The 64,721-nt window shown below is 35.6% G+C and overlaps 1 protein-coding gene across 1 annotated transcript; it reads right to left on the reverse strand.

The window, feature by feature from the left end:
- Window positions 1-2,383: 2,383 nt before the first annotated feature.
- Window positions 2,384-58,727, reverse strand: CCSER2 (coiled-coil serine-rich protein 2). Its single transcript, XM_009574044.1, has 10 exons — window positions 57,261-58,727; window positions 56,130-56,332; window positions 35,936-36,026; window positions 32,535-32,697; window positions 31,690-31,885; window positions 22,814-22,897; window positions 20,868-20,954; window positions 19,192-19,290; window positions 11,127-11,211; window positions 2,384-2,659 (listed from the first exon to the last, which is right to left on the reverse strand). Exons 1-10 carry the CDS (start codon window positions 58,693-58,695, stop codon window positions 2,565-2,567), a joined length of 2,538 nt encoding a protein of 845 aa, XP_009572339.1. The 5' UTR covers window positions 58,696-58,727; the 3' UTR covers window positions 2,384-2,564.
- Window positions 58,728-64,721: the final 5,994 nt, after the last annotated feature.

Genomic DNA, 64,721 nt, shown 5'->3' on the forward strand with positions numbered 1-64,721 from the left:
TTCCACTTCATTATCAGTTAAAAGAATTTACAGTGTGACAAATCCAAAAAACTTTCTTGGATATTAATTACGTACTGAGAAGTTCAGATGAGATGATTATATTTTTTCCTTCTCCCATCCAACTAAGGTATCCATCAGGATACCCCTAGTTAAATGGCTTGTATTACAGAAATTGATTATTGAACTTATTTATGAAATGTCTATACCTATTCACTTTATTTTCTCAAAGAAAATACTGTAATTTGTCAACGTCCTATAGCCAAAGCCTAGAACAAACTGTTACTCTGTTTCATTTTACTGGCATTACATGCTGTTCAGGAACAGATTTTGAGTTACTGTAACAGCCTTCTGCTGCTGATTTTAAAACCAGTTCAAGAACAGAAAAAAAAACACCCAAATGGTAACATCCAAGAGACAGTGATGGGAAAGAAGGGAAGAACTGGAGATGGGACATAACACTAAGTTTCTGGAAAGCCTCACTGCATATGCATATATTCAACTCACAGCACATGTGTCATGGTCCCATAGTTGCACCATGATGGGCACTTAATTTCAGACCACTTTCAGAAAAAATACTTCTCCTAGAGAGCAGAAAAAAATTTTTTTTTCTTTATTTCCCCAAAAAGCTCCTTCCCAGTTATCATGCACTTTAGAAATTACAAAAAAAAATTTACAAAAACACCAAAAGCAAAATACACATTTCTGAAAAACTCTTAAGAGTACCAGCTCTGGATTAGGACATAATAGGATTGCTCAAAGCAAACAAGTGGGTTACTTTACTTATTCTTTTTTTTTTTTTTTAAATAGTTGCTTTTTTAATACAAGTTTTATTCTGTAAAATAGTTTCAAATCCTTACATATATGGCAAAGTTTGTGCAAAATTTCAAGTCAGGTACTTTAGAGTCTTTCAACATTAAACAGAAATCAATAAATACAAGTAGTACAACAAAAGTTAAAAAATATTAATTAAAATGCATGTTGTGCAACCTCAAAATAGGTGTTATGGACCCCTTATTCCCAGAGGCTCCTTACTTACCAATTCATAAGAGCCTGTATTGGAAGGTTTTGCACAAGTATCCTTAGCACTGCGTTTCAAGAATCTACCCAGTAATGTGTCTATTCAACACAATAAAAACATACCACAATCTTTTAACAAATGATGATGTTCAAGATAGAAGATTCGTTTCACCCTGTGAAATCTGCTTATTGTCTGTGAACAGTGAAAATCAGATAAATAAAGAACAGAGCAACTTCAGGTAACAGCAAAACAAAACAACACAACCCACCCAACCCCTCAGATTAAATAACGTTAAATATGTCAGTCTTGAGATAATGATAAATACAAGGATTTTTGCATAGGCCTCTGGAATACAGAGTCAGAATTATGGCCAATAAAACATCTGCTAGTAAGTCGAATTTTCCACCACTCTAACCTAATGAGTACTCAGAACCAAGAAGTTAAACTGAATAGTAATTTCATTGTCTAGTAACTCAAATCAACAGAGGTAAGAAATTATTTCTGCCATCCTGAAATACATAGTGCAGCATTCTGGTATTCGTGGTCACCACAGACTTCAGTATTTGCTTAATTACTAAAATCACTGGGCAATACAATCTTTAATACAGACCTACAATATAAGAAAACACTCTCAAAAGAAGCTGCACAGCTCATAACGAGCCTCAGAACATAACAGGATGGAGTATGCAAACACTAAAGAAACATGCTATTTTTAATATTCACTCAGGATTTGCAGGCTGTAGATAAAACAGCCTCAAAGGCAGTCAATACATAGGAAGTAGTTTAATGTATGGCATCAATCAATGAGATGTAGGTATGTTCTCAATGCATCTTTGGTTTAGGGAGGCGGGAATGCCGATTAGAGGGCAAACTATCCCCAGCATGCAAACCGGTATTCTGTGTTTGCACATTTTCCTTTCTCTGTACCGGTGGCTTTGGGATGTTAGTCTTCAAACAGGTGTTTTGAGGCTCTGCAGATACTGGTGTGGATTTCTGACTGCTCATTTGCTTAGATTTAACAAAGGACATAGTTGGTGGGCGAAGTTTAGACACTTTCTGACTCTGTTTACCCTTTAGGTTATCCTGACCAGATGTTGGCTGTAGCTGAGTCGAACTACTTGATGGTAGAAGCTCAGGTTCCTTGGAAGCAGCGGAATGATTTGCAGATCGTGCGAGAACGGCCATTGTAGGAGGCACTAAAGCATTTGGGGGCTTTGCGATTCTTAAAGTCTTTGGCCGAGAAGCCTGGTTTGTGAATGCGGGTTGACCTTTCACAGCTAATTCAGTCTGCACTTCTCTAGCATCAGCTCTTGTAGAGGTCTGAAAACAGGAACGAGATGGTAATGTACCTTTATTACTAGCCACCTCTCCAGGGTCTTCAGTATTTTTATTTTTCAGATTTTCCAAATATGATGCATTCTCATCTTTTATGTTTAACTGTATGCTCATTAAAGTGTTTACATTATTCAGGCTATTTGTGAGAGAGACATTTGCAGCATTTTGATTTTGATGATTGCTATTTTCATGCAGACCATGTTTAGGATATTCACTGTGGGCCTCGATATGTGGCATTTTTATTAGTTTTCCCTGGGCGAGGTCTGTGGAACTGGGAAGGCTGCTGGAAGGCTGTAGTACTTGAGGCTGTTAAAGAGAAAAGAATACAATAATATATTAGGCAAAGAAAACACCAGGTAACATTCTGAATCCAACGTGCACTGACTGGATGCTTGATAAGGGCCGTATATCTGGGTTTTTTTAAATCAAAACTTTGACACTTGCAGAACAGGATGGTTCATGGGACGTATACAAATGTGACTTGTAACTTAAGTGGAAAAAAATTATGCTAGCACTGAAATACACAACAACGTAAAGACAAAAAAGAAACTGATTAGCTTAAAAAAGAAACATGGAAGAGGCATGGTTGATGGTTTCACCTAAATCTGCAGGACAACAAGAATGGCACATGAGTACTGATCAATTCTGATTCAAGTGCTTAATAAAAAAATGCAATGGCTATGACTGTATCCATCTTTTAATTTCTATTCACTGCATACTCAAGTTAACTATTCCAAACCTTTTATCAATGTTCTATACTGTACAGGCAGGAAAGGAGTTTAGTTGACCACATAAATTTACAATACATTTTCCTTGCCTTACTGAGGTCAGAAAATTTGATATAGGTATGTTGTAATTAGGCTACTGACTAGACTTAGGTAACTGTTTTATCCTGATTGAATTTCAAATGGGCTGATATAGAAACCATCTTCAACAAAGCAGTACAGAGTACATGTGAAGCTAGAGATCATGTACTACTACACTGATAACCAAGGGATAAAGATAACTTAATGAAGATTTTACATTCTATCAGAAGATACAATCTGATCAGACATGTATTAGACAAGAGAATTGCCGGTACCTCTTCTGGGGATTTCTATTTTCTCTTTGCTCTTCCCTGTAAAAAGACTTTAAAGATTAATGTGCACGCTAGCTTCACAAACACATCCTAGACCTGCAACTTGTATACAGATCTTGGAAGAATTATTAAAAATTCTGCAATTCATGGCAAAACCCAAAACCTACTAAAACTTAAACTATAGTTTTAGCAAGTTTCAGGTTTGGATGATTTTTCTCATTTTCTTTATAAAGGAGGGGAGCTGAACTACTACAAGCTAGTCTTATCCCTAAACTACTTGAATCCTTACCAATTAATAGATTGCATGTACATAGTAAACAGGCTTATAATATTTGTTTACTAGTGAAATATAGTCAGTAAAAAAGAAGCAAGGTTTGTCTTTAAGAGATTTGACTAAAAATGTCACTTCAGTCACTCTCCTGAATTATTCACAACTTCTAAATGAGAAAGCCAATTATTTGTCCGGTCCTTTTAGCTCTTCTTAGAATCAGCAAAATAGCTGTTACATTTCTAGGACAATAGCACATCTTGGGATTCTTTAAGCTTTTCATCTTTTCCCTGGCAGGATCACTACTGAAAACTGAACCCTCAAAATTCCTCATCAAGAAAAAAATTTAATGGTAATGAGAGAAATATGAAGGTTTCTCAATCTAATTTTGATTTACTAGCAGTTTTTCCCTTTAGAATAGACTGGTTCCACCTGTAAGCAAAGGCAACATCTAAGCTGGACCAGTGACATCAGCAAGGGATAAAAGTGCAAATATGTTGAGCAGTCTGAATACGACTGTTTTGGAAAGGGGAGAAAAAGGAAAATTAAAAATAAAAAGAAGAAAAAAAGCCTTCAAAATGGTGTCAAACGAGTATCAAAACATTTTTCCTTAGGTGACCAAAACTAACTTGACTTTGTGAATCCTTCTTAACCAAGCAATCCTACAGGAAGGAAGTACTAAACACAATTAATTCAATACATTAAGAGAGTTACAGCTTAAAAAACAATCAATCCTCCAGATATTTCTCTCACTTTTTAGTGTTTATGTAATGGGTTACAGAAGTCATTATCCTTCCAGCTTAGGAGCTGACAGACAGATATTAAACCAAAATGATTTATTGATTTGAGACCACACCTGCAAAAACAAAACTCCTAAAAATGAGTGCAGAAACCAAAGCACTATATACCTGATTCCCATACAAATACTTCAACAAATAATTCAAATTTTCTAATCCTACTTGAAGTCAAAAATTAGTACGTTTATAGCAAACAGTATCGTGTCAAATTCTAATATGCAAAAATAATTGTCAGAAAGCTTTTTCCCCCTCACCTAGAAAGGGTCTCTGAACGCCAAATCTTAAAAAATGCAGATAAATATCTAATCTGAGCATTAAAAATCTTAACTTTATATCAAATAATCCTAGTTACACTAAATCAGCAAAATAAAAGCTTGTAAGTTACAGAAGAAACTAAATTTATAAGGAATGTTGAGTTAAACACAAAACCATCTGAAATACAGCAAAGAAGCAAACTTTTGATAATGCTATTTCGAGTTCTTTTGACAAAAACTAGATATGATTTGAGCTTTTCCATTTGGACAATTTTGCACTTTTACATATAAAAATAGCCAAATACATATTTTGCTCATTATCCTTCATAACCTAAAAAGGTCTAAGCAGCTTAATATCCAGAAAGTTAGCAACTCAAAGGTAGAAAACAGCTACATGCTCAGAATTATGAGGACAATAAAGCTATGGTATCATCTTTGCTAAGTTGTTTTAAATACTGTACTGTTTTCTAATTTGTATTTCTACTTAGTCAAAGTCTGTCCAATTATCACGATTACAGATTCTAATCTCTTCAAATTGCTACATGCATTACCATTCAAGATGACACTGAAAGCAGAAAACCACCACTTCCAAAATACGCAAGTAACAGTTCACAAGGTATTTAACGGCATTATCTTCATCCACAGCTTACATCTTTGCCTTATACACAAGTTTTCCTTTTATTAGGGAAGTCTTAATAAATGATGACCATGTTATTAGTCAAAAAAAACAGCCAGCAGAAGGACTAGTACTTGGTGAATTCCATCACAAGAAGGAAGGGGAATAGAAAGATAAAGCAGCATTCCATCTTCTAGGCATAGTACTTTATTTCATGGAGTCTTAAAAAATGTTTGTCATCTGCATTGCTTTGAGTGCACCTTTGATAATATTTTGGGGTGTGACTTGGGGTAGACTGTCATGCTAACCAGACTTCTATTTTTATCCCATAAAGAAAATATTCAGTTGGACAAACACCTGCATTCCTTTGGGATGCTCCTAAAGTGTGAAGTTGGACTCTAAAACATTTCAAGTACAACGTAACTGAAGAAAATTAGTTCTCCCCAAATTGAAAGTCCATTAGACAAAATGCTTTGTGCACATGCTCCTCTTTGCACAACAAAGAAACAGACTTTTCTGTACCGGCAAGAGCTTCAGAGACTTGCATGTATCGATGCACCAATCAAAATTACTAGATTACAGTCCCTACCACATTAACTTAAGAGATTTTTCTCTTATTTCTCTCAAGTAAAACTGGATGTTACATCGTCCAGAGAAAAATGACAACATATCCACGAAGAGGATTACCATTACTACACAGTTATTGAACCACTGAGTTGGTATTAGCTTTGTGTTGGAAAACTGAGAAAAGTATGTTATACTGATAAAGAAGTTAAATCAATGTGGTCATGACAGTGATATCCATTGCAACATCGCTCCTTTAAAATTCCCTTCAGTTTTCCTTTGGTTATTCTGTACCTCTAACCTCAATCCCCATCTCAATTCCCTATGTAATACCTCTGTAGAATGAAATAAAGGCATTTTCTCCCTGCAGTATTTTGAGGAACGAGGGAAGTGAAGCAATGAGAAATTGAGAACTGCATGCACATCTCCAATAGACATGCATCATGCATAGGGCAAAAAAAACCAAGAGTGACAATGCGTGAGGAGGAGATGGGAAGAAATCTGAAGTTGTACTGTACCACGCTTTATCACAGAAGTAATGGACTAACTTCTCAACTCCTTGCCAATGGCATAATGGGAAAGCAGAGACAAGAAAGAGACAAGGACAATGATGTCAGAGGACCAAGACAAAACAATGAGCAATTGCCATGACAGAACTGCAACTTTTCACCATTTAAATTGCAATTACCATGTCCCCCATTGGTTTTTAATCCACCTTCCAGAAACAAAGGTAGCAACAGTGTTTAAGTAATGCAGTACAAATAATATCTATAGTAAGACCTGCACGGAATACCTGTGCTCTTATAACTTGAAATCTTTTAACACAGTTAATCTCTTACACTTCAAATACTGTTTAGAGCTGTAACTAGAATTAGCATGTATGATTACAACTGTATACATCAAGAACATTTGTATCCATGCACATACGTGTTAGATATCTAACAATGAACAACAGTGTCATAAGATACACTGTACTACATATTTTGACCATGTTGCCCATACTGTTTGATAACCCATCTTCCTAGCAACTTGCTCATGAGCTTGAAGAGTCTCCAAACCACCAGAGTTTGGGTTTTTTTTTTTTTGGAGGGAGTGAGGCGGGGAAGGGACACAAACCCTGTTTTTCATTTTCTGATCAGTTCTGACATCCCTATCTCGCTGCGTTGGCACAGGATAAGCTGTCACGTCACAGGCCTTCATTTGAAGATGCAGCCTTACTGAAAGGCTACTCTGGAAAGCTCTCATTTTCTACCTCTGGAAAACATCAAGATCTCACACCTTAAGTCTGTAGCATTTACCAATACCTTCATTTTAGATTTTTTTTTTTCTTTCTCCCTTTTAGCTAGCTATATTATACCCATATTTCAACATTGTAAAATAGGATTCACAGCATGAAGTATGACTTTAAATAATGATACAAAACAACCCTTTTTTTTTTTCTTAAATCACCATTCACCACAGCATGGGGGTAGTAAAATAATTAGTAATATGGCATAGCATTATTTTTTGTCTGCATAGTCTGTATAAACACCCGAACTTAAAGCAAAATACTGTCTTTCTCAAAGAAAAATTACTGAAAGTAATATATAACTACATCAAGGCAGGCATTTCATCCATTTCATCCATAAATACAGATATATGTGCAACAAACAGACAAATATGACCATATGTAAAATTAAGTTTTGTTTGCAAATATATACTTAGTTAGGTACAAGAGACATTTATCTTGTAGTCGAATCTGCAGTTGCCCAACTTGGGAGAAGGGAGTTTTTCTTAAACGACATTTCTTCATATAGCTGAACACTCATCTCAGAGCAAAAATACATACATATAAAGGACAGTAAAGTAATGATTCCAGGACATTTTTAATAATTTATTACTCTCTTAACGTGAGTCATAGAACTTCCAAGATAATATTCTGAAGCAACGTTGTTCTGCTAACACCAACAATTTGTACACCCTACAAAGAACTTGAATCAGCCAATAAAGGTTTGGAAACGTTTCATAGCGTTAAGCAACGCACCCCTGTTTTAAAAAGAAAAAAATAAAAGCATGAAAAACCAAAGCCTGGACCTGACTTATAGTCAATGTGCATACAGCAGCTGTCTTGCTGGTGATAAAAAGCTATGTGTCACCTGCTAGAATTGCCTACATTACCTTTATTTGTAATGCTTACATACAAAAAGTCTAAATACTTTTTCCACGAAGTGCACAGTAAGCAGAGATGTGAACAACTGCAATGCTTGAGTAACAAAACAGTTTTCACCTGCATTTCTGTGTGGAGAAGCACTTGGGGCTAGAGGCCTAGAGAAAGTGGTATAATATTCTTGTATTACAACAAGAGTTCATAATTGGTTCACTGACAATGTGTATTCTAAATACTGTGTTTCTAGAGCTGCACCATTAAAGCTCCAGAATACAAATGCAAAAGTTTTAAGTTGTATTGAAGAAAGTTTGCTATGTCATCAAATTATATCCTATAACCAAGAGAAAAATAAAGGACCATTACATAAGAGTTGAGTTCAAGACACATATGGGAGTTATAGGAATAAATCATACAATTTTTTTCATAAAATGACAAAAATTAATGTACTATTATGAAAGTGTTTATGAAATACAAAATGCTGAATTGTTTCTAAGGCTGTTGAAACAACATGAAGTTAATAAATGTTAAAGTATTAAAAATTAATTCTCACTCAAAGTGCAAAACATACACCCAATTCTAAAGCATGTTAACAAAGTGCAGTGATACGGTAAGTTCATAGGGCAAGTTAAGCGGTAGGTATGCTAACATTGTAACTGGTGCTAATAGAGAGTAACTGTAAGCATATGATAGTACTGTAACATTACCTAGCAGGGATATATTACCTATCCTGTACAACAGCAGTAAAATTGTATTACAGTACATAAACAACTAAATATGAATAGTTAACAGATTTATACTCTCATAATCTACAGTGCTTGTAAGTGATCTATGTACTCATCAGCTATCGACAACATAGTGAAGAAACCTGCAGTATTCACAAGTGCAGATGGTATTTTAAGTTCGGGATCCAGAAGTTAAGAGAAGAAATGCTTGAATTCCAAGATCTCCAGACAGAAAACACAGACAAACAAAAACTGAGACTACTTCATGTTCCTACCACCTTCTCTATGTAACTGCAAGAGAACACTAACATTGACTTCAAGGCTGTTTTCCTATTCTCGGTGGTGATACCCAGCTCTCCACTTGCCTCGAAACCCCACATTTGGCATTCTGTACTAGCTCAAAAACCAGTAGACCTAAAACCACTGAACCAAGGGAAGAGGTAATGTGGGGAAAGAAGGATGCTAATGATAATTCCAGTAATGTTCTACTTTATGTGACTCTTCACACAGTGATAAATCATTGATTTTGCAAGAGTGTCAGTAAAAACGTCCAAGAAACCTCCTAGTTTATACTGTATTTTATTTCTCAGTATTTATCTTCTGCTCAAACTTAAGACTTATAAGAAAAAGGCTAGGAACACTCGGTTATAGGAAACATTTCTTTTCCTAAGCAATAGGTTAATTATAGTTTACGTTGATTAGTCAATGGCCAGTTTTCATCTACTTTATTTCCTTTACTAGTAATTCATAGAATTTAATGTATAAGATGTATACTAAAATATCCAACCTGTTTTAGTAATCAAAGTTTGCTATGGAATCCTTGAAAAAGAAGCTGCTGCTATTACTGCAGGAATGAGGTGGGGGCTCAGAGAACTGGTAAGAGATTAGCAAAGTCTTCTTCTCCAGTTAAGCAGTCAATGTGAATGATGTGACACCAGTGGCACACATCTGGCAGCTCAGACACCATCCTCCCATTTTGACTCTCCGATCAGTAAGCCCCAAAACCGTGACATTTATGGCTCCTCAGGTCTAAAACTGATCTTTTTAAACTCAGACTGCTGACAAGACATGAAAATAGCCAGGCTGTGCTGCTGCTGGCCCTCTATCCAGAAACAGAAGACGCGATGATCAGCTTTAGCGGTTCTACATTCGTTATATACACACACACACCAAACACCACAGGAAAATGAAGCACATCTCTCCACCGCATAGAGAAAAGCCTATGAAACAGGCTGATGAGTTGTTTAAATGAACATTGTCACAGAAACGTCAAGAGAGTATTTGAAACACAATTTACAAAATACTTTACAAGATTGTTTTTTCCTTGTAATTGATGTAAGTTAGGATCATTGCAATCTGAAATATATGTAAGTATAGTTTTTAAGGTGCAGCTTATGCTTCAGATCTCCCTTGGCCCTGGAAATCTTAATTTGTTTCCGTAATTTTACTTTTTCTTTTATTTCTTGTCCAAATACACTCTTGGGCTTTGCTAGGCAGTCAAACACACTGTAATTCTCAAATTACAGTACATTTTAAAAATATAACTTTAGCTTTATGAACTAGTTATATTTCTTTGAACAATTATCTGTTTATAATGCAATACCAAAGCACAAAATAAGACTTACCATTTCTCTAAGTCTACGTAAGCATACAGTTTTAAAATCAGCAATTGTCTTTTGTTTTGCAGATCCAAGCCAAGAGAACAAATGCATCTTATATCAGCCCACATTGTAGCTAGCACATAAGGAATGTTAATAAATCATGCAAGTTTTGCAACAGCCACTTCAATGTATCAGAAGCCTTTTTACAACAAATACCGGGGGGGAGGGGGGGGCGGGAATTAGTTTCAGGGAAGCCATTCTGAAGAGTTAAGAAAACTTCTCGTAAGAGGCAATGAAAACAACACTTTCTCACCAATGTTTTTATGTACATCCACAACGTATTTACGTAAATAACCCACATATGCATGCATGCAGACTTATGAGCAAACAGAACACATACACAAACAGGATAGTATATTACAGCCATGAAAAAGAAAGGGAAAATGCAGCAAGCAAGATTTATGTTAAGACAAGACTGGAAACAAGGGCCTACTCAGGTTTGCCTGAAGAACTGCTGAAGTAAATCAGCGTTTAATAGCTGTTATAAAGCTATAAGTTGTAGCTGCTTATACACTGGCTGAAGGAAGCATTTTAGTTAGCCACAGACTATTGTGTATGCCTGTAAATCTGCCTGAGGAAGGAGGATACTATGAGATGAACAGTGCGTGCAAAGGGGAAGCTTCTACTGGAACACGGTGAGGGAGATGAGTGAGAGGTACAGACTCACTCTGTCTGCGGTGCGGTGGAACAGTCCGAGGGATGCCCTGGAATGAGCCCTGCCAGGGAGAGAAGGAGGGAGCAGAATACCCACCCTGTGCAGAAAGAGAGAGGGGGAGAAGTATAATAAAAAAGAGAACAGGGAAAAACAAGACACCAAAAAGCCACACCATTCTTTTTCCTTTTCCCCCAGAAAGGTATCATTATATTTCCCAGTTGTTCTACTTTGTAAAAGCAAACGCTACACACTACTAAAGCCCAGAGGAAAAACAACATTACGATGCCCTAAACTAGTCAGAAATCTTACAAAATACCTCCATTTTTGTTCAGTATATATGCACACATTTCTGTTAAAGATGTTTTTAAGGGAAAAGTATAGGAGCTGAGCTTTTTATGTTAAAAATACACGCTAAAAATTGTATCTTTACAGCTTTCAAAAATGTTTTAAAAATGCCTCACCAAGCAGTAAGTTTCTTAATACTAATCTACTGGAAAACCAGTCAGCTTTAGTTTACAACAAAAGATTTCTAATGTATAGAAACAGATTTTCTAGCAAATCCTGGTGCTTTAGAGTCCACTTCACTCATATTTTAATAGTATTACTAAACGTGAAAGAGGAGAGGTGACATGTAACTGTTTTCCTTGCACTTTGCTCTTGGAGCTTGAGCCTTCCAGTACACTATCAGAGAACTGTGCACATCAATGCCACGCAGGGTTTGCCTGTCAGATGTTTCAGATCACCACAGAAGCGACACATTGTGGTTGCTGCATTCTCAAAACAAGAAAGTAATTTTATGCAGTCTATCATTTTCTCCATACCCTTACCTTCAAAAGAAATCTATCCAAGCTGGAACTGCCCTCTTAAATCACATAACCTTGACTTCCTATTTCAGGAAGACAGGTTTAAGTCTTTACAACCCCTTCACCGTTTAGCAGCTGAAAACTTCTGCTTTTATGAGTTTGGAATTAGTGCTAATAGTAATGTCTGCCTTTGCCTCCTGGCTATCCGTACCCAGTAGACAGCAACAGCAACCAGTTGCAGCTACTCTTTCAGACAGCAGGCATAAGATATCTGAACGTACATCTATATCAAAGAACACAGGAACACAGTTGCCCCTCCTCTCTAGTTTCTCTGCTGGCATATCTGCTGCAGATCATACTGCCAGGGATGGACAAACAATAAAGAAGTATTTTATTTCCATGCTTCTTTTAAAACAATGTTAAGCATCACATTATTTCTATAAAGAAATATTTTGCTTTTATTTATCCTAGCAGAATTTTAAACCCTTCCCTGACCTTCTAGTTATCCTAATCTAGTTAGATTTTATCCACCACTATTCCAAGTTTCAGTACTGCTAAGATGTAACTTAATAACACATGCATTTAGTCAAGTCTTAGAATTTGCCAGCCAGAACATTTTTAAACTAGAACAGGAAATAAAGAAAAAAATTCTTCTGAATAAAAAATTATTGGAGCAAAATCCAAGGAAAAATGAAAGTTCTTTAATCTGATTATGTCTAGATGGAGATATTGATTACCTAACATGTTCTTACAGTCCTCCATCAGTAGCCATTAATGTCAACACAATTTGCAGACTGCTGCATGAAAGAACAACAGTACTAGCTTCAGTCAAGCAATATGACAAAATAATATAATACGTTGCATCATCTGAATAGGTATTAAATACAGAAATATTCCTGGGAACAAGATCAATCAATCAATGATTGATAACACATTAACAAAAGCTTTGTATTTTCACAGCGCTGTACCAAAGAACACTTCATTTTTCAGGCTTGTTCAAATTTCATCCTAAATTGTGTCAGGGTGGTGGAACAACAACAACAAAAAATTCTTTCCATTTTCTAAACGTAACTGAATCTCCAGATAGTAAAAAAGCACAGTATCATCAGGCATAGGTCTCATCTTGTAGAGACTTGTTTGAGTTGGCAATGAGCTTTTTCCAGACTTCTCTGAAATTTTTAATGCATCACGTTAAGAAGGGAGGTGAAAATTTTATATACTCTCCCTTCCTCTCTCTAAAAAGAGAGATTAAGACAAGTACAAGCCAGCTGAGCTACATAACAGTTATGATACTACTGTAAAGGCAAAGAAATATTTAGATGTCTTGATACATTTCAGTAAATCTATATTAGCACTTCAAAGCACAGCACTAAGTACAGTCTTCTCAATAATTCTTCATGGTATTTAATCATTACTCTGACTGGGCAAGTAAATGAAGAAAGTGCAAGTAACTTCCTTCAGTGTTTTGCCTGCTAAACTGAACTGTTCTCCAAGCACGGTTCAGCCCCCTTCTCCCAAATGCTGGAGAACATTCTATAAACTGAGAAGCAGAAGAACTAGGTCTTCCTCTGGCTGCAGTCTTGAGAGTTTACACTGCTCCACACAGGCAAATGTCAACTAAGTGTCGGATTTCTTATTTATAAAAAAAATCATAACAAGCATTGTTTAATTGTACATCAAATAAGGTAATTAAAATTAACATCAATTGAATCAAGTAAGGAACAGGAAATACAGCACTGGGAATTTATTAAGATGGGTATTATGAATTACACTGATTTTACAAATGATAGAGGTTGTACCGATTCCGTAGATACAGCACATTAAGAGATAAGTATCTGCAAATAAGCCTGGCTTATGAAAAGATTACTTTTAATAGTATTTTACAAAACTCCAGCAAATTTCAAAGCTTTCTCGTTTAAACAACAGCTCACATCCATCCCCTTCTATTAGTCAAACGTGCGCTGAGGTTCCCAAGAAATCCAAAGAACAGGAAAAAAGAAACACACACTAATAAGCATGTCTCTTCAGATTATGGTACATATTCAAAATACATAGAAAATGGGGCAGTTCCCCACTAAATATAGGGAAGAAGAAAAACCTGAATCACAATTTATTTTATGCTTGATTATTAAAAAGTCTATAAAACCTCATAAGCAAGCAATGCTAGAATTTAAAGATGAGAACATGACTTACCTCAGCTTCTATTAAAAAAAAAAAATCTTCTGGGTTCTGAAGCCTAGTCTGATGCAAGTCTTTCCACTTGTACTTCAATGTTAGACAACAGTCAGAACACTTCCTCCCCCCAGCTGTTATGTGCATCCAGCCACTAAACTTAAATCCCATTCCTCTCATTTCCCAGATACTGGTATTGTGAAATAGCAAAAGCATCCCAAAAGAGAAGTGATTCAAAATTTTAAACACCAGGCAACACAGGAGACTCAGGAGTGGAAAAATAAGAGCAGCTGAAATAAAGCAGCCTACAAACCAGAACAAAGTGATGAATGTTCTTCAGAGATCCTGATGAATTGTACAATTGCTGCTAAAGGCTTTCTGAAGTTCTGACCCTTACTGCACTGGAAAACCTGTTGTGTTTTTTTAAAAAGGCTACTATGAGGATATTAAGGCCAGAGTTTTCCATTACTATGAAAGGACCTCAACTTTAGAATAAGCAATCACAGGAACAAAAGCAATTGCTTCTGCCAGGAAAGGACAGGAGAAATATTTCTAAGCTATTGCTGCATAGTAATTTTAGGCCAACAACCAAATATTCCAGCTCTTTTCCCAAGGATACACCAATATCCAAAACTGCTAGCGCTTTAAAAAGTCTTTTCTGCTGCAGAAACATGAATACAGGAAAGATCCATTTTTAGCCATACAGCTGGAGCCTTTGAGCACTTCCAAGAAAAGATGATTTTTGCTGCATCTCACCTAGCATTGCTTGTTGTCTCATACAAACTTAGAGCTCCACATCATGAACAAGCCTAGAATGACATACTTCAAGTATCAATGCAAACAAAATATTTTCGCAGCAGTATCCTCTTGCTAACCTGGAAGTTTAAATTCATAGTTGCAGAGTCAAAGCATATAGAAACTTTAAGGCTAAGGTGGAAGGAGATACTCAAAGACAACAGTACACAAAGACAGCCGAAGTATTATGAAGGTTCACCAAAACAATTGATGTGAAAGGCTTTGGAATGACAAACTGGAACAATACACAAATGGAAGGCAAAGAATATATCTCAGCGCAGAAGTAGAGGAGAGATGTAGCAAAGAACAAGAATATGCATGCTCCCAGGCAAACTGGATTCTTTGCTGTCAGTTTACCAGAGACAAGAATGAATTTGTACAGACATTTGGGAAGCAAAAGTTATTCTCATCACTGTGTACTATTTCAAGACCAAGGAGAAAAATCAGATTTTACTGTACACTATCTACTGTTGCAGGGCATGGAAGAGCACCCATGAACTAGGAGGAGTTGTGTTACGCTAAGGAACTGGACCTCAGGGGCCAGAATCCTTTACAGACATCTTCATCCATATTCAGGCTTTGTAGTTTGCTTGCTTGTCTTTTACTTCTCAGCATCTGCAAACAGCCTTTCCAGTTTGAGAAGTCAAATAATTTGTCAACATAAACTTGATATCTAACCCCTTTACCCTCAAAAGCTTTAAAAAAAAAGTCAGTATTTAGTGTTACAGAAACAATGCTTGCAAAGCCTGCGAGACAATTGTGGCAATGGATGCTTGCATTTTTCTTCTTTGTAAGCTTTGTCCATCAACATTAATTTCTTCACGTAACTTTACGTTCAATACCTTCTTCCAGGTTTTGAGGTTTTTTTCCCCATGATAGTTAAAGATAGGCATAAATCAACTGGAAGTGAATTCAGTGTAAGAGATCTATGAGAAATCCTTCTATATCATGGTCCACCCTGTCAGTGAACGCTTGTACAAGCCTTTATCCCAAGGATAGCTAACCAAAAATAATGTTTCCCTCTAAGTTACCATTGTCTATACAAATAATCAGAAATTACATAATGTAGTTTTGAGCATACCGTAAGCAGTATCCTGAGAAGAAACACCATGTGGCAGACACAATGGCTAGGCAATAGGTTAATTCTTAACATGCCCAATTTTCAAAACATTTATTTTCAGCCACTAGGTTTTATTGCATGGAGTACTAAGTTCCAAGGATTAACCTAAAGTTACATAGCTTCCATTTATGCATTTACCTTTTAACAGGAAAAAAACCCTAAAAGTACTTTCAAAAAACTATGTGGTCCCTAAAGAAAATAACCCCAGACAAGTTTACAATCACAACAGGATCGGCCATTTTCTGGAAATATCTGGTAATAAAGAAAGAACATGACTTTCTAAAAAGAATATGTTTAATGATATTTTCTTGCCTATTTACTGGGAGAACGATGAAGTGATGAGAAATACTAGCTATTTCAAATGGACAGTAGAACTGCAATAAATTACTGCAATCCATATCGTCTTACGTTCCTAACCAAAATCCTTCAATAGCTGATTTCCACTCTCACTATATCCTAGTTTTTTCTAGCACCTATTCTTTATGAAACACTATAATAACAATGTTTGTTAAGCACACTTCTGGAAGCATTTAAAGTATCTCTTGAAACAGTAAATTACTGTATGTTCCTAGACTGTTATTTATGCTTCGGGAGTCAACACATCATATCAGTTCTGTTAGAATTTGTAAACTGTCAGAACAATCTTGAAAGTTATGATAATCTAACTGAAGTAACTTCCTGATATCATTTAAAGTGACCAACAGGTCAACACTTAGAGGAAAAAATGAAATAGTTAAATATTCATCAACTTTGTTAACTATTAACAAGCTTAAGCAAAAAAACTTATATGCCTCAAAGGAGTTGTACTCTCATTGCCAAGATTTCAATTATAATTTAGTTTTTAAAAAATGTAGTCTATATAAAAACGTCATCATTTCATAAACATTAACTACATTTCATGATTCATACCATGTTTAGGACCAATAAATTTGATTTGTCCCAGCCTGCGCTCTCAGTTCAAGACCATTGTATTAAACTGAACAGGAATGTTAATAAAGCAAAACAATTATTTTCTTTAAGACTTTTTTTTTTTTGAGTAAGAATATGTTTTACTCGGACGTCTCCTGCTATTGCCATTTATCATACTCCTGCCCCAAGAAAATATAGCCAATTGTCTCCCCTTTCTATTGCAAGTGACATTTTATGTCATTGGGTTCCAGCTCAACAATGATTTCATGCCAAGGCTTTTTCTACATTTATACTTCTCTTAAGCCATGCAAGGAAGCATACAAATGCATGTTAGCAGAGGAACTGTTAAACCAGAAAGTTGAGATCTAATCATTAGAACTGGAACTTGGCTACAACAGCAAAGATTATCGTCCCCCTTTAAGAAATCCCACATTAAGGAGCTCATATCAATTTCTGTTTGCTTACAGAAAGCCTCCATATAACTTAGAAATATGCAAAGGAGAAGACATTCAAAAAACCATTCTGTGCAAAAATTTTCAGCTATCGTTTACAAATAAAAGTTCCCAAAAAGCAGTGTGTTTTGAAAATCTGTCAATACTTCATGAATTTTCCTAATTCCTTTATCATTTTCACGAGAAACTTTACATGTAAAGACAAAAATACTGAGACGTTTATAATGCGCATCTAATAAGCATATGCCTACACACACATGTATGTATATCATCTACATATGTATATGCATACATATATCCACACACATACATACACCCAACCATGAATACAGCAGAGGTCCTTTTTTTTTTTTTAAAAAAAAAGATATTCTCCCTTAACTTGAATTTCCTCATGACAAAAAAAAAAGTGTCTTTTTGAACAAAACTACTGAAGAACTTAGAAGAAATATTAGAAGAAGTATACTACAACCTGACCAAAACAGACAATTGGGCTAAATACCACAGGTTGCTCAAACTAAAGCTTCTGTAGTTAGCAACTAACTTTCAATAGTTACTAATCTGTTTCCGAATTTATGTGGAAAATGGTAGGGAAAAAAGGAACACAGAAACAACAATAGCCATTAACCAAGTAATAGTATCAACACAGAAAAACATCAAATGAACATCACAGATAGGAAATTAAAGCTTGGGAAACAGAAACAATACAAAAGCTCAAAAGCTACAAAGTAACAGGAAAAGAGAAACAAACGGGATAAACATGAAGGACACTTTCTGCAACAGAGGCATTGGAGCAAACTAAAAGCTACTTAAGGTTATGATCTCTTTACATTGGGTTCTTATCAGACAGAAGACGGTTGGAAAGCATGGTCTCAACAGGATAAAGCTGTTTGCTAGCAACTGGTGAACATACAGCGTGGTGGTATTTCTATCCTAGCACTATATATTTGAAAGAGTAATTTTAGAAGGATAGCAGGGGTGATTTATCTTTACTACAATCCTACATCAACTAACTCAAGGCTGGGTAAAAACAAAGAAACAAAAAAATCTAACCCATTTTTAATCTTTTAAAGAAATCTCTTAGGATTCTCTAGCTAGACCAGTAGCTTCAAGATCCAAAGACTATTTGCTGATGACTCACAAAAGTCTTGTTCACCATTCAAACGTAATTCCTTATTATTATATAGTATCAAATGTGTTGTCCCTCCCTCATCTTAAGTATTGTATTAGTGTTCCATGAGGAATGTAAGTTTTATATAATGGAAGCAAATATGATCCATGCAACAACATATGGGAATGAAGATGTCCTTTGTCAAAGTGATTTTCACCCAATAATTTTTTGAATGAGTCAAGTTCTTCAAATAAATTATTCATAAAAAAAGATTAACTTTTGTTTTTACACTTATGGACTGAAACTTGGAATACACTGTTGCTTTTCCTCAATAAATGTGAGCACAGCAAGAATGAAACTTTAAGGAAAAAAAACAAATACAGATACCTGTGACTTTAAAGTCAGGATATAGGAAAATATCTTACATATGATTAGATATACAGCTTGGGCTGACTGTAACTTAGATAGTGCAGAAGGTGACTATTTTAAGAACAGACTTCTGAAGTTTATTTACTTATTTTAAAAGAAGTGTTTGTAATAAATGTTTAAATAAAAGGGTTGCAAAGAACGCAAGGGATGCACAGCAGGAAGGATACCACTCTCACATATAGCACAGAATCTCTTACACAATGCCAACTTGTATGGCAGCAAATGCCATAGAATTGGGGAACGAAATGCAGAAAGTCATACCCGAGAAGGAATGGCACGTTTTACTCACAGAACTCCTCCTCCAGGAGGTTTGCGTAAATTTATCAGCATAAGCGCACATTGCCCCTGTAGGTTTTTGACCGTCTTTCTGGCAGTTACATCTAGTGGCCTTAATCACCCCCAAAAAGAGAAGAGAAAGGAGAATTTGTTAGAAAATAACTAAGACACTTGAAAAGCACAGTCAAGGCCCAGTGTTCAAACATCATGCATTACTTGGCAGTATAGCACAATAAGATTAAACTGTAGGAACTAGTATTTACAGTGCTGCACAACTGCTTATTTTCCCAAAGCATATTTAGAAATAATTTAGAATAAATGTTGACTTTTGGAAAGGGTTTTTGATTCACTTAAATTTCTGAAGCACCACATTCTTTAAGTCACCTTTCAATAATTACGAATATAAGTTTTACCCATCTTTACAGCAGAGTTCCTTAGCTGCAACAAAGGTTTCAGTTACTACAGTAATTAGTTATATGGTCTACCAGGAAGGAGAGATTTCCTTGAAGAAATCTTTGAAGGCTGATGGCAACAGTGAGACTAAGTGTACTGAAAAAAATCAACACTCAATGCAAAATACTAATAGACAAGACAATTTGTTTTGGTATCCTGTGATCTGGAATTCTGTTGTTTAAGCAGAGAAGAAAGCCAAATCTTAACCCTCTTTTTGTTTTAATGGGAATGATCACATACTAGACAGGGAGAAGATGAAGACTACAGGTCAGTTTCAGTGCACATATGTATAAAAGCACATGCTAAACATTTCATTAGAGATTATAGTCACACAAGACTGTCTCCAGCCATGATAAATAAATATGATGTGTACCTCTTGGCATCTCATCTACCCTACTTTTAAGATCTTGCTGTGGTTTGAAATGGCTTGAAAATGTGGGGCTATTTTACAAGAATTGTCACAGCAGGTGACTTTACCAGAAACAAATGCAAAGATACACATGGCAAAATCCAAAGTTAACTTAGAACAAAAGCAAAAAGCGAAAAGGCATACGTTACTTTTGCCTGAGGACTTGTGTGTCTGCCTGAACCTGATTTATGATAAAAGTGTCCCCATAACTTCTATTTATTTGGCCAATTTAATTTTACTATTTATCATGCTTTGTTTTGTTTAAAAAAGAATCGCTTCGAATATTACCTTGCTCAGCTTTAAATTCTATGGTGGAATTCTTTATTAAACTAATGGACAGTAGGGGAAAGGAGAAGGAGAAAAAACCAACAAAAACCTTCAAGCAGAATGGTAAGGCCTGACACTTGTTAATTTTTAAAATATTTCAAGCATAAAGTGCCTTATCTTTGCTCATTGTTATTTCTGAACAGCTTCTAGAATTTTATGTTCAAAGTATTTGTTTTGGAAATAAGATATATTTAACAATCGTATAAACATCCTTGCTTAGTGCCACACATACAAATCATGACTCGCCTACAGAATTAAAGATCCCAGGCGTACAGTTGCAAACACACTAAAACATGTAGAATCGGTCTGCTAACTGAACCATTACAGACCTATGAGTCAGGTGGGTCTAAACAGAACCCAAATCCACCTTTGTTATAACGAAAGAGCAGGAAAAAAATTAGACGCCTAGCCCTCTTAAAGCCTTCCTAAGAATTACCTATTGAAGTTACACTCTGCAGTGCATACTTCAGATATTGTTAAACATTTAGCATTACACTTACAAGTTGATGCTCTAATTGGTTGATCATTTCATCTTTTTTCTTCAGTTCATCTTTAAGCTGCCTGATCTCATTCAGCAGGTCATCCATCTGCAATAGAACAGTGGCAAATACAAGTTTTTCTCTAAGGGCTACACAATCTAAATCAACACCTCTACAGGACATATTGTATCAGATGTTCATGGAGAACTGCCAGTAACATTAGCACATGCTTTCCTCCTCTTATTCGCGTGGTGACATAGGCTGTAGGCATACAACCTAAAGAGTGAAGAAACTTGACTAGAAGTCTCTTTAAAAGACAGAGTTGAGCCAACCCACTAAATTCGCAGGCTATATAAGTAAATCAGCTGCATTTTTGATGCAGCAATTCATCTGTTGTACAAGCAACTAGCATCATGGAAATGAACATCCCTAGCCATCAAATACTACCCATACTTCTCTTTATACAACAACAAAAACCACTGAAGCTTAAAGGTTAAGTGAACTTATTATTAACATAAAATGATAGAAACAAGGAAAAAAAAATCATTTAGAAAGTAAGCATAACTATGTTTACTGAATGCAAACAACACAACTGATTTGAATACATCCTACTAAAAACTAAAGGCTTAAAATAATTATGCAAAGTTCAGAGACTAAAAAAATTGGTAAATACACAGGAATGAATTTTTTTAAAATAATTTTTCATCACAAGGTAATTTTAATGTATTTTATAACTGTGCCATTATAGCTAGGCCATAAATTAAGGGGCAGACTTCCATTTAGTAGCATACATCTACTATTTCAGTTTCACTGAAGATGTTATTAGTTACTGCTTTAGGACAACACCCAGACTGATTTGTTGTGCAATTTTTCAAACCACATGACAGTATCAGGTGAAGAAGTGACAATTCAAAATGCCAGTTAAACCTACCATTTTTTTTTGTTATGAAGTTAAAAAGCAATACTTTTTCCTCTAGGAATTAAGACTAAGATTTTGAGGGAGGTGATTGTAGAAGGATAAGCACAACAAATACATCAGACAGCAATTAAAGAAAAAAGAAAGCCTAAATGTTATCGATGTAGAAACCAGGGTTGCTAAAGAACGATGCATATGGATCTACAGCTTCGGCAAATCTCTTAAACCCTGAAACCAGGATTTGGACAGATGACCTTCAAACACAAATAAGATTGTAAGCGTTCTTCCCTTTAAAGAACTATTTCTAATTTCATGTATCTTCAGCAAGTATTGTTTCCCTACTCTAAGTGCAGATTTAGTGATCTTTCTGCATTGATTTTACAATAAGAGCCTCAAGCAATGCTATAAAACCTCAGCACTATAGAAAGCACATTACAAGTCTGTGACCATAAAGGATGACTCTTTTTGGAATACCCATTGTGATTGCTTCTTCCTTTAATACCCATTCTAAAACAATAAATACATCTTTGACTTTGTGGGGTTCACGTTGTTTTTAAGTTATGTCTGCAATACCCGCATTATCTCACAGAAAACTTACTTTAGATGAAAGAATTTTAAGCTGAAGTCATCAATAAATGTAATGAAAAAGCAAGTAATTGAATAAGTATGGTATGATTACGCTTCAAAGCAAAAATCGTTTTTTTCAAATTCTAACACTTATCAAGCAGGCAACAATTTTTTGAAAGGAGTTACTCTACAACTGTTAATTCCCACGACTGCTACAAATACCAAAAGGCAAAGTTATTTTAATTATTTAAACCGTGCTGGCATTTTTAAGTATGCATTTTAAAAGGTCAAATAAACCCTTCCATTTTAACACAACTGAAAAGATGAAGTTTGCTTCATCTAAACATTTGCTAGGTTTGTGTTTCAGTAGATGAAAGAAGCAAGAAGTACTACTTCACAGTGACACAGAAGTCTTTGTTTGTGTTTTTTTAAACACAAACAGGCTTGTCTCTCTTATTCTGTAGAGTAAATCAGTGTTATTTACCTTAAAAGTTGACTCAGGTTCTTGTGGTTCTGGACTTGATGGAACGGAGAGTGGGATGTCCTGGAGGGACACATTTTCATCATTCTATCAGAGAACAAAAAACAAGAACAAAAGCTCAAACTACTTGCTGAAACAACTCCCTTGCAAACTTGCTTTCAAGGATGGAGACTCATCACCTCTCTGCAGAACCTGTTATAATGTCTGACCTCTCTCACTCTGGATTTTTCTTTTTTTCCCCTGATAGGAAAGCCTTCCTTGCTGCAGCATGTGTACAGTGCCCAAATAAGGGCCATGAACAGCCTTCCCCTCTCCTCACAAAGCTGAAGGAACATCTGCAGCTACGTCAAAGTGTGTTGATTTTGCACAAAAATCTGGTAAAAACTGGCCATTGTGTTCAAATGCCTTATATCAGGAAGGAATGGTGATGCTATGAGATTTTAAAAGCTTCATTTCCTTCATTATCCATTCAAATAACATGTCTGAGCATTATCAAAATATAAAGCCAGAATATTTCAGCTAGAAATTCTTAACTAAAAAAGCAACATTTGCTACTGGGCAGACTAATACAACATTAATTCACAGCCATCTGAACTAAATACCAATTATAAAAACTGGAACCACACAAAAGTATTCTTTCCCCTGCCATGACAGCCATGAATTCTGAAATTAAGCACAGCAAGCAGAAACAGAAATAACCAAAGATGCCAAAAGATTTCCTTCAGGGTATGTCCTGAAGCACTCACACTCTCGTGACAAAAACACAGCAGCCATTATGTGCAGTACTCTAAACCTGTGGCGCTCAACCCTGAAATGGTTCAGTTAGGTTAGAGAGTCAAGTCACAGACTGAACAACTGTGTACTCTCGTGATGTGGTCTCAGGTTTGTACCGTGATGTTGTGTCCAACCTTAGTGTGACACAACTACAGTACAATTATTTTATGGTCATGGAAGATCATAATCCCCATTTCCTTGGTGTAAAAAGATTTATTTCCCCACCCTTTCTGTCCATTTCCTCCATCTGCTGCCTTCTCAAAGAAAAAAATAAATGAATTTTCTACCTTACAGTATTCTCCTTTGTTTTTTAGTGTTCTTAGAGGGGAGTTTCTTTACACAATGACCTCACTGCCTAAGATTGCATTGTAGAACCTAAGAGCAGCATGTCTAAAAACCGCTCTGAGGCTGACCCAGCAACTCCCCAAAACCACAAGGGTAAAACTGCAGCTCAAATGCTAAAGATCAATTAAGGGAAAAACCCACAACAGACCCACTTATGTTCTTTATGTCTGTGAGGTATCTTTTTTGCTTTTTAATCCGTAAGAAATATTTCTCACAAATTTTTAACTAAACTGCAGAGAAACATCAACAAGATTGTCCAGATGCAAAAAAGCAAAAAATTAAAATTGATGAACTTTTAACAATTAAATTTTTACTTTTTCCTATAGTCACCAATTATTTGCAGCCAAAATATGCACAACCGTCACCAGACGTAAAAGATAAAAATACTAAGAACTATCATACAATTCCAAATTGCTTTTACCATGCTACAGACAGTTAAATTTAATTTCCATCACTTAGATGTAATTTTGTAGCTTGCAGTTTTTGGTGTTGTGTTGTTGGGTTTTTGGTTTGTTTTTTTAAAAAAATACTATTAATTGAGAGAGCAGTCAAATTTCAAGGCTTCCGACTCCTTAACATAGAGAATATTTCATCTTACACTGTCCAACACACAGTAGTATTCAATTCACAAGTAGCTGTTTGTCCCTTCTGGGCAGATCGCCAGCAAGTGACAGGCTGATGAAGCAGCAGTTTACAATCTATGTTATGAACAAGTTCTAATAGAGTGTTTTGAAATAATTTGCACAATAATATCATAAAGAAACAAACATTATTTAATCTAAAACATTTCTAAACTGCTAGAGGAAATGAGCAGCAATTAGAATCATAGAATCATTTACAGATTAACAGATTTTATATTATATTTTATATTTATCTTATATTCTACAATTAACAGATTTCATCAACATTTGTTATTTAAACAACTATTCAAACAAATGCACTCAGAAGAAAAGCTACATCAGACAGTCACAGTTATAGTTGTGAAGGAATAATCATGGGAATGGAAAAAAAACACAAAACAAGACAAACTATTTCAAACAAAAGTATCTTGCAAGGCTAGCTCTATCACCGATACCTCTGGTATGCCTTTTATTCCCATTAAAATGCATATAAGTGGAGCAATAAAACATCTACAACAGCAGATTAAGACCTAATTGCAAAGAAAGTTAGTATGTCACATATTCTCTGGTGATTTAAATCAAGTACTCCAGCCCCATGCTATACCTGACTAATATTCACTAACAAAGCAAGAACTAAGTTCATTTGCATCAATTCCCTTACCACTGTCTTAATTATCTTAACACAGGGCAACTGAAAGAATTCAGTTCTAACACTATCAGCAGGTACTTAAGCATCCCATTGTGAACATATGCTAGGATTCATCCATGAAACTCTTCTTGTGTTGCTTTTTCTTTCTTGCTCATCATATTGCTAAAACGAGATTGGGGAAGGGGAAAATCAGCAGAATAAGGCTATCCGTGTACAACAAAGATTAGAATTAGCAAAAAGACAATAGAATTAGCAAAACAAATGCAACCGGTTATATGCACATGCTCTTTTCGGTAGCCTAGACATTATACACTAAAATACCATCAAATTTTGGAAACTTGGAGAGAAGATATACTTTTAACCTTTAGGTAAAATTACAATAAACTTCGTAAAGGTATCACCACACTGCAATAGGCAACATAAAAAGGTTCTACCTCTTGGTTTTTACCTAACATTTTTACAATAGTAGAACACATTTATTATAGTATAATCACATCTTCAGAGCAGTTGCACTAGCCTCATTTGTGCCAAATGTAAAAAATGCTTGCAAAAACAAGAACTCAGGATAGTTTGTTAGCCATATCAAAAACAAATGCTTATCAAATGCATTGAAAAATAAGTTCTACTTATAAACATAAGCAGCTACAAAACATTTTAATTTCCTCAGTAGAATATTGCTTTTGAAAAACAGCAGCATTAGAAGGCAAAAATAGTTGTCAATATTTGTAACTATTTCCTAAATTTAAAACATTGCAACAAATAACTCAAACCTCATATATTCGGGCAATCCTGGTATAGTTATGTTTAAACATTACTGGCAGTTTAAGCATGAAAATAACCTGCAGTATGTAAACTGACAGAGGACTAATGTTGCAGACATTCACATTTAATTAGTTATGGAGGGATAGTCTTCAGTTATAGATTGATTATTTTAACCTGATACAATTTCATATATATATATTTGCATGCAATGTTTAATCAAGAATATGCTCATTTAATAAACAGCCAAGTAATATGCCAGTGGCTGATTATTTCACAGTCCTTTTCTTGTTGCTATGAGTATCAGCAACCCATTTGAATTGCTACCTGTCTATAGTGATTTTCAACTCAATCACATTTACTGGAAAGTTTTTGCTGGACTTAAGTCAACAGCATACACTTCAGCTTTTGGCCCATTTTGGGTGGTCCCTATGTAATAAACTGAGATAATCACATGCCTCAAGGTATGTTTTAAAGTGGCTTATAAAACTATAGCAAACCTCGAGTCAGAACCCATTACAAAATACCCCAGCAAGACTTAAAGTCATCCTAAATTTACTAATAGCTACATAAAGGGAACAGGTGGTTCTGGTGGGAAAAAATCCACACGCAAATTCCCTTCAAACACTTTTAGAATATTCAAAGACTAAAAGGTTGCTCTGAAAAAACTATGCTAACTTTTTGAAGACAAGTATGAAGAGATATTTCACCACCTCTCTAACAACATTTTAGTATTTATCACGTAGTGCCTATACAACAAACCCAGAAGAATGTCTAAAGCTTTACAACCATGACTATCAAAGAAGCCTGATTTCATGCTGAATATTATTTCAGCTTCATATTCCTTTGCAAAGGGTATCTGCTGAGAAAATTAATACTATCTTAGTTTTCTACAAACCAGTTGATTTTATTGTTTTAGGACAAACTCAGTGAGAGTTACAGATAAAATTTTTTAAGTGTACATGTAGGTAAAATACATAACAATCCTTTCTTCCCTGAGTGCTAACCCTATCGTGCACCTTATTTCTCTGGTCAATTTTCTACATGTCAAACATTTTTACATACCCACTCCCAAATGTTAGTCTAACTGAAGCACTTGATTATATTCTCAAGTCTGCATCTATCATTTTTACTCCATCTCAAGAACATGAGCTAAAGGTTATGGGAATAACCCTCCACCATGGCTGTCACAGGTACACCACAACTCACCCAAATACAAAGAGCCACAAACTGAAACCTGTGGTTTTGAGTGGCTGTACTTAACATGCTCTCATGCCAATATTTCACAAGTGTGAAATCTTTAGTACGAATGACACACAAATCCCTGTGCTTGCTTCACCTTACAAATTCCCAAAGAACTGACTTATTGCTTTTGGTAACCAGAATACTAAACATTAATTTTTATTTAGTGACAGATTATTATTTATGAAGAAGTGTATCAGATACAACTATTTAGTCAAGAACAGCCTAACAAAAAACCTCACCACCTTTGTAACCTACTGTGCTGATTATACACATTGCCTCAGGAGGAAGATACAAAGGTCAAAGCTTAAAGACAATAGTTGTTTTCATTATACTAACGTATTTTAAATTCTTCTATTACAAAAATCAACCCATTAGAAGCAAATGCATTTTCGGCAATTATCTTGTGGTTCCCTAACAGCACAAGCTGCCTTTTAACGTGCAGGATTTTAAAAGAATATACTACTAATAGTATACTAATAATTTCGTTTTGAGAATTCTTTCAACATTCCAGCATCTACAGTTCATGAAGAAGTTGCAAAATGCTAAGCAAATATTTCTAAAGTTTATCAAGGTTTATCAAAGTTTTATCAAGGTCAAGCTTTGATTCGCAATTCAAAGTTTTCTTCAGTACAAATTACTCATTTGCATAGTCTCCTTTGCTAACAGCATTTTTATAAAGATGCAAACAGAAAATTCATTAATTGTCCATCAAGTAAAGGCTGCTATTCACCTGCTGACTACGTGGTATTTTGAGTGTAGTTTCATTCAAATATCGCTACCAACAAGTGTCATGCAGCTTCCATTGCCCACTGTCAAACGCTGTTATAATGGTAGTCCAACAGTTAACCAACTGTTCAAACTTAAATTTGCCCGTTTTATTTGCTATTGTTTGTTTATTTCTTTGGTTCTGTTTCTTTCAAGCACAGTTAAGTCACTGAGGTGAACTATTTCGTGGCTAAAAAAAAAGTAACAATTGTAGGTGCAATTTATACAACTCAATACTTGACACACAGAAACTTTTTTACCTCATTAATTAAATCTGTTTGTTCCTTGTCTTCAGGCTTCTTACAACAAAGATTAATATCTCAGAGATCTCACCAGATGCAAAAGCAAAAGAACACAATGAATATGTACTTCAAAGGTACTCAAGTGACTTACTAACCTAAAGTCTCAGCAAAAATATATTGGTGCATTTAACAATTTTGCACTACAGACTTCATTTTTTCATTCATACCTCTTCATACAAATGGGATAGGCATATCTGATAAATTACAATGAAGATTTGTGCTTGAAGAATAGAATTTCTTTTCCATTCATGAAAGGTAAGTTGAAGCATTTTTTATAAAACTTGCCTCCCCCAGAAAAGAGTTTCACAGATTTCACAGTTCTGTGAACTGCTTCATGTTTCAGTCCTCCTTAAAATATCAGTAAGTGCTTATCTGAGATAAGACAGGGTGGTTGCGAATCATTGCTGCCAGTCTTGAGAGGAAGTTACTGCAGAGGATGGTCAATGCCTTGTCAAAGGCTCCAAGGCATCAGAAATAGTATAATTTTTATTTAAATAAGGATGTTCTAACACATTAGCTCTGTAGCCTCAACCTAGAGCAGCAAGTTTAAGAAACTAATTGAGGAGGAGGAGGAAGGAAGAAATTTTTAAGTCCAGAAGAAAACTTATTTACTATTAAGCATGCAAATGAAGTACCTTAGTCAAGGTTTAAGAGGCATTAACATTTAGATGTCAATTATTATTAGTTAGACTTCCAAAGCATTTCCTTCCTACTATACAAAGTTAGTGCTCCAGGTAAGCATTAAGTGAGAACATTCACCAGTAGTTCAACATCTCCCTTTAAGTAATTACAACCACATTTAGTGCAAGAAGAATGTATGTTTTTCACTCCATATAAGCTAGTATAACATTACTGCAAAATCAGAGAAGGTTATACTTACTGAAGTGAAAATTCTAAAAAACTCTGCATGAGATAGACTCCTACTCCTGACTTTACTGTTTGAAGACACAGAAAGATGGCAGTATGTGAGGAGTAAGCAGACAGCATGTGTACTGCTGGCATTGTTATCCTGGTCACACGGAGTTCAGAAAAGGCCGGACTACTCAAATAACTACTTATTTTTCCAAGCAGAACTGGGAACACAACACCAAACCCACGCTGTTGCAGCTATGTTGCTAGTAATATTCAAGATAATTTATATACAATTATGTGAGCTACAGTCACAGCAATGAGTCCAGTATAGCACATTAAGTTTCCCTAGGAATCTGCTAGGTATACTGTAGAGCATAGCACGTAATGAATGTAAGTCACACTACAGTTGATTAGATAACTGTATAAAATTGAATTTAATTACTATATCTTACTATCTTACTACAACTGTTCCTGTGAGACCTCATGCCTAAGACCTGACTACAGCTCTATTTCTACCTATCCAAATTAAATAATATTGCTAAAAGTCGTAACTTGAAAAAGGTAACACATATATTTAAATGTATAATATAGGTGAAGCAAAGATAAGAACTTCTGCTTCTTCACTAAAGCTAGTGCTTGAAAGGAGCTGACTTTGTATCTTGCTTTTTCACATTTTGTAAGAAGGGGCCTGTCATATGACCCGGACTGAGATCAAGTCCTAGTTCAGTGTTCAGACTGCTAAAGTTCAGGTAATTATTTTCAAAATTATATTTCTGTTCTTTACAATAAGAAAGAAGAATTGCAGTATTTTTACTCATTTCTGTTAGTATAAAGCTCAATATTTTCAGGAAAGGTTTAACGCTTAATAATGAAAAAATATTTCACACAAGTTTTACTCTAATTGTTTAGTAAAAAAGGTAGTAAAGGTCTACCGTTTTCCCTTCTGTAGCAGGTTAATTTACTTTACATTACTATTCATGTTGTTTGATTAAAAGGCTGGATAATACACAGGAGAGTAGAATAAACATTCAGAAGTCCAGTGAAGAGTTTTGGAAGCAGCGAGTTAAAACAGGGGGCGGTTAGGTCAGCAAAATACAGAGAAGTAGGCTTGACAAAGTTTGAAGGGAATAATAATACTTGTTATTACAAAACTCGCTATTACAGGGAGGGAGGGGTAGAAGATCAAGTTTTTGGCAAGAGAAGCAGCGAATTTTGAAAAACGTACATCTTAGAAGTAACTGTTTCTTCTGTGAGTTTAAGGTTTTTTTTAAAAACTTAATCTGAGCTACTTGAGGCAAGGTTTGTGTTTTGTAACCTTTTAGAAAAGTCTGGGTATTATAAACTAGATCAAGATTTAAAATACAATATTCTGCAGGGCCACACACTATTTGGCTATAACATGCACACCTTTACACAATGAACTACACATACACGGATCATCTGTCTAGTTGTTTAATTGTCCTTGTGTTAAAGGCATTAAAAGCTCTGGATAAAAAGTTCCCTGCTATCTCATGTACTAATTGCATGCTTGAAGCTGTTGGGAGGCACAGTTTATGCAGTCCACTACTCAAACACTAGGCTCTAAGAACACATCTTCCCTCTCTGACACTACATTATTTTTGTTGCAATTGTATTTCTGATTTTGTCAGTGGAAAAACATCTCCAGTATTCTCGGTTACCATTGGAAGCAAATGGTCACATTTCTAAAAGGCACAGTCATACCCTTGAATTAGCCTCAAGGTTGATATGCTTCTTGTTTTGCTGTGTTTTGTTTTAGTGTCTTACTTTTAGGGCACAAACTTATTTCCATTACATTACCCTGTTAGAAAAGAGCAGCAGTAAATCTAGTATTAAAACAGAACATCATACAGATACTTTTTAATGCTAATCTGTATATGCCTCCAAAGAAAGTCTCATGGACTTTTTGTTTTTAAGGTAGCAAAGGAATTTTTGTAGCTGAAATGCCATACTTCTGCTGAGTCATCCAGCAGTTTACCAACTCTCACAATTTGCCAAGTTTTGAGGTGAAATGAAAAAGCTCCTTAAAAGCTTATGACAATTCACTGATTTCATATACTAGAAAGGTTAAATTTGAGCACTTCCATAGAGATGACCCAGGAGGATTTGCTAAGCTTCTTGTCAAAACACACAGAAAAGATGAAGAAAATCAGGAAAACAAAGTCTTAAGAAAAAGCTATTACCATTTACTTGCTGAATGCAAGTTTGATCAATGGGATCAATTTTTTTTTTTTTTTTTTTAACTCCCAGCTTTTTAGGATCTTATTAAATAAAGCTTGTCTTCACATCCACTGATTTTTTTTTAATTTAGCATTATTTCCTCAGAGAAGCAGAATAACAATATTTAATATTTTCTGCAGTCAGTAAAGTGCTGAAAAAGCAGAAAAAGTACTATTTTAAATAGCAATAAAAAGTGCACACTTCCTTGAACACTGTAATTCAATGTTTAAAGGAAATGACAATAGCCTAATAAGGCCAAAGAGAACATTAGCCCACCCAGGCTCACTCTCCAATATACTTTACTGCTTTTGTTCCATTTAAACAGCTCACCTGGTGTAGTAATCTCTTCAGTTTCAATAACTGAGTTTTCACAGCTGTGCAGTCTTGGACCATGTGCCGAAGTGTCATTTCATCAAGCATCACAGTATTCTCCGGTAAGCCCACCAGCTGTCTAGGAGCCTGGTAAAAATTTGGTGCTCCATAGCTTTCAAAGTGACCAATAGGAGATTCTAGGTAGTTGGATCCCCTAAAAACAAACAAACCAACCATACACACCACAGTGATGACAAACTAGAACTAGAGAGCATTTAGTAAAAAAGAAAGTGTTATGTAACATGGGCTATATTCACACACTGTGGCGTACAGCAGAAAATAAATAAATCAGAAAATGTCAATCCTATTTGACCTAAATGCTGGGCTTTCCTTCCCATGTGCATAAATCTCTCTCAGACTAACAAGTACTTATAGTACCCTAAAACCAGTTTGCTAATCAGGATCTCTATAAACTCTGTCATTCAATCTAGCCTATAAGAACTGTAGGATTACATTTAATTTAAAATCAAATTAATAAGTAAAAAGCTGTCCAAGCTTACAAGATACAAGTAATAGGACAGTGTAATGTTTTTCCATGGAACACATACAGTAATTTAATCAAGCATGTATAGTATCATGTAAACACAGGTAACAAATTTTTGGATTAAAAACTGTGACAGAAACAGAAGTTTTGAAAATAAATAGTTATAAATCTCAGTGATGCTCCCACTCAGACATGCTATTTATAGACATACAACTATTCTGAAAATGCCTTGTACTCCGTATCACTTGAGACCCTTTAGCGCCAAGAGATTTCTCATTCCAGTATTTTAACTGTTTGGGAGAAAAGAGAAGTCCTTTACCTGTTCAAATCATTTTTACCATGGATATAGTGATCAGTATGGCCAAGATGATAGTGATCCTGTGTATTCCATCGCTGCTGTGGTGCTCTTTTCCAGAATCCTTCCTGATGTGGCCTAGCATTTCTGTCTTGTCTATCATAACGGCTCATATTCTCACATTCCTCTACAGAGAGCATAAAGTAAAAAAAAAAAAAAAGAAAAATTTGTTCCTAAGACCTTGTAAATATAGTATTTACTATGTGCTGTGGTAGCAGATGCAGTGTAAAATCTGTGGGTTTTTATTTTTTTAAACCGATCCAAAAAAGGTATTCATTTTAGGACTGTCAAGCAGACTTCCAATGATGTCACATTTTTACTAGCATATAAAACTTGTTACAAGAATAAGTGTAACCTGTAGCAGAAACTAGAGAATTCAGTCTTAACAGTATTTCAGGTTTGAGGAGAAAATCATTTGGAGGAGGTAGGGCTATGGGCAAGAAAAACAAATAACCAAAAGTAACATTTTCCTGTCTTTCTTACTGACAGGCCTTTTAAAAAGTTCAAACAACACACAAACACAGAAAGACGACATTTTAGAAAAAGGCCAGTACTTCACTCCGAAAGAGAATAGTTTCATTACTTAAAATACATACATATCTCATCCTATTCATCTTGTTTGTTTTTCCACTTGAGAGACATTTAATCTTTATTTACCTGGACAACAGGCATGATCTAAAACAAGCAAACAAAATAATCTCTTTAAAACACTAACTTCCACAAAGCAAAGCAGATTCCACAAACTTCTTAAGGAAACAAAAGCTATATTTGGCAACAGCTTGTAAAACACTAGAAACAAAGCCAAAACAACTGCTATCCGTGCAGCCAGACACAGCAAAAAAAGTCATAAACTGCTATTCTGCCATCGCACTTTCTCCTTCACTTACCCAAGGAGTTTTTCCTCACATTGTCAGTCCTTCGCTAGGAGAATAACTCTACACAAGAGAACACTGGTTTTTTCGGCTGCCTACTCAGACAGTTGCGCATAAGACGCTCATAAACAGGCCTTCCTTCCTGCTTAGTTCCCAGCCTGCGTGTTGTTGGGAACTGAGCCCAGTTTTACCCTGTGATTTAAAACTGCCATCCTCACGCACTGCATACTTGTTGAGCTAGAACTGTTTCTATAAATAGTGTCCAAGCAGCATCCCAGAGTCCAAAGTGAAACAAGGAGAGTTTCCGTAGACCTGGAAAGTCTTTAAGAGGCTGACATCAGTGAAGTCACACGCAATTACAAAAAAAGTGGTGGCAAAAAGCGCTGTTAAATATTATTATAATAAATACTCATATCTACAATTCAGTTTTTATCACTAGTTCAATAACCAAAAAATTAGGTAAGAAAATAAACTTGTTCACCGAAAGTAACAGAAGATTTCTTTTCCGTTAGAAGCATCCTTCTACAGCTCATAACACATGAAAATTCAAGTGGGTCTGTTCAAAATAAGCCCTCAATAAGCTTATAAGTAATTATTATGATTTTCAGCTTTGGAAAATGGAATTGAGACACTGAGTAAACACACATGGATATTAACAAAGAACAAATTTCACTTTTTCAGGTGGTCATGTTTACTTAAGGGAAAGCGTGGAGGTGGCTTTTGAATTCTTCTTTTCAGATCCTCTTTGCTAAAAATCCAGTGCTTTCAAGATAAGAAGTGATTATAGCAGAGATACCCAGTTTATGCCACATTAATTTTATATGGAAACACAACTTTTAAAAAAATGCCAAAAATAGTAATTAGCTAATATTAATTTCAAACAGTAAGTTTCCCCTCCTGAATCAGCAACTTACACAGCAGACTGTCAAAGTCACAAAACATATTCCAGCTACACAAACATTATTGATACTTAACTGTAGAAGTGGGAGTAGGTTTAAATTCATTATATTGATGCAACTAAGAAAGCAGTGAATTAAAAATCGTATTTCATTTGTGTCTAGATTAAATGGCAGACGTGGACTTTTTATGTTTTTAAAGGTGAATGTTTGCCACAAAATGCATGTATTTCTAGCAGTTTTTAAATTAATAATTTGAAATGGAATTACTGATGTAGATGCAGTGCATGTTTTATAAACAAGGAAACTTATGAGAAATTGATCTACCCTTCTAAAATTGTTTCTTAGTTTTTCCCAACAGAATTAGAGTTGCCCTTAATGAAAGAATATCCCCCAGGCTTGGATGTTATCCATTCTGGAAAATTAAAAAAGTAAAAAATAAAAATTGTACACCTATCTGGGCTGAAAAGTTGAATACTAGCACTATTGTCAATAAGCGCCTTTCACACAAATACTTTGGAAAACTTATTCTGAGATTTAAAAGATTAAGTACTGCACTTCGTATGTGTGCACTGTTAAAACATGATGTGCCACTATTGTGGTAGATGGAAGACTATGTATTTATTTACTGTTAATTTGGCTTCACAGCTAACATACACACAGGAGTCTCCACCCAAAGAACTCAAAGGTGATCTCAGAAAAAAACTGAATATCCCCAAACTTCAGCAGGCAGCTGAACAGTACACAAAATAAGGAAAGCCTTTTGTCTTTCAGTGCCTGTTTGCACAGGATAGGGCATTACAGTGCTCCACATTCAACGTTTCTGTTAATTTGAAGATATATTAGCCTCCACTGAACTTGGAGGTAAAACTAATACCCATATTCACATGACAGTGACAATTCTTATGAGTAGGTCAGGAATGACCAAAAGCAAACGCCTCAAACTTTTCCAGGCCAGGATTTGAGAAAGCGTGGCAAAAATTTGCCTTACCTAGTTCATTCTAGTCTGAATTTGTATTATTTTAGTGGCATCTAGGTACCACTATCCTTCCTGTGAAAAGTTTGCCAGCATCATCACTGACAACAAGAGTGCATAAAAGACATCTTGAGAAAACACATCTTAAATCTTAAGGCTCCTGTTATCTTGAATTGTATAAAATATATTCGGAGATATTGTCATTTTGTAGAAGAAAACAAATCATTATCTCAAAAAGAATTACACTGTCATTCACCAAAGTTGAAAAAATGCTGTTCCAACATTTTCAAATATAGCTGAAGCATAAGACTGAAGGCCTAACTTAAAAGTTTGACATTTATTCCACTAAAATAGTTTAAAGAAACAAACAGTGTGCAACAAGGTTGCATTTTTATAAAAGGCAGTAAGTTTTAACTTTAGAATTCTTCAAATGCAAGAGTTGTATTTGGTGGAACAGAAATATCACACTTCCTACATTTCAGAAAAGAAAGAGTTGTTAAAGAAAAAACAATTTGAAGAGTGCATTGGCTTATTAAAGCACAAGTCAGAACAATGCAACTCAAAAATCTCTTAAGCCCATAATGCAGTTTCACAATAAGATTGCTTGGCTAATTTACTAACCTTTGTCATGAGGTGGGTCCTCAGGCAGGTCCACATCAAGCATGAGATCATCATCTTCAAGATCACATGAATCAAGATTATTCAAGATATCCTGCAAGAAAGAAAATGTGAGATACAGCTTCTTTCATGATATTTCATTTACCCTACTGTCATAAAAAGTTTATTTCAAAGCTTCATGACATTTGTATTGTACACATAGACAATGTTATCAGCAGCCTCCTCTCTTTAGAGGCCAAGATCACCTTACTTGAGACCGTCTATACAAACAACAATCATCACACCTCTAGTAATATGATACAGTAACAGTGCTAGATGAAACAAAGATGGATTAAAACATTTTTCTGCCTAATGCCTATGGAATATTCCAAAGATTTTTCTATTCATTAATATCCTGCCTGCTCCCCAATAGGAAGCATTTTAAAACTAAATTACTTTACTCACTTAGAATTCAAAAACAGCTTTGTGAAGAGAAGATGTTAAATCACTTTATTTTAGCTCTCATATCATACTCTCACAACATCATTGAAAGGAAGAGGGGGGAACCTATGTTATCTTGACTTTTTGGGCAACAAAACTTAAAATAGGCTATTATCACTAATAAGCTCTGCTGCCTTTTGTCTTTAAGATTGTGGTTCATATAAAGCTGTTTCTCAAGGAACTAATAAACTGTCATGTGCATGAGTGTGCTAATAGTACAAGAAAAATGCAATAAAGTGTTAGTACTAAATGGAATTATACATATTAGATATAGTCAGTCAAGTATATTAAAGAAAAAGGACTGCAGTGTGGGCAAGTCAAGTCAGTGTTAAAAAGACAGAAACTGACCCCTCTTCCTTTAAGAACACCAACAGCAGGAAAAACTCAAGAGGTCAAGGCTGTAGAATATTCTTATTGCGCGGTCAGATGCTGCTAGCACCGTGCTCCTGAAAGCCACATCAGGCAACAAAGTGCAGTACTCGATGAGAGAACCCAGACTCCGTTTCACTTCATTATTCAAAGAGAGCTAAACTTACTAATACCACGTGATTATAATACAAAGTAAGTCTTAGGAAACTGTTAATGGTTATACAGCTCTAACTCGTGAGCTCTGTTTTCCCCTATCCCACAAATAAAAGCCATAGCTTTAAGGCCCAGGATCAGACTCAGGCACTTCACACCTGCCTCTTTTCTAAGAGCAGAAATACAGATTTTTCTTAGGTTTAACAGCTACACCTAAAGATGATTCATGGGACCAATACCGAAAAATTTACCAAATATTAAGTAAAATAAGTGTTTTACTAATTATTTCTCACTGGATAATAAAGTGATCATTAAATACTTAACTGAATACTTGCATACAGACTATCAATACACTGCAAAACAATATTCACTTGGAAAGCTATCCCTTTGCTGGCTACCATTTATTAGATTCGCTTTGTCAGAGATGTATAGGTGAAAAGGAAGAACATTAATAGGCATTTGTCTAAACTGTCACTTTAACTGTTCTTCAGCAGTCTTCCTATAGTTTTCACAAAGGACTACTGTATTTTATTACAAATGGTGGGAAGAGCTAAGTATATTTTAAGGGTTTTTTTTGTGACAGGACATTAAGCTTTCTACATTTCTGCAGGGGAAGTTATTTATTGACTTAGGAGGGAAAGTATGAGATGAAAATAGTTAATATGCACTTTGTAAAACATGAGCAATATAAAGAAAAGAGGGAATACTTAAAACAGAACCATCTGTTTTTGTTATATTTCAAAGTCCTACCTGAATTATTTAGTTTACATATAGTATTCTAAGTATTTACAGGAAAAAAATAGAAAAACCTACATATCAGGGCATTGTGAATAATAATAAAAGCAACTATGGAAAAGCTTCACAGAGAAATGGAAGCCATTTAAAGGAAACGTGTATTTAACATTTGGGAGAACAAACTGCCTGTATATATTTACTTCTTTTTGTTTCCATTAATTTACATTTTTCCAGGAACTAGAAGATTTTTAACTAACATGTATTTTTTAAACAATTCTGCAAAACGTAGATGTGTTTGAGAAGCAGCTTTGGTTTGTTAATTGATAAATTGTTTCTATGCCATGCTTTGATCTTCCAAATTAGTATGAACAAGCATTATTTTCTTCTACTAGGGAACCCTAATGAGCATGACAAATAAACTACAAACAGTGGCCACAAACATACAAGTTGAAAACATTGGCCATTGCTGTGCAAAAGCATTGAAAAAAAGCACAATATAAAAACGCAGTATGTCAGAGGGTTAACTAATAAACCTAGATAAGCCACTTCACTATCTCTGTATCAGAACTTCAGAAGTCTAATGATGTCAGAGAAGGTCAGCATTTGAGATGCCAAACATACTTTTCTGTCAACAACACATTTCATTATAATTCCCTAATTATACATTCCCGCATCACACTGAGGCAACTCCATGCTAGAAAACACAACTGTGAATATGAAGTCTTTATAATAGCTGGGCCTATAATAATATAATAATAATATGTGAATTCACTGTGAGTATTTCCCAATGCTATCTACTTGAGAAACGTAATATAAAAGTACATGTCAGCAATGTCATCTTGAAATAGCTGTAAGATAAAGTGCAGGCTTCATCAACACATTAGTACATATGAAACCTACATTTACAGACTTCCACTGTTATTCTTACTATTGTATAACGAACTGAAGTTAACTACATGGCAGTAACATTGTTAATGATGTGTGTACTTAACAGCAATTATCATCATGAAGTGATTCTGGGCAACAAGCTCAAACAGAACAGGAAATAAAAAATTCTTCAAAAGTGCATCAGCTCCAACCCTACAGAATATTACATGTCTCAGCAATTACTAAAAGTTACAATAAGAGAAGAATCCTTTTTTATTTGTATAGTTGAAAAGAATAATGCATATTAGAAGGGGCACATAAATCAGCCTTCACAAGGCTGATTTAGCACTAGATTTTCAAGATGGTACAACCTAGAAAGAGATTAAGTTTGGGACTGTGAAATCCCAAGTCAAACTACAATGCTGTGTCCAAGCTCTCCCTCCAGAAAAGTTTTCAACTGAACACAGGCAGTAGTGCTTTGTTCTCTTACTGCAATAGAACAGGAAAAGCATTAGGTGAGAAACATATAATCTATGACTACTGGTATAAGAACTGAGTAAGTTGAGAACCCCAACAGCAGGTAACACTCATACTGCAGAAGGAGATGGGAAAACACTACATAGAGAGGCAAGGGTAAGGCTGGCGAACAATTACACCATATTTAGCAAGTTTACTTCAGTGTTCTGCAAATTCTCTCTGCAGTGACTGCCCTTAGGTGCTATGTCTTACCAAAGGTTAATCAAGCACACACCAACAGCTAACCCACAAGAGCTTGGAGTTTTTGCCTAACTTGTTGGACGCGTAGAGTTCAGAATCTCTTTCTTAAGAGACATAATATTAAGTTCTTAAGACCAATGCTTTGAAGATTGGGGTACTGTAGAGCAGCTACTTTTGCTGAAGCTGAACAAGTTTACAGTTCAGTATAAATTCATGTCCATCATAATGAACTGGAGTAGCAAAATATTCTTTTTAAACAGTTCAGTTTCTAAAAATTCCTCATGTTACATACATCATAAGCTCTCTCTTCCACTGAAGAGCAGTACTTTTTAGTCCACCAACTTAAGTTCAATTTAGCTTAACGGATAGACCTAGGCAAAAGGCCTGACTCTCAGCTTTCCCATTTCTTGAGCTAAGTATATAATGCAACTAAAAATAAATTACAGTGTGCCCAAATTAGAAGAAGAATAGATGTCTACATTTCCTCCCTGCTAACGTAGAAGATGTGGACCAGTGAAAGCTTATGACACAATGTATATTACACTGGAATTAAAAAAAGAAAAAAAAAAAGGAAGAACTCGGGCATTGGGGCTAGTGCAGAAATACAAAGCAATTCCAGATAAGCAACCTTCAGACAATTTCAGAGAGTGTTCACAGAACTGAGAAGAGCCTGAGCTCAAAATACCAATTCAGTACCCTTCTTTTCATACCAAAGTATGATATCTTGCTTGAAAAGCAATTCCACTGAGGTAGTCATGATCTGTTGGTGAATATTAGGAACGATGTTTTACCTTTTTCCACAATTCAAGATCTCAGACCTCATTCATTTGTTCTACCTTTAGAAAGCAGGCTGTTGAAGGAAAATAATTAATTATTTTTGTTACTGATTTAGCCGGTTAGGTCTTGCTTCCAGTAATAATCATGTACTTCTGAAGTCAGTGGAAAATGGAAGTAAAAGCTCACATGCAATTTAAGTATTCCATAGTGTTTACTTAAATTGAATACACATAAAAATTTCTTCAGTTTGAATTGCTCTACATCCTGATTTTTTTAAGCCTATATGCATGATTTACTTGATCTTTTACTTGCTCAAAAAAGACCATATGAGCAATGCACGTAGATCATATAATAAAAAAGATTACAACTCCTTAAAAACTTCAAACAACAAAAATTTTAAAGGATAGATATCACCACTTCGGGGAGAAAAATGAAACTACAGAAAGCACGTCTACAAGCTCAAAATCTGGCAGCAGAAGATGTGTCATCTAGAGCATCAGTATATAAATACCTTTCTGGCATGCCTAGTTTTGATGTTAGTGTTCACATAATACTTTCCCAGGTTACTGACAATGCATTTATAGAAGCTTTATCTGACATTAAGGTAATCTCATTTAGCAAAAACTTTACTGTTAAATCTGGTTGGATATTATGAAAAGTAAACATGCTAGGCCCTTTCCAGTATATATTTGTTGTTTACTTAAAGAATACAGCAGTAATTACAGGTCACTTTGTTGAATGACAGCACATTATAGCACGTTCCGTTTATTTAGTTACACTTCAATCTTTTGTACAAACAAATCATCAGTAGGTTAGAATCAGATTTCAGACTTGTAGTTAGTTATTCTTACAGTACCATGCTGTATTCCTTTTGATGAAAATGTATTATAGCAAGTATCAGCAATGACCACTATGAAATCAAGGTTATTTTATGACTTCCATTAGTTAAAGGTGCTTTACTTATTCTGAACATTGTTAGTCTTTATGGTCAAATTTAGGCTCAATTTTTCTACGCCTACTTCAAGCTGATTTCCAGTTTTCAGTAAGAGAGTAAACAATTTCTCAGAAACTGCTGAAAGATGAAGCAAAGTCATTTGTCCACATACAATTTTTTCTTCAGTTTTTATGTTAAGAAGATCTCATGGACACATACTGGAAGAAAGCTTGAGACGTAAATGTCTCTGACAGTTCTCTGAAATTGAGGTCTCAGTTTGGGCCAAATTTGGGCATGGATAACAAACTTACAGAAGCTACTGAAAAACTAATTAACATTTCAAAGCAATTTAAGCAATGGCTTAAAGAATGACATTTAAATCATCCTAAAAATAAATATATATATGCATAAATAAAAAGCCCTCTGAATAGAATTCCATCAGAATCTCCAAAATACCACAATGACTTTTATAGGTCTTTTGGATTATTACTACAAGAAAAACATTTTAAAATCAGTTTTTTACATGAAAAAACGCAAGTCTTAGAAAAACTAGCATTTCTGTACTACAACATATATCTCTATAAACTTAGAAAAGAAGTTCTCAAAGTCACTCAACCATTTAAGGCAGACATGTGTCCTTGTGACATTCCATTAAAAGAAAAAAAAAGTCGAACACCCTGGTTAGATGTCACCTTCATTCTTTTTCTACTACTAAAGAGAACCTATTTAAATAAAACACTTGGTGTCTATGTTGGCATGACAATGAAGCCATGATACCGGGTTTAGTATGAGTCTGATGCTATGACAATGAATATATTACTACAAATTTAGTAATATTGATTTTGCCTAATACCACACAGGAGAAAAGAGTAATCATAAAGTAAGTGCTCCTGGGGAAAAACAAAAAAAAAGGAGGAAAAAAAAAAGCAGCCCCTTGAAACAACAGAGGGTGTAGGGGTTGACACTGGGATAGAAAGTTCAATTTCTAGTCCAATGGTGAAGGCTCTAAGAAGTACCTGATAGTTTCAAGCCAGTTATTCAGTTGATTGACCCAGCAGTGGGAGTCTTCACGCTTGCAGCATCAAAAGGACTGAACAATCCCTGTATGGAGGGACCATTCAATACACTTCTAATGCACAAGAGGACCCTTTAGAACAGGACTATGGTAGTGCATTGTACCACTAGTTGTATTCTTTATTGCAACAAACTCAGCTTCAGAAATCCCCCATCCTATCACTTAGCCACAAAAAGGCAAAGCTCTTTCTGACATCATGGTATTTAGAAAAATGTTAATAAGATAGCTGAACAGACATTGTACCTTTTGCCAAAAATTTCCTCAAGTCCAACAGTCTTAAGAATTACAGAGTAAGCAAAGCTGCTTCTACTTTATTATTTCTGAAGAAAAACATCACAATACAGCCTTGATACACATCTCAGTAGCCCAACAGCATAATAAAGTCCTATCGCTATATGAAGCGGCAAAGATGGAGCTGAATAGGAGGCCAGCTACAAGATACCTAGCTTCCAGGATTTACTGGGGAAAAGTATTAAAGAGAGCATGAAGATTACAAAAATATCAAATAGAAATTGATTCATAGGATGCTAGTTCTAGACAACAGAAATATACCACAAAATAACAGCCAGCTTTCAAACTAGTTTTCTGAAGAAAAACCTGGGTATGTCTCCTTAGAACATCAAAAAATACCTACTCTCAAACTGAACCTGCCTTATATGCTTTTGTTTTGCCTAAACTGGGGGTTTTAGCTGTGATGCGTCAGAAGGGCAAGTACTCCAAAAATGTAACTGAGAAGGAGAACTAAAGCCTTTGCAATCATTCCTCTACAATTTGAATTCTTGTTGACAAGAAGCATCACTGGAAAACGTGAAAAGTTCTCTTTTCCTTATACATAAGAATATATGCTAGACTTATAACAGCTTTTCTTAGAGAATTACATTTTCATTACATACAACAAATCTAAATATTTTTATTTCAAAAAATTCATCAATAATCCTGCCAGTATGGCAGAAATACCCACAAAGAAATCTTACATTAACGTAAAGAACACTATTTTAAACCTTTATATTAGTTATTCATATTGAATCTCTCTGTATGATCTGCAGCTAACATGAAAAAAGTATCAAGGCATCAGAGTATCCCAGATGAAACGTACTACTACGTTTTCATTAGCAGTCATGTCTCTGCAGTTGTTAAGATCTCCCAGCTGGATGCTTCTGGTATGACATTTGAACACTGCACTCAACATGTGGTTGTACTTTCAAAACAGAATGCCTTTATTTGCCTTCAAGAGTTCGTTCACCTGGCTGAAAGTAGGGATCATGGCAGTGAGTTGGCATCATTTTGGATGAACAACAAAAATACACTGTGTTCATATGATTCTCTGTACTTTAATATTTGAAATAAGAAGAAATTGTACTATTTTGCATCTGAAAATGATTCATGTCTCTATAGTGTCAAAGCGTATTACAAGTCTTATGCTATACTAAAAGAAGGGCATTGTTTCTTATTTCAAACATTCTTTTGCAAATAAAACCTAGATGCGCTTTATGCTCAGAAAAACTAGCAGCTTTAGATGCATGAAATTCCACAGATATTTTCACACTCCTTTTCTATGCAGTTGCATATGCTGCATCTCTTCTGGTGAGATCCTAAAAATTAAAGATTTTGGATTTTCCATAAAAAAAGATATTGAGAAAGAAAAAAAGATCACAGAAAAAAGTTAAACAAGCAGAAGATAAGCATGAGTAAAGAGAGAGAAGTACGGAAGAACCTGTCCAAAATACTCAAGGGAAGTGAAGAGTGTAAGAGTAGTACAGAAACTAACAAAGTATCATTTCAGGTACCTGAAGAATGAAAAAGGGAAGTAGCTTTTAAAAACAAACACTAAACAGACTGGGTAAATCAGTCATCTGGAGGGCAGCTAAAGGATAACTGCAAAAGTCAAATATGACTCAAGGCTGACAGTAGAGAAGAGAAGAGGGAGACTTCTAGGGTCTTTTTCAATGCTATTTTCAGCATTTGACAACACCCAGACAGAGACAGAGAAGAGATAAATAAAGAAATAGGAATTCAATACAAGTCTCCAAAAAGGCAACGTTAAAGAAGAACCAAACAGAACTGTTCAGTGAAGGCAGAAAACAGAGACAGAAGATAAAGACACAGGAAGGCACATACCGTACTATAGGGCTGAAGAGAAAAACCCACTGTAAACAGTCATAAGAACAGAGGAAACCACACAGGGAAGAGAAAGGGTAGAACTCTGCAGAATACCAAAAATAGGATAGGAAGGGAGTTATTTTAAATGCTGTACATTGCAAGTCACATTAAAGATAATTAAGCTCAACATCCAAACAAGCATTTCATCATTTTGTTCATGCTCTGTAATGGAAGGTTGCCATGACAACAAATGCAACAAGAACTTTGTTCTGAAAATCCAAGACATTTTATGTTTAACTATTAGATATAAGCCTTAAATAAAGACGTACTATTCTTGAAAACATTTTTATAGAGGCATTGTATGCTCTACTTTGGTTTACTGAAAGTAGATAGGAAATAATTACTAGTTTAAGTTATTACCCACTATATCTCAAGAAGCAGCTATGCTTGTTGCTTTATTTTTAATTTTTTTCATTATAAAATCAGATGTCAGACTATGTAAGAGGTCTGAAATTCAACAGCATAATGAAGGGAGATATTAACCAGAAATATTAACAATTCTGTTGAGACTTCACCAATTCATAAGCACTTTCCAAACACGCAGCGCAAGTTAAATCCCACAGGCGCAAAAAGCACTCCGTGACTGCCATCTAGCTTCTGGTAATGACCCTACAAAAAAAACCGAACAGGGGGGAAGTGTTTTGACCATCTTTCTGCAGAATTCCAGTAAAATTTAAGAACGTCTTCTAATTTATTTTGTTTTTAAATAGGCAGATGCTTTTGAGAAGACAGTTTCTGTTTTACTATCGAGCACAGTAATAGAAAGCCACCAGCAGTAAGCATAAATACTAACATAGAAGTAGCAGAGGCTGAGGAAAAGCAGTCCTTTCTACTCATTGCTTCCAGTCTGTTTTTCTGAAAAAGTCTACTGATATCAGAAGTTCAGCATCACTTTTACAGTTTACCTGCAAATAATGGAGCATTTTACACTATAAAGCGATATGCAATTGCTACAGATACTCCTAACTGGCAAAAATAATTGTGAATTATTCTCACTCCACTGACTTGCATTTGTACCAATAGTGTGAGGTTCAGCTTAAAGGAAAATAGGGAGGCTTCAAATAACTTCCAGCTGAGAAAGGAACCAAACCATAACCTCAAAATTCAGAGGAACACCATGGGCATGGCTATTACCAGGAGATCAATTAAGTTTCCTCTGAGTAGTAAGTTTTAATTATACCCTAGCTACGTTTTTGGGGTAATCTGAATACGACTTGTTACACAGCATTACTGTGTTCTATTCTTATACAGTCAGCTTAATATACTTACTTCTAATTAAAAACAAAACAATCCTCAAATACCTCCTAACTATTTTCAAGTAATTCTATTTTGACCAATCTCTAAATGAACTGCTAAGAACACAGGAAGCATCCTGTCACTTACTCGCACTGTTGCAAGAGTATATTTTCACTACATTATCCTGATACATTTCAACAGTGTGACCAAGAACACAAAAACGCAGAAATGCTGTTTACTCAGAACCACCTCATATGTGGAAAAATGGTGCTTTGTTAAATTTCCAGTCTCAAGGAGGATGACAATTCGCATTATAAGGTAATATCAGATTGCAGTTGGTATCAATATGGCCCGAATGCAATGTTAAGTGTTCTTGAAAAGAAAATAAGTTAAAGCGCATCCCATGTTTAGAACTGTGGGGACAGCAAGACTGAAATTGGGTGTACACATTTCATCCAGAGGGACCAAAGCTGTGTGTACTACAAAAACAATTGACCCCAACACGTATAAGACACTGCCCCTCCCCTAAATTTCTGATGCTTCGCAATAGAAAATAATTCGGAAAAAGATTCAACGCCAATGTTCCTGTAACTTATTAGGACACAATTTTAGGTAAAAAGGAAAAGTAAAAGGAAACTGTGTGCCAATCTAGCTGGTTTTAGTCAAGTTATCTGTAAAATGTTCAGAAACCCAGTTACATGTGTTAGATGTATGTCTCAATTTGGTTTACATATTTTTTAAAAAATGCTTTTCTTGTTTATACTGGTAACTTTGAAAAATACTCCAACTTTAAGACTACTGTTCTCTTTGGGCACATGTTTACCTGCTCACTATGGTTTGAAGATTTCCTAGGAGTAAGGAAAACAACATATAAGACTTAAAAATTCAGCAATAGTTAGATGAAGTACGCTAGAATAATTCTGAAGTCCTTCTATTATTGAAAAGTGATGCTACTTGGTAGAATAAAGAAAAAAAAAATTGAAAAGGAATAGCCATAAACTCACATTAAAATGTAACATTGGATATGCAGTTACCAACTCATAAAGCAGTTACCAACTCATAAAGGAAATATCACTTATGAAATAAAAGAAGTGCTAATTTCTACCAGTATTTATTCTCATATTTCATACAACAACCCATCAGCTGCTGCTCTCTCTCCCTCTCTCCACCATACAAATTCAAAGCTGTCATTAACAGCTACCACAAATGAAACACAGGAGTAGAAGTGAAGTTGCCTTACTTGATTTTACCAGCGAAAACAGCTTAAGATTTACTGTGTCAGTTCTGAATCAAGCAGCTCTCAAAGGCATATATGCTTTCCCACCCCAAAGGAAAAAAGGTTAATTTGCCGTAAAAGCTTGTTCACAAAACGTTATGCCTCTCAAACCAACATCACAAGAGGTTTGCGCACTGTAATATAATCATATACCCTTTTAATAATATTTGACAGCATGGACACATACATCACACAAGACGCAGACAGAAACACCATCTCATTAAGTAATTCTGTTTCTCACTACCTCCCATTGCTGTAATAGTTAAGCTCTGAAGTTGAAGACTAGAGCAGTGGTGGGAGGGTAGACGGTGGCTATTTTCACTCTGAAGGCAGCACCTCTGAAACCACAGTCTCTACTTTCATGACATTTCCTTTCTCTGCCATGAGAAGAAAACTATCTGCCAGCAAAGTCTGCCAAAAGAATGGTTGAGGAACCCTGCTAAAAGAACATACTGAAACAAGTTTGTACTCTTAGTTCTGTATTAAGACAAGTAATAATACAGACTGAGTTTTACATAGCAGTTGCACAGCTTTCTACTAAAAGTTTAGCTGTGGACATGTTAATCAAGGATGCTCTCCCACTAATTTAATATATCCACAAATATTATCTGTTCATAATGGAGACTAAATGTAAAAAGGTGACGCTGACTTTTGAGGCTTTGAAATCAGAAACAAGTAGTCTAATGGTTTTCCAAATATAAGTTCTTAGGCATAAATGAAAATTTTTTTAGAAATGAAAATTTTAGGATACGAAAAACAAATGCCAGAGATTTCTATACTTGTAATACTGGAAAAGTGAAAGCAATTACATCGACCTAATGAAAACCATGAATTTAGAACAGTACAATTCAAGTGAGGCAGCATCATTTTTGTCAGATTCTGGAATGTGGCATGAAGATGTTGGGACAAAAAAAGTGTAGAACTTGGACATGACCTTATGAGCTTAAACAGAGGTTACCAGCAACACCAGCTTCATTAAGTGGCACACAGATACATGCCAATGAAAAACACCTTCCACGGCTGACATCTGTATCAGATTCCAACCCCCAGAATCACTGTATTTCTGGGCAGGAAGTTTGAACCACTTTATAAATTTTAGAAAACACAGTAAAACAAACCTCTTTCACACAGACATCCTAAGCAGAAATGGCAGCTTACCAAGACAATGTATTTCCAAGACATCCTTTTATAATCACAAGTAAAATTCAGACATGGTGTTTGCCATTTACTAGAATGCATCAGTAAAAGCTAAAATCTCATAAGATGACTTCCTGGGCTACTCCAATGTCTCTTGCCAAGAAAAATACTGGCCTACAAACCCAGAAGTCAGGCTTTCAGGTAAAGGAGTATGAAGGACCAATGAATTATTCAATCTGACCTGCAGGACAGGGTTTCTTTGGTAATGAAAGCAACAAACAAAAATTCTTTGAGCAGAAGCAGGAAACACAGAACTCCACACTGCCATTCCACATTAGTGATGCTATGCGCTATATAGCTCTGTCCATAAAAATGGTCTCCAGTATGCTGGGCACAGAGGGAAACGTAAAAGGAGGTACAATACAAATTGCAAAGTATCTGGGTTTGCTCTGAGTCACTTTCCAGGAGGTTCACAGATACTTTTTTGTTTTCTACAGTGTGTCCACAGCCAATTAGACAGATAGGCCACTGAGAATTTCAGTTATTGCCCATACAGATCTACACGTCTGCATCAGATGATTTCTGAAGTGCCTTTATCATTGGTTTGTTTGAATACTTTCTAGGTAAGAGGTAGATAAAATTACTTCTCCCTACACTGGTACTACATTCTCACAGACAGTCTCATTACTCTGATATACTAATGAATTCTAATATTGATTCACATACCTATAGGGAGAGATTGCCCAGTTTCCTCCTCTGTGGTCCAATTATGTCACAACAGTGGGCAGACAAACTTGGCAGCAGCAAGAAAGACTAAAATGTCTGGGGTCTCAGACTTCTTAGGCAGCATCTTCAGGTGCCAAAAAAGGACTAGCTACTTCAAAATCCAAATTACTCTAATATAGGTATGACAAGATTCCCCAAGACTAGAGCCATTATACTTAATTAAATATTGTTATACCACAGGAATAATACCTTCTCTTCCTTTCAGTCTCACCCCCTCACTAAAGTACTGGGCATCTAGTCATGTAATTAGTTGTCACTGTACCAAATTCTCCAGCAAAGAAATAATTTTTTTAAAAAAATCTAACCCCAAATAAAATTAGAACTGTGTATTTATTAATGTCATAACTAATTCAAGTCAGAATGGCACTGACTGAGGTGAAACCATCCTTTGGTTTCAGACACAGAACAAATTCAGACCCTTCTTAAGGAAGTGTCCCATTGAAGTACACAAACTACTTTAAGGAAGCATCATAGGAGCACACAATGCAATTAATTCTCTGTATTAGCTTAACCTTTTGTTAGCCAAAAGACATGTATTCTAATAAAGGAGGAAATGCAATTAATCAACACTGTTCATCTGATTACAGACTGTCTTCTGCTTTGAGAAAGATCTTTACTGTTCTTTGCTGAACCACAAATGTATCAATAATGTAATACACACTGATAATAACACCAAGTATTACTATTCATTTTTAATTCATCCATCATTCTAAAAATAGACAAATAAGACAGACCCCATGAGACTCACTCAAGGTCACAAAGTATGGCAGATCAGCAGTTGGGATATCTTTACTCACAGATCATTGAACTATTTTCTATACTAACAGCAAGTACACTCAATCTATTGGTGAACAAAAATATTTGGTCGATTCTGTCTTTGGGAAAAAAAAGAAAGTGCTGAATGGCGTGCAAGCCTTTCCTGACTGGAACATCTTCGTTAATGGAAGATTTTAATATCAACTTGCAGACAGAAAAGCAAATACAAGAATGGGGAGAAAAAAGCTAGGGGTTTCAGTAATGGCTTACGTAAAGATACCATGAAAATCTAAATAAATTTAAGAGTCTTTGTTTCAATAATAAAATTGTATGTATATGTATTCTTTAATATGAAAAAGCAGATTTTATATCAAAGCAGTTATTTTTTTAACTTTTCTTTTACATTTACCTTCAGCATCTTAAAATCTTAAGACACTTCACTTGCAACATGAAAAGCAGAAAAAAGAATCAAATTTCAACTAGCTCATTAGATGGAAACTGCTTTTTATGTGTGCTTCTTGTAACTAGCTTGCCCCTGAAGGGCTCATTTCAAGGCTGCTCTTTTTAAAATATTATAGCAAAAAAAAGAAATGTCTGTGTCAAGAAGAGATACATACTCAGTTTCACTACACCCTGTTAAATGGATGAAAATGAAGCACAAGACCTTCCGAATACTCTGTACTGAATGCCTCAACAAATCAACCACTGGTTCTAATGAAAAACTTCATAAGAATGCAACTCATTTTCAGGATACTACTTAAATTGTGTTCAAGTCTGTAAACATTGCCTTTAATTCAGAAAGATTTTGTGCTGAAAAAGCTTCCAATGGCTGTTATATAACTAGTTATATAGCTAGCACAGTATGGATACTCAATATTTACCTGTTTGAAATTAGCATTGTACTGTTTCCAAAATAATTTCAGCGCTTCTATCATAGCATTACATAGTTCCACCAAAAAAACCACCCTGGGCAAGAGAGATCTTATCTCAAATGGTAACCCCTAAGGGATTCACATTTCATAAAAGTCTCCCAAATACTACTTTAAAAACAATCCTTATATACCTGAATAGCTGTTTTATTCCACACTTTTACATTATCTTAAGCTTACTTGCACTTGTATTTTTATTATAGCTGTAACAAAACAGTCCAAAGTTTAAAAAGCGCAGCTTCTCGTAGAACAAGAACTATGGCTTTGGCATTAACCTCCTGAAGAGAATGTACAATTAAAGAAAGGAAGATGGGTAGAAGACAATACCTAGAACACTTCACTCTACAGAAGTAAATGTATTAGAAATACAAACATTACAAGTCTAAATTCACATAATAAATTACTCATTTGAGAAATCAAACTGGCAATTTAAAGCTTACTATAAAGTCATTTTGAGAAGTGAATTATGAAAAAAATAAAGGTAATGAACACTAAATTACTTGTAACTAACTAAATTACTGTAAGAAATTACAGAACTAAACAATGCTATTTTAGCAAGCTTATTTTCTTTCTCTAAGTAGAGCATATTTCAGCATATTCCACTGTGAGTACCTATGCCTCTCCAACAAGAAAGCATTCTGCCCAGTCTCAAAAACTAACTCAGAATTGTCCTTTCCCAAGTCTCAGCCACAAAGGGGAAAAAAAAAAAACAAAATAAAAAACAAATTTTATGAGATTTTAAAAATTACCTAGGAAGAAGAGGAAAAAAGCAACTATTTCACACTCCGGCTAAAATTCTGGCCACATGTCAATAAATGACAAAACAGATTCATTCCAATGAGATCCAGATTTCATCCCAAGAGCAATTAAATTCTCAGCAAAGCAGCTAAAACCCATCTGTCTCTTCAAGCCAGATTTCAATTATTATTCCATAATCCTGTATCCTTATAATTACATTGATGCTCACTCTGTATATACCCAAAATACTGGCTTGATTTATTTCAGTAAAAATTAACATAGCACAAACCTTCATATTGTTACTAGAGCCTACAGTAAAGAGGCGTCAGAGGACTCGATCTCTTTTGCCTTTTTCCAAGACAGGGTCTTGATATGACCTGATAGTACAGAAAACACTCAGAAGTTTCCTGTTTGCCCAAATGAAATTGCTTTAAAAGAAGAAAAAAACCCACCACACCACAACAACTTGTTCCTTAGAGAGTATTAAAGAAAGAAGCCAAAGCTAGTGGAGTATTTTCAGTTTGAATTTTTACTTCTTGCAGACTATTATGCACTAGAATATCATAGTGCCTTTAAACAAAGCACATCTCTCAAAACAATATACACAATAACAACTGTATTATTTATCTTACTCTTAATGTAAATAAGAACTTTGACTTTCCAAAAATATTCAAACTTCACTCTGAACACACACATATTAAAACTTATATTTCTCATGTGTCTACTTAATACAATGGACAGGAGAAATGAAAACAGCTCAAACCTTGCTACAGCAAAAGAGTACTTCATTATTGGTTAAGCAAAGGAGCGATGAGACTCCGGTTAGGACGCATTTCTAGGCTACATTGCTTATATGTATGTTGAACAGCATTTCCAGACAAAAAATTATTGAAAGCAAAAGTGTAGCAAGGTTGATATACTACAGTTCAAGTACTCATTCCAAGAAATAGGGAAAAAAAAAACCATTTATGTTTCCTGCACTCTGAAGTAAAATGACTTCAGTCCTAAGCAGCTGTTTCAAAAATCATTGTAGAAATTGGACATTCAGTGCTTCAGATGTGTAACTACCAGACTTCTACTGAGGGAATGCTAACCCTCTCAGCTGCTAACTGAATAGGCACTAGCAAGCAAAATACTAACACAATCTCCCCCTCCAATGAAACAGAATTCGTCTATAGGAACTAAGAACTCTTTAAAATCTTGGTTTCAGCTTGGCTTTGTAAATTATTTTTTTGTTTAATGAAGACAGTTACTTTACAATCACGAGCACAATTCAAACCCAGAGACACAACAAATATGTAGATCCACATTAAGGTTTGTTGTTTTTTCAGTGGGGTTTTTTTTTTCCCTTTCTTTTTGTAATCTAACTCTTAACTTTGTTTTAAATAATTGTAATCTAAGATTCATTTATAGCTACTCACTCAGTAGCAGTAGCAGTGAAATGAAGAGACATTTTAATTATAACCCTTAGCTTGGTCTCTGATCTAAAGCTAGCTAGCAACAGACTTGATGAAAGCCTGTATTAAAACCAACCAAACAAAAACAAAACTCAAAACAAATAAAAAACCACAAACAAAACACAGCACAAGTTGTACCTCACATTGTTGAGCAGCCTTCTGCCATGAAACAGTAAAGCAGCTAGGGATTAAAGTAAGTAGTTGAAACACAGGACATAAGCAAACAGTACAGCTAAACGTTAAATGAGAATACATATAGACAAATATTGTCTATGTTGCTAATTTACAGAGCCATCAACTGCTCTGCTAAGCATCAGTCTTCTCACACAGAAGTGAGCAGAAACAGCATCAGTGATTTGGTGCTTAGTAGCAAAGACCAATTGTTGAAAGGAGTATAAGCAATACCAATGAAATGAATGCTTAAAAGCTTGAAGGGAATTCAATTCTTAGAATATTAACCAATTGATTTGTTGCCTTCAAAACTGGAAATGAAACAAAAGTAGGGATAGCAGAATAAATTATTTTCTGTTACACAATTAGAGGATAAAAACATCTTCATCCTGACAAGGTCTCAAAAAAATGCATGTCCTACTTAGCTGTAAGTCCCCATGGCATTGTCTTATGAGAGGTTATTTAGATTTGTGTAACTTTTAAACCTCCAACACTGGATTGCACATTTTGTCCATAGCTGTCGGCTCAATTAGTGAAGAACAGAAGGGCCAAATTTCCCGTCCCGTCCTCCCCCCGCCATGTCCTTAAAACCAAGCTCTACTGAGACTAGCAAAGATATCTGCTTTTCTTCTCCCAAAAGAGGAACAAAGATTGAGTAGCCAGCAAGCTCCTTCCATTGTCTTCCTATTCTGGTTGCTATTCCAGAAGACTCGTTAAAATCCCCTCTGCAAAAGTTGCCTTTTCAAAGATGGTCAAAACACTTCTAATCCAAGATTAACCAATACGAGCTGCACTGCCATCTACAGAAAAGTTTAGGAAAAGCATTTAATATTTGTTGATACTAAGGATGATAGAGCTTAAAAGACTAACAAAAAAACAGCAGGATGGAAATTAAAAAGAAAGGTGAATTTTGCACTGAACACTACCAATTACTCACCATCTAATTACCTGAAGAGTTATACAGCTACATTGCTTCTACTCACCCAAGCCTGATGCCACGGAAACTCCAGAACCAACTATCTGCTTTGGAGATTCCCCCGGAAATATTAATTCCAAGGGCCAGTCGGGCTGGCATTAGCTCAAGCACTCAAAATTCTTAAATCTGACTCTTATAATTGGACTCTGACACACAGATATTAACTGCTTTTACCCTCACCACGCTAGATGATAGAAACCGCATAATTTGATCACATATCTCCCAGCAATCAAAACATCTGATGTGCTGACTAATCACAATAATTATTCTCAACACCTTCAGTTCTATTTTTTTTTAACCTGTCTTTATACTCATTGCCTGCAGAGAAAAGGAAAAACATAGAACAAAAGCTTACATTAACCTACCCAAGATCATAATTCTTCAGAAATAATGAAAAACTGTATCAGAAATTCTCCTGCATCTTCAGATTAAAAGTGATCAGTGTTTAATCTTTAGGCTGAAGAAATCAAATATACCGTGCTTTCTACCAAAAACAACAAGCACATGGGGGGGGAGAACAACAAACAAACAAAAAACACCACTAAAAGGCAATTCAATAAACACTTCAGAGGTACAATTTCCCCTCAAAAACCAAGCTGACTGAAAATACATTTCTGCTTTGTAAAAATAAAACATGTATTATTGATGTTTCTCTCATTTAAGATAAAAATTCACAGTACAGTAAGTACTGTAATTCTGGAACAGCACTAACAGGATAAAAATCAAAACAGGTGGAAAACACACATGACTTTCTAGATTCAACAGTAAGCCTTACTTAAAACCTCCTCCTTTCTCCACTTCCTCAAAACCTATTAAGTTCATTCTTCCATTTTTAAGTCCTCTTTAAAAGCTATTTACTTTCAATAAAGGAAGAAATAAACCAAAGTACTCAACAAAGGTATCAAAAGCTTCTAACATACCTCTGCTCCACAAGGCTTAAAGCAGCTTCTGTCAATCAAAACATTGATTGACTATCAATTCATACACATGCACAAATCGATGCACAGAGGTCACGTGTATCAAAAACCTAGATACATACTCCAAAAGCATGGGAAAATAGTGTCTTTCATTTGTTTGATAAATTATACTGTGTGTATCAAAAATATCTATATTTAAAATTTATGAAGGAAGAAGTTCAAAAACTTCCTTTCTTTCCTGGCATGTGCATGTGTCTGGGGAAATCGGTGTTTGTTTTTGCAGTGGCCTACAGTAAGCTTTTTTGTTCCCTATAAACATCAATAAAGCTACAAAGCTCATACTGGAACAGTCTCAAACTGCTTTTCCAAGCTGGCCACAATTACCACGAAAAGTTAATAACCATTTCCAAACTCTTTTAAGCACTACAACCCAACATTGTAATTTAAGACAGAAAGCAAACAATACCACAAAACAGCTGAAAATATATCAAGAATTTGTATGTAGTTACACATAAAAATGTAATTACATAGCTATGCCCAATTTTCAGGAGAAATCTCTGCTGTTCTGCTCTTGGGCTAGAGCAGACAACCCTAATACAATTAAAAATTGAAGTCTGAGTAGATGCCACAAACCCTGTCCAAGTCTGAAACTGGTATCTACATTACTAAATTGGCAGTGGTGACACAGTATCTACCACACCTGAAACACATGAAGCATGACACATTGATTATACCAAATTCTTTTTGTTTTAAGTTCTGATTGTTAGTATCATGTTCATAAAACCTGAGTTGCTCAATTCAAAAGATTGTTCGATAAATGAATATGAAATCCAAAGGGACGAAGGACAGACAGATAATATATTCCTCAAGCCCACAGGAATCCCAAGGTTGGCTCCCAGACCTCAGCTGGAGGGTCACAGCACTGCAACAACCCTCCGTACATTCTTTAGATTGAATGATGTTTCTAGCAGATCAGTTAAAAGTTAAGCAATAAGAAAAAGGTTGTATGCATCTTGTGTATCGCATTTGAGACACACAAAGAGTCCTGCTACAGTGAGCTACAGTCAGGCATCTCCCTTAAAGATTCTATGCTTGAACAAACTGAGAAATCAAAATAAACTTTGGTTTAGAAGGGTCCTATACGTATACGGTATAGAAACAAGACGATGAAGAAGTCAGATAGGCGATAGCTATTTTCTTGCTTTTTCACTCCTAGGTTTAGAGATTGGTAGGAGATACTTAACCTATCATTCACAGAAATTAATTCCTTTTTTCTTTGTGAGCACTACCATGAGATTGCATAAGGAAGGACCTGTTCTGTCCTAATTTGAGAATAAGGAAAAAAAAAATTGTATGTAAACAGCCTAATCAAGGTCACCTGTCCAGAAAGAGGAGTTCCTAAACAAGAAGTTTCAAAAAAGCTATCAACTCCAGAGGAAAGAGGAAACAATTATCAAGTAAAAAATACATTAATTTTGTTTTTAAAATATACTTAGTAAGCAATAAACTCAAAACACTGTAATTACACAACTTATGCATATAAATACATACTATGCTGTTCATTTCTGAAGATTCATAACTTCCACATGGATGGACATTTCCAATAGGTTCCAACCCTTCTTCATCCCACATATACGTGCCATCAGAGCTGTCAGATGGAGAAAGCTCAAAAGAGGACCCAGCTCTGTAATTAATCTCTGGAGAAATCACATTCTCGGCAGTATGCTTTGTGCTTTCACTGTTGTCATCCACTGCTTAAAGAAAAGAGGAATAGTCAAGATTCCAAAAACAACTCAATATGCCAAAAATAAAAATTAAGATGTGTGATGTGTGTTATTGGTGCGTTAACTTTTCTGAAACTGTACTGTAACAGAAGTATCTGAAAGCATTCCACAGTATTGTTCACTGATCCTAGAGGAGAGAAAAGCTCAAGCTGGTTTGGTAGCTACAACTAAGTATCCTTCCAACCTATATCTTTGCTAGCTTTTTACACTGCACTAATTCACTCATCATGAAAGCTACTTTCAGAATTCTATATCTTTTTAACATATTAGAAGGTGGGTCCAAAATTAGATCCTTTGAATCCAATCTTTCAACTGTAACTTCTCTCAAAGCAAGCGTGTACTATGAGAAGCCCACCAGAGACTTGAAAACATAGCTTTTAAAAATATCTTCTGTCTCTTCCACTAATTTTTAAAGAATTAATATAGCATGCCTCTGGAAAAACAAAAAACAGTGACATTCATATTTATAATTTAACTGATTTAATTAGACACCCTACGCTTATTCCTACTACTTAGGAGTGGTTTACAGCTGTTCTCTGCGTACAGAGGTGGTGGGGGCAGGGAGCGGGGAAAGAAGTTTTCTTAAAAGATTACCAGTCCAGAGAAATGAATGGCAAAGCAAGGACATGAGGAATCCTGCAACCCTACCACAAGCGTGGTTAAAGGAGGTATCATTCATTCTTATCCCGAAGAAAAAGAGCTCTTCAAAGTCATGCCTGGGAAAGATAACTATCATGCAGAAAAAGCACTGTAAGAAAATAAATGGGCCAGCATAGAGCCAAGTTCTATTCTGAAATAATTCACAAGCAATTGATAATTATATAAAACAACTTAATTACAGTTACAGAATCTTGATTTAGTACCTAAAATTTCAAACAGAACATAACAAAGTATTTACCAGACACGTTTATATCAAGCCAGTCATCAGCATTACAGCAAGATCCTCCACTTTCCTTGAGAGAAGTGAATGGCTCAATGGACGTTATGCTCCCGTCTAACTCTTGAAGGCAGCTCTCCTTTTGCTGTATATGTATAGTTCTGTTTTGGTCTTCTATATCTATGAAATCATCACTGAAGTCTTCACTCAAATCATTTTTTTCAGAGGATGACAAAGAAGATATAGATATTTCATCTCCATCATCGCTCATACACATGACTTTTGACCCACGTTTTTCCATACTTTCATGCAGGCCCTCATCAGATTCCGTTCTTTGAGCATTGCTCTCTATAATACTGTTTTTCTCAATTGCTCTATTAATGTTTGTTGAAATTTCAGAGTTCTCCACGATGCATGTGTCAGGAGTTGTACTTCTGCTGCCATCCACAACGATATTTCCAGCAAATCGCTGCCTGGTAGGCTTCAGCAGAGAAGGCCGACTTAATCTGTATCCAAAAGAAGGTGCTGACCCAGATCCATTTGACAGTGGGGGCTTCTTTGAACAAGGAGCCGACATACCAGAGTAGGGCCTGGTAAATCCATACTTCATAGGTTCATTTCCATTGGGTACATCCAACTGACGTGCATTTCTTGACAACAAAGTCGACCTCTGAGATGTCCTGGCAGCTAGATTTTGACTATGATAAGGCCTTGTAAGATCCACAGCTTTATTAAAGGAATGTGACCTGGTTAAAGATGCAGTGGGAAGGAAAGAATTCTGAATGGAATGTGAAAAGCTCTGTGATCTTACCATTTTTTCACAGGAAAAAGCCTTGCTACTGTCTGCAGATTGTGCCAGGCTCTCTCCCGAACTTGTCCCTGTGGCACTGGAATTAGCTCTAGGTCTCTGCAAACCTACCACCGGCCTATTTCCATAAAATCCATTTAAATGTGATTTTGGAGCACCGAGTCCAGAATATGAGGTCCTTCCTGACAGGGTACCTTTGGCGAATTTTGCTGAACTAGAGAGTCCAGGCAAAGACTTTGGGTTTAATTCCTCAGTAGAAGATACAAACATACTGGTTTGCTTTGCTGCTTTTGATGCAACTGAAGCAGTACTGTTCAAACCCACCCTGAGCACATCATTACCCAATGCTCCTTGAGATTGAGAATACTTCTCAGAATCGATTAATTTTTCATTACAGTTATGTTTAGAGTTGGTCTCTCTCCCATTTTGATCATGAAGTTGATATTTATTTGATTTTTTCCAGTTGAAGGAAAAGGAAGACATACGAACAGTGCCATTGTGCTTGCTGAAATTTTTGCCACCATTATTCCCTGCTAAACTAACAGCCGTCCCATTTGGCATAGGTTGCAAGACATTTCCTAAAGTTTTCGTTCCATATTTCGGTAGCCTGGAAACCAAGGATGTCCTGACTTGATTTTTTTCTTCCATGAGCTATTGGGTACATTGGTCCTTATAGGGTGCTTGAATCTAAGGAAAAGAAAGAATATATTAGATCTGAATCAACCACACATTAATCAACACAATTTTATATACATTTGCATCTATGTTTACTACATTCCTGTGCCTAACTATACGATGATGATACGAAGTAACTCACACAAATTTTGTGAGCTCCAGAGAAATAGCTGTCACCAGCTGTTATTTGGCAGTAATATGTTATTCAGGTCACATCTCCCTCCCCCAACTTTCGTTCTCTAGATAAACTGCTTATTTTTTCTTTTTCTTCCTTTTGAAATCTATAACGTAAGGTTAAAGAAGGGTTGGGTGTTTTTTTTCCATTTACCTATTTTGAGCAGCAAACTGAATTTTTCAACTGTATTAAAATTACTAAATTACATGCTTAAGACTTTATATTTTAAGAAATCCCACAAACTGAACGTAGCACAAGCCTGTGATCAGCAATGTAAAACTGCAAAAATGATAATGTAAAATCTGACTAAAAGCTAATTTTTGGAAAATTATTGTTTTCAGTTTCCCCAATGTCTACGTTATGAGATACAAAATAATCACTCATCATCCACCTTCACCACAGCATTTTTTTTCCAGACCTCATTGAGATCCCCAATTCAAGATGAAAATTCCTAGCTATTTTTTTCCTCTTTGTATGGAAACTGTAGTCTATTTTGGTCATCATCTTATTCAGGTACAAAACTTGAGGTACAGGGCAACAGTTGCATAAAGTCAGTGTTAGTAAGTGAATTCAAAAGTTTTACTTCTGTGCAGTGATACATGAAGACATAACCCTAGCTACAAAAGCATGAGATAAAAAGATAATGATAGCATAATCTTGAATTTCGGTCCCATCCACCTGATTTGCAATACAGGGGCCTCCACTACAGTCTTTAATAAAGATTTGTTGTATCTCAACTTATAGCCATGTCATTTTGGTCTATTTTATATCACACTTATTTTATAAAACCGTATCTGCTTTACAGACATATCTTTGCCACAAAAATTTTTGCCTTGAGAATTCCGATCTCCTTGCTTTGATTTACTGCTTTTTGTTTCTTCCACACTCATCCACATATCCACCCTTCTACTTGGACAACTGTATCACCCTTTTGTACAGGACTTAGTCTGCTGTTTTTCCTGGCTATACAATATGAACAACTTCTCTAAATGCTATTATTAAAGACTTGCAGTTCAGTCTTCAAGTTTCAGTGTTACATCTTAAGACAGGGTTTACTCTAGTGTGAAATTCTGTATTTGTAAGACCAGGTTTCTGTTTTTCCAAGACAGTTGTAAAAGGATATCTTGCTTTTGCTAGCCTGGATTTTATGTTTTCATCGGTTCCACTGGTCTTACAATGGTATCAAGACACAGAATTTCAGTGGTTCATGTTAGTCCCTGAAACGATTACCCGTGTTTCTCTTTTCACAGACCTACAACACAGCTGGCAGGACTGAAAAAAACCATGAAAATTTTTAAACCATGGCAATTATGATGAGAATCAACACACAGCAAGCAACGCTGTACTTATTCAAGGTACAGGAAATATCTTGTGTAACCACAGCATTACCTTAAAGTGAGTCACTCCCCAGGTTGCAAGACCTCACTAAGAAACACTTAAGATAAACTAAAGTGGCATTAAATTCATGCAAACTGAAGTACCCTTCGGATTTTGTAAATGAATAGGATGCCCCAGAGCTGTACTTCTGGAAGTAGATCTACATTAAAAAGATACAAAGAGAAACATACTCAGAGACATGGCTTTTTAGGGGCTCCTAACCTACTGAAAATATCAGAATCCACATCCTACAACTGGTAGAGCGCATTTCTATTTAGAAAGGCACAAATCCAGAGTTTTCAAATACTAAGGGAATTCTTGCACATCCGAGACATAACCCTCACCTAGGCTTACAAAGAAGCACACAGGTATTTCCCTCCGGCAACAGCAAAACATTTAACTCATTATGCATAATACATGCCTGTATGTGGATTTAGGGGTCTAATGTTAGACTTATCTCAAAAACACTATGACCAACATCACCTCCTAAGAAGAACATTCACAGTATCTCATTCATGTATCTGTACCCATAAAAAAGAAACTTGCCTACAGTGTACCTGTATACCTTGCAAAAGAAAAAATCATTATGCTTTAATATCAAATCTCAACCTCAAAGATACTTACTTTATGTCAAATATATACAGTAAAGGCAATAAAGTACACCTTTTTTATTAAATAACTCCACGCATAAAAATGGCCTTTAATACCATGATGCATTCATTGACAGCAAGCATCATACTGCAGATCCGTCAAAAGATATCCCAACTCTAACAAAAAGGCTCAAGTCTCAAAGAAATCTTCCAAATTAAAAAAGTTAAATTAGAAAGCTGCTAATTTAACTTTCATGCTTTATGGATAATTCCCTTTTCACATCTGTCTACCATCTCTTAGGTGACTGCAAAGTTTGAATGGAGCCATTTAATGAGATTACTTTAATCCTCCACCAAGTGCTGCCAATTAAACTTGAAAAGACAACCTTTCAGTTCTCTAGGAAGGGTGCTTGCTCATTTCGCCTTAATTAAAAAAATATTATCTTTAAGAAAACTGTACTGATTGCTTAAAACACTTCAGATAATTAAATTAAAAGACCGCCTACAAGCAATACTTGCCTGTGTTTTGTTAGCTACATAGCTGTAACCACTGTGTTACCTTTCAATTTTAGGTTGTATTTGTTCGGTTGAAATACAATGCCATCAAAAAAAACCCCACCACTTAACAGTATCATGTTTGGCAGATGCTACTAACTGTACTGATTGCTTAAAACACTTCAGATAATTAAATTAAAAGACCGCCTACAAGCAATACTTGCCTGTGTTTTGTTAGCTACATAGCTGTAACCACTGTGTTACCTTTCAATTTTAGGTTGTATTTGTTCGGTTGAAATACAATGCCATCAAAAAAAACCCCACCACTTAACAGTATCATGTTTGGCAGATGCTACTTTTCCCAGAAAATGGAAAACTTTCTCATGAAGTTCTCTTAAATATCCTCAATCTTGACATATATTTACTACTAGAAATTACATGACTCTAAAAATGAAATTCCTTTATCAAGAAGCATAGTACCTGCAAGTTATAGTATGGTTTTCGCATCCCATGAAACTCAGATTCAATACAGTTTAAGTCATATTCTGCTGTATTACAAAGAAATTAAAAGTATTTTTAGACTTCTGCAATCTATGGATTTTTTAAAACAGACATTTGGGCAAACTAGCCTTATATGCTTTGCCTTGGGAAATACATTATCTAGTGCACACAAGCCTAATCAGGAATTAAACTAATTATAAAAAGCCTAGTCTTACATAATGATCCAGGGAAAAGGAATTAAAACTTACAAACCCTCTCTGAAGTATAATCTGAATTAACTGAAAAGCTGCTACATCCTTACCTTCAAGGATATTCAAGATCCTGGTGACAGGCAAAAGGATATTCATTCTCACTCTCCTTTGTGCTTTCTATATAGGATTATTTACACCTCGACAAGATCCTCCAATGTTACTTTCAACTAGCAAAAATAACATTCACTTTTACTTCATTCACAGTCTGTTTCAATAACACAGTTGCCTATATATTAGTTTCTCAGCAAAGTTTGGGTTTGCATCTGAGACTCTGCCCTACATGTTGTGGAATGATTATTACAGCAGAAGACAGCTTAAGGTTCACATATTTCAATGTTTGGGCACCTTTAAAATATTGCAATCCCTATGATCCATGCCATTAGAGAGCTAATAGCATTTTCAAGTTCCAAACACAGATTACCATGAGTGGGACCAAACTCCCCTCCTATTGTCACAGCAGTGTGGAATAAACAGCTACCAAATGAAACATATCTGACAGACCGGTGACAGACGAGAGCAATTCTGCAGAACTATTGCTATGCCAACAGTTTCAGATGTACGTTTCATTCTTCTTCTCAATTTTAAGACCACCTAAATAAGAAACAGAAATACTAAGCAGCTAGCTTAAGATACTTTTCTTGGAGCAACTTCCTTTCCAGGGTGAAGAATCTTTTTCTTGAGGCAGAGAGAAACATAAGTTTGTATAACAGGATTGTGCTGAAAAACCAAGACAGTCAACAGCTCCTTGCTGCTTCTGGATAACAAGAATGGTACTTTCCTGCCTGTAAGAAGCCGGCAGCTACAGTGGTACACAAGCTTCCTGACCTACCCAGAAACATTATGTCCATCCGTGTCCGTAAATCTGCAAACACCGATTATTAATCAGTCAATTTTTTTGGTATTTGATGTGGGCAGACTGACAGAACAACTGCTATGAAGCTCTGAATAACTGAATTATTCATATTTCTGCCATCATGTGCTGGATGTTACTGAGGCCAATAAAGTTTAATGGCCACGTTTGCCTTATACTCCTATTACTTGCCTTCCGCAGAAGGCCTAAGAATTAAGATACTATCTAATTCTACTTGTTTGGCTCAGTGACAGGTGATCTGAAGCAGCAGTTTACCAATATACATGCATATTTATCTTGCCAACTCTACAGTGCTAAAATTTACAGGGACCTTCATTCTTTCTCCTAGAAAACAAAAGCATGTTTCTAGTATACAAACAGCATGGACAGAAAGGTGAGAACATTCCTCCTATGGTAACATAAATTATCTCCTCTAGTGAAAAGCTTACTTGGCCACAGCACTACATTAGGGCAGAGAAAAGAACTGTTAACTACTGCCCAAGCAGTGCAGAAATTGAGTGAAGCATACCCTTGGGAACTGAAGAGCAAATGGCAGGCCATGAACGGATGGCTTGACACAGGCACAATCTATTGCCTCAAGTAACAATTATATCCTGTTTTCTGCACCACACTTCTAACGGGAGAACCCTGCTGAAATCTGAGGCACAAGACCAGCTCTTCAGGGTGCTATGGACATGCTTCAAGATAGCAGCTCCTAATTTTCCACTGATTTTCACAATAACTAAGATGCCCTCCACACGAAAAAAAGATACAAACTTGCCAATTTGAAAAAGATTGTTGTTTACTTCTAATTACTATCTGCTGAATCTAGATATACCACATGGCCTTTGTGAATATAAGTGCACAAGTATTTCAACTCTGTCCACTGTGTGGGGACAGCCTCTGTACACCTCTGAGTTTTAACACCACAGCTTCTATTTATTTATTTATTTTTCTATTCAGGACACAGAATGCAGATCTTCACTGATATGTGGTGAAACTTAAGCATAACTTCAGAACCATTTTTCTTAAAAGTGTTATTAAAAATGCATTAGGGCAGTTACGTGAAAATACCTTATTTCCACCAGTGTAAGGAGGTACTGAATGCCATAAACAAAAAATCAGGGAGGCCCCTGCAACAGATTTAGCGAAACACTTCTTTAGCAAGTACTTAGGAACACTGCAGGATGGGTAGCATGGTTGCAAGTCACTTTTCAGCTTTAAGAGAACCATGGGAGCTTAACAGAATAAAAGAAACTGGCAGGAGATCTAGTTAGCAAACACCTGCTCTGAGCAGGACAAGCCCTGAGGATTAAAGATGATGAATGCTAAGGAAGTTGTGCATGTTGTATGCATTAAACAATCGGAATACAACTAGAAATTCTGATGGCTCTGAAACTGAATTTCTGAGTATTTACAACTGTCCCATATTCTTTTGTGTTATTTATCCTGCATAGACCGGCTCCAGCTCAACCACAAAAGCCTTTTCTCAACTCCAAGATCCAATAAGATTTATCAGCTCTGCAGTAAAATCCTCCAAGCCTTCCTTCCTTCTCCTGTCTTTAGTGTCTCCAAAACATCTGTGTTCTTGAAATGCTTCATGAAGGCACCCATGAATTTTAGTGTCTCTCCCTTTACTATGTCCAAACTGCACAGTGATTAATACTAGCATCCCCGACAGTCTGACTTTTGAAGGTACCATAGTCATAAAGTATGGTAAGAAATTCCAAGACACTTAGAATCATAGAATCATTAAGGTT

This window comes from Fulmarus glacialis, unplaced genomic scaffold (assembly GCF_000690835.1).
Source record: "Fulmarus glacialis isolate BGI_N327 unplaced genomic scaffold, ASM69083v1 scaffold12190, whole genome shotgun sequence".
Taxonomy (NCBI): Eukaryota; Metazoa; Chordata; class Aves; order Procellariiformes; family Procellariidae; genus Fulmarus; species Fulmarus glacialis.

What these genes read in the sequence shown, in the direction of transcription:
- CCSER2 (XM_009574044.1), bottom strand. Translation starts at nt 58,695, where the DNA reads ATGGAAGAAAAAAATCAAGTCAGGACATCCTTGGTTTCCAGGCTACCG. An exon ending in CTTCAGAAATGAACAGCATA is followed by an intron (nt 36,027 to 56,129) that starts GTATGTATTTAT and finishes TCTTTCTTGCAG; the next exon opens with GATATCTTGAATAATCTTGA. An exon ending in AACCTGAGTCAACTTTTAAG is followed by an intron (nt 20,955 to 22,813) that starts GTAAATAACACT and finishes GTTCTATTGCAG; the next exon opens with ATGGATGACCTGCTGAATGA.